We start from the raw sequence: 72,089 nt of genomic DNA on the forward strand, positions 1-72,089 counted from the left end.
ACTATTCATCAACCTGTAACTAGTGTAATTTTTTCAGGAACAAGGGGAGACAATGAATGTGGATACACTTACACCGCTTGGCCTCTCTCTTGAGGAAGCCGAAACGCAAAGAACAACCAAATGCCCTCGGATGTTGGGCTTCAAAACAAGTCGACACGGAGTAGAAAGGATTAAGAAGATAAGGGAACGTGAGCTACGTCGACTAGAAGCTATGGTTGGGGTACCTTTTACATTGGGGCCATGGGCCACATCCACATCGAAACTATTTGACCTCCTGCATCTCTTCGAGAGACTTGGATGGAAATGAAATTAGGCCTAGTATAACATCATTTTCATTGTAGAACATGTTTGCTATTTTATTTTACTAGAACTATTTAGCTTAAAACTCTATTTTTATTTTTATTTTTTACTTTCAATGAATGATAAATATCCCATTTTTTGTTGTAAGCCATTTGTCTCGTGGGCCAATTTTGGCCTTGGGTGTGACAATGGAATATGGTCACCCACTAACTACACTACATGGGTAGTCGAACACGTTGAATTGCCAATCGGCAAGACGAACACTCCATTGAGGAAAGAATTTCCACTTGCTCCAATAAAGGAAATTGCCACATTAGTACTCCCTTCAACTTTCGTAGATATGCTTTCACTCCATGTCTACCATCAAATACAAAAGCGTTGTGTATATTCCAATTATGATGCAATCCCCAATATCTCAAAAATAGAAAAACGATCTCCATCTCTGATTTTGGGTCAACCTGTGTAAATTGTGCAACACCCCATGTCTAGGTGTCAAATAACATCGTGATAAGACTTGCCAAATTTGAGAAATGTAACTTCAAATCTGACAAGCAATCAGACATTGTATAAATCGACGAGTACTATCTTCCATTCGAACAGTGCAAAAAAAGCAATTACCCGTTGCTAGTCCACGACACTTTAGAGCTAATCCCGAAGGCAATCCTCCAATCAAAACTTTCCAAATGAAGACCTTTGCTACAAGTGGAAATTTAGAATGTCAACTACGTTGTAAGATCTGCCACCACCCATGATTGGATTTGTGTATTCTCCATTCTTCTTCAGCCTTAGATGATAACCATCCAAGAGACTCAACAGAGCAATAATACAAAAGATTAGTAGTCACTTGTAACAACGACGTTTGACCCTTTAAACAATGACGTTTGTAGAGGTAAGGGACCTTGCATCAATGGAATATTTTGTAGTTGTTGCCAAATAAACCCATAATTAGGCAGGAATGCATAATAATTGTCATGCTTCAACAAACTCCAAAATTCTTTGAGATGGAGCCTCAACTATATCTCCCACCTCTTTGACCCCCAAACGAAACAAACGATTAAATTGAGATCGCATTCTCTCCTTTCCTGGCCAACATAATAACTGAGAAGACACAAGCAACTCTTTTTGCAAAGAATTAGAATGCTCTCTACTAGATGATGGTTTCCATACACATAACAAGAGTGCTTCTTGCCATGAGAAAACCAAATGTTGAACACATGTAGAGCCCGGAACCCTAAGTGAAATACATTCATTCAGTAATTTCCACCATGAAGCCTTAATTGTTGTCCTCCCATGTGTTATACACTTGTTCTCTATGAAATATTGAACAATAGATATCCATGGTTGTGAGTTTGAACACATGTCTAGTAATAATGAATATCTACATGCCATCATATGCTTAGATAAGTTCAATGTTCGAGTTCCCCCCAAGCGCTTAGGGGTTGTTAGATGATTCCACGCAACCCAAGTGATTCCCATCTTATCCCTCTTCTTCCACAACAAATATCGAAGAGGTTGCAAAATAGAATGCAAAGCCTTCTTTGTCCGTGGCAACAATGGCAAGTAATATAATATCATGGGTTCCATAATACATTGTACAACCTTCAAGCATACATGAAATGGCCAAGATTGTGACTTCCAATACATGAACATATCCCTCAACTTACTAGACATCCATTCAATCAATTGACCATTTGTAACATTCATCCTGAATGGATAGCCCAAGTGTCGAAAAATAGATCCTTTCTTCACCACGGATCCTTGCCATCATAAACATTCCAAATCCCTTTCAATACATGATATGAGACTAGAATTCCTCCAATTAATATATAATCTGGAAGTCAATGCAAATTGGTTCCATATAAGCATCCCCTTCTCAAGATTCTCTCGTGAGGCTTGTAGAAACATGAAAGAAGGTGTAAACCCAAAATGTCAGCATTTGTTGCAAGCCTTGATAACATTACTAACAAGGGATGAGTAACAATAGCAAAAAACAATGGGCTAAGAGGGCATCCTTGACAAACGAATATTCTGAAGGCAATATCTGATGTAACTCCCCCATTAAGCATTACTCGAGACACCACAAACACCTTTGCATTCACAAGTGGAAGGATTGCGCATTCCACTTATAGATTCCTTTTATAATCTTGCGATTTTAGACAATTTCCAAAAACTTGATACACTAGTATCACATGTTTAAAATAGCATGTAAATTTTGCTAATTTTTTGAGATTTAACAAATTTCTAAATGATAATTTCTAAAATTGAATAGTTTAGGGATAATGTTTAAATGTTGATAGTTTGCAGATATGAAATGTAGTTAACTTAAAGAAAATCACAATTATGGTCAACTCAAGGCACAAGTTAAGATTAATGGTTTCACCGTCTTGAGAAGATTAAGGTTACATCTATTGTTAGACTTGAAAATGTTTTAAGTATAAAAGGTAATATTGCAATCCTTAATGTCATCATCTATAAATTAGTGCTCATTAACATCCATAAATTCACAACTCAAGAAATGTAGACAATATTCATAAACAATTTTGATAAATCCACAACTCCTAAAATGTAGATGATATTCATAAATTGTCAAACTTTAGATGTGAACATTAATATATCAATTTGAACATAACACATAGTTATCAAGGTATCTACAATGTTATAATCTCCTTCCTTATAAGAATTCCCCTTCAAAATTTGTGAAGTAAATGGCATTTGCAAAGTTCAATTACCATCAACAGAATTATTAATGGTTTTCTTCTAATAAATGAAGCACATATTTACCATAAGGTATCTTGTTGTGCAACATACATCTTTAAAAACCTCTTTTATTTGAAAAACAACAAGAGTTTTAAACATGAACACGATAGGTTGTATTGAATTGACGTAAAAAATAGAGTTTTCATCATAACTCTATACAATATATTAAATTCATGTTCAAAGTTTTTTTACCGGATTTAAATAATAATAATAATAATATATTAAACTTGAGTTCATAGAAAAACCAGATTTTTCATCACAATTCAATACAATGTATCGAGTTCATGTTTAAAGTAATTTTTTCTAATTTAAAAAAAAACATTTTCAATTTGTTTCAAATTTTTTTATTTTTTTTCAAATTTTTTTTGTTTCTTTTAATTTCTTTTATTTTTTTATTTTTTATGGAAAAAATAATAATTTTAAACATGAACTTGATACATTGTATCGACTTGTGATAAAAACTCAGGTTTTTTCATCACTTATTAAAGCTCAAAAACAAAATTCTAAGACAGAGACGAAATTAGTACTAAGAGAGAAATATTAGTACTAAGAAGAATTTAAGGTGTAGAACACTTGAGAGAAGAAGAGAGAGAGAGAGGGACTGAGAGGGAATGATGATGACATGAGTTAATCTACGACGTATCGAGTTCATGTTGAAAGTGTTATTTCCGATTTATTTTTTAAAATAATTACATTTTTTCCTATTTTATTTTGGTATTTTGTTTTTTTCTCTAAAAAGCTTTGAGCTTTAATAAGTGACGATAATAATATTTTATGTATTACAATGTATCGTCTAATGGTCAAGAGCTTGACCCATGTAGCATAATGTCATGGGTTCAAGTCCTACATATCACGACATGAACTAAGTCAACTTTTTTACATGAACTCGATATGCCTTTTCAACATGAACTCGATACGGCGTATCGAGTTCATGTTTAAAGTCTAACTTTTTTACATGAACTCGATACGGCGTATCGAGTTCATGTTTAAAGTTTTATTTCCGATTTATTTTTTTAAATAATTACATTTTTCCTATTTTATTTTGGTATTTTGTTTTTTTTTCTAAAAAACTTTAAGATTTAATAAGTGATGAAAATAATATTTCATGTATTACAATGTATGGTCTAATGGTTAAGAGCTCCACCCATGCAGCACAAGGTCAAGGGTTCGAGTCCTAGCATATCATATCATCAACTAAGTTAACATTTTTACATGAACTCGATACCCCTTTTCAACATGAACTCGATACGCCGTATCGAGTTCATGTTGAAAAGCTAACTTTTTTACATGAACTCGATACGGCGTATCGAGTTCATGTTTAAAGTTTTATTTCGGATTTTTTTTTAAAAATAATTACATTTTTTCCTATTTTATTATGGTGTTTTGTTTGTTTTCTAAAAACAAATTGAGCTTTAATAAGTGATAAAAATAATACTTTATGTATTGCAATGTATGGTCTAATGGTCAAGAGCCCCACCCATGTAGCAGAAGGTCATGGGTTCGAGTCCTACTATATCATGTCATGAACTAAGCTAACTTCTTTACATGAACTCGATACCCCTTTTAAACATGAACTCGATACGCTGTATCGAGTTCATGTAAAAAAGTTAGCTTTTCAACATGAACTCGATACGCCATATCGAGTTCATGTTTAAAGTTTTATTTCAGATTTTTTTTTTTAAATAATTACATTTTTTCCTATTTTATTATGGTGTTTTATTTTTTTTCTAAAAAAAATTAAGCTTTAATAAGTGATAAAAATAATAATATATGTATTACACCGTGTAGCAGAAGGTCATGGGTTCGAGTCCTACCATATCATGACATATAAAAAAGTTAGCTTTTTTACAAGAACTCGATACTAGCTTTTTTACATGAACCTGATACGGCGTATCGAGTTCATGTTGAAAAGCTAACTTTTTTACATGAACCCGACACGGTGTATCGAGTTCATGTTTAAAGTTTTATTTCGGATTTTTTTTTTTAAATAATTACATTTTTCCCTATTTTATTATGGTGTTTTGTTTTTTTTCTAAAAAAGAATTGAGCTTTAAGAAGTGATAAAAATAATATTTTATGTATTACAATGTATGGTTTAATGGTCAAGAGCTTGACCCATGTAACAAAGGTCATGGGTTCGAGTCCTACCATATCATGACATGAAAAGTTTAATTTTGGATTTTTTTAAAAAAATATTTAAATTTTTTTCTATTTTATTTTGGTACTTTGTTTTTTTTTCTAAAACAAAATTGAGCTTTAATAAGTGGTGAAAAAACTAGAGCTTTTATCACAAGTCGATACAATGTATCAAATTGATGTTTAAAAAATAAAACAAAATCAATAAAAAACTATAAAAAATTGAAAAAAATTGAAACAAAATTGAAAACAATTAGAAAAAATTACTTTAAGCATGAACTCAATACATTATATTGAATTGTGATAAAATTATGGTTTTCTAGATGAACTCAAGCACAATTTATTATTATTATTATTTTTTAAATCTAGTAAAAAAAACTTTGAGCAAGAATTCAATACATTGTATGGAATTATGATGAAAACTCTATTTTTTACATCAACTCGATATAACATATCGACTTAATGTTTAAAATCTTGTTGTTTTTCAGATAAAAGAGGTTTTTTAAACATGAACTTGAATCGTACTAAAATCTTTGTTTTTACAAGAGAAAAAGATGCATATCGATAGTGCAAACAAGTATGTTGTACAATAAGATACTTTATGGTAAACATGTGCATCATTGATTAACAAAAAACTATTAATAATTGTGTTGATGGTAATTGAACCTTGCAAATGCCATTTACACGGTCCATAAAGTGTTCGTATGGTTCTCAATCACTACTTAATGTTGATCTTTATAGTTGGAACGAATGATGACAACACAAGCATAACTCAGGTGACAAGGAAACTTGCAAGAAGTCAAGGTGGGGATATTAATAGCTACACATGTAGATGGCCATGACCTAGGGTACCAATTCTGCATTGGTAAAGTTTTGGATGTGATGATGCATAAAACCTTTGTAATACATCTATCATTGACATTAATGAGGTGGATATCATTATGTATGACTTTAAACAAATAAAAGTTGGATGTATAAGGACAACAACGATATGCATAATAAAAGAGATATTAGCAAGTCTAGAAGATATCTCAGATTGAAGACGAAGAAGATTTATTGCACAAAATTTGGAGATACCATTTGGTGAAGACAATGATTTGATTGGTACATTAGAAGATGAGGAGGAAGAGTCACAATTGTATATTATCTATAGTAGTGATTCTCATGAAAAGAATGATGATAGTCATGCAAATAACTCCCAAATGTATTTGTTGTGCAACTATATGTAACAAATTTAGACAACATTTTATCGAATGGAATAAAAACGTTCATTGTTTTGAAATATTCTACTTTGATTTCTTTAAGATCTAAAAACTTATTAGTTGTCATTTTTCTTTAAAAATCCACAAAGTTACTTTTCATATTTTACCCAAATTTGGCATTTTTCAATTTTACCAAATGGTGAAAATTTCAACTTTTTCATCAAGTTTTGGAGAACATGTGATACTAGTATCAAGATGTTTTGTGAAATGGCAAAAAAAACCCCAAAATCAAACAGAATATTCCTTATCCTTCCACTTGTGCGCGATCCTTCCACTTGTGAACGCAAACGTGTTCACATCTTGTCCTAATAAAAATATGAGGTGAGACATATGAGGTCCAAAACCCATTGTATGCATTAACCCAGAAACAAAGGATCAATTAACATGATCATAAGCTTTCTTCAAATCTGTAAAAGAATACGTTGTGTGGAAGCAATAGAAAACCGAACACAGAAACGCAGGTTTAATGGAGAGCTTAGAATATACACAATACACGGGAATGACAAAGAGAGAGCACACAGAAAATCAATTCAAAAATCATACTTAATCTGTACATCGTATGTGTTCAGTGAACACTTTTATACAAGTCCATACAGACTGACAGAAGTACGGTGTACTTCAATGCTCACACAAGCGTCTGACACTAACTATGAGACATTAACTTCCTAGTAGTCTAGGCTGCTACTAGGCTTCCGGTTATTGATGGATCTGGCTAACCGGCTCCCCAGCTCACCGGCTCACCGATTCGGCTCATTCTTCTAGATGCCGATCCAGCTCAAGCTTATTTAGCCGTTCCGGATCCGGTTGAGCTTGCCGCTCAACACTCCCCCTCAAGCTCAACTTGAGGTCGGATCGTAGTGTTAGTCTCCATGGTAGTTAATCCTTCCACCCAGCTCCTTCTGGTGTCACTCCACCTTGCTCGCGCTCCTCGTCCAATCCTGTCTTGTTTGCCGCGACCCTTCTGTCTCTACGCACCTCGACCTCCTCGGTTGGCTTGTCTGTTCAACAGGCCCAATTCAGCTCCCTCGCTGCAATGACTTCGGTGCTCGCCGATTGTTGAGAGACAAGCTCAACATTCGTGCGTAATACGATGCGTAACCCAGTGCGTAGATTGGGTGCGTAAATCGGTACGCATAATATGGCCGTATAGGTGTGAAAACCACAAGGCTGTTGGGAAGATATTCCTCGTAAGGAATAATTTTGGGAGTTAGTGTAGTAGGCTCATTTATGAGCGGTCAAGTACTGTCAGTACTTGTGTCAGCCCTATTGTTAGGACTTGTATAAAAGGTGCTCACTGAGCACGGTGTATCTACAGATTGAGTAATATTTTAAATTGAGTTTCTGTGTGTGTCTCTCTCTCTGTCTCTCCGGTGTACTGTGTATATTCTAAACTCTCCATTAAACCTGTGTTCTGTGTTCGGTTTTCTATTGCTTCCGCATGCTATTCTTTTTACATGGTATCAGAGCACGAGGGTTGAGAACCTTTGCAGCCGACCTTAGCTCAAGAAGAAAACCTAACCTTCGTAAAGAAGAGGAAAAACAAAATGGATAAAGGCATCGCTAGCTCGCTTCCAACGGAGAATCTCGACAGAAACAACTACGCGTCTTGGTCTTACAAGATGCATCAGTACCTGCTCGGGCATGGTTACTGGAGCTATGTTGACGGAGCAAATGACACAGCACCCGGTTCAACAGACAAAGACTTCCCGGCTTGGGAACAGTTTGTGAGCAAAGTACTATACTGCTTCGTGTCTTGTGTGGGAGAACAACTCCTAAGCTACATTCGGGATGCAAAAACGCCGAAAGATGCTTGGGGAAATCTTAAGAAGATTTTTGCCGCAAGCACTACAGCTAGGAAATTTCAACTCCGATAGGAGCTCAGCAACCTACGACAACGTGACTTGTCGGTGGCTGATTACACCTCGAAGATCAAAGAGATATGCCACTCCTTAGCTGCTATCGATGTGAACGTCAAGGAAGGCAAGATGGTGCAGATCTGTCTTGGGGGACTAGCATCGAAGTTCGGAGCATTCCGAACTACTGTGTGTACACGGGAGAATACGCAGTCATTTTTCGACCTACAGTCAATGCTCCTTATAGAGGAGAACCACGTGGGTGCGTTGTCAAGCACGCATGCCAACATCAAGATGTTGTACACGGAGGGAGATAAGCCTCGTGGTCGTGGCAAACAAGGCGAGTCGGTGCGCAATGGAGGCGGCCGACAGGATCAAGGAAGAAGGCACCGAAGTGATGCCAACAACAATTCCAAACCCTCCGGAAACAGGGGGAGTCGAGGCGACGAGAACCAGCAATGGAAATCCGTTGTAGAATGCTGGTACTGTAGCAAGAAAGGCCACGAGGAGAGCGAGTGCTGGAAGAAGCGCGCTGATTCAGAGAGGACCGGATCTGGATCGGGCTCCGGACGAACCGACAAAGGAAATTGGCAACAATTGCACTACGCTGAAGGGTTCGGAAAAGCCGGAAAAGGGTCAGCCTTCGTGACGAGACACAAAGCGAACTTGATGAAGATGTCCACCCCGAAATCAGACAAGGTGTGGTATGTCAACTCTGGCGCGTCAAACCACATGATGTGCCACAAGGAGTGGTTCTCATACCTTGAGAAACCGATTCAACCGGGAGTAGTTGCAACCACAGACGACACTCCGCATCCAATCGCGAATGTCGGTGAATTTCCCCTGAGCCATGTCAGGCAGAAAGGGAAACTCATGAACGTGTTACACGTCTCGACAATCACAAAGAATCTGGTGTTGGTCGGGCAGATCATTGACTAGGGGATGCAAGTCCCGTTCACGCATCTCGGGTGCTTCATCGAAGAAGAAGGCCGAGTTATTGCGCAAGGGTGCAGAGACGGGAGGATGTTTATCCTCGACTCTAGTGATGGTGGCACCGCAATGTTCGCGAAAGGACAAAAAGTCGAGTCGAATATCGACTTATGGCATAAGCGGATAGGCCACGTCAACTATCAACGGCTTCGGGATGTGCAATGGAAACATGTGGTGTTCGGATTGCCCAAATTTTGTGGCCAGAAGGCGCAAATTTGTGAAGCTTGCTAGCTAGGGAAGCACCCGGGAACTCCACTATATATAAGAAGGTTGGTTCACGTGCGTTCATGACATCATTTATAAACCCCTTATACGTATGTTTTTTACTATTTTAGAGGCCCTTTTGTACAAAAAAGATTAATAAAAATACCCCCTATTACCAATATGTTTTTTGATAACCACCTATTTTAAATGCCCTTACATAGAAAATATACATGCACACATAGTTTCTAATCCAAGAAACCTAGAATGGATCTATGACCCTCTTTACAATTTATGACTCACAAATTTGTGAAAGAACATTAAACAACATATGCAATTTTGTAGAAATGCTTCATCAAGTACCACATAAATTGAAAACACAATGTGTAAAGTATATAGTAATGCACAAACAATTCAAAAACATTAGAGGTATATCATATATAAGCCGCATATAAGTTCATGTCAATAGTTTATTTAAACATATGAAGAATATGAAGTGATAAAAAAGAATGTAATTTACAAAAAAAATAATCTTGAACTTGACATGCATATCTCAAAGAGCACACATGGGACAATCCAAATGCATATCAATAATGAAATTACTAACAAATTAACATTATGCTTGGTTTAATGGATAAACTCATAAGAAGCCACTACATTATTTTTTCCCAAATACATTGATCAAACAAATGACAACATATGTTATATTTCCATTTGAAATGTAAGACATCACACTATAAAAATGAGATAAAATTAATCATTTTGTTGTTCAATGTCTACTTAAAATACTTATTACAATAAAGGTTATCTTCATAAAGACCAACTATATAAATAGAAAATCCAAAGAAGCTTATTTTAGATTATAAATTTCATGTAGTTTCTATCTTCAATGTTGGACCTGTATTATGGCCATGACATCACTCTACGCCCTCTCCACATCCTTGGTTTGTTTCATACTTTCTTTTTGAATCTCAATAATATGACCTTTCAGGGAGGATGACTCTTGTTTCTCTCTTGGTTACTCGTTTCCTTCTGAGTAGTTCATTTAAGGCATGAGGAAAAGCAAAAGTTGCATTTCTATCAAAGTCAACAACTCATAAACAGAATCATCATAAAAAATACCAAAATAGTTATTAAGGATCATTGGGTCCAAACAAAGCTCTTATACTTTCTTTATGACAAAACAATCCAATCTTAGCTTATGTATTTCAAATATCAATGACTTACGTTCAAAAAAAAATCTAAATTTTATCCAAAATATATTCTTCTCCAAATTTTTGGGGGTTTCAAATTTCTTGCTGTAAAATTCAGAAACCTATTTGAGAATGAGTCAAGTTATTAATGTTCATAATGTGGGACACAAGTATGTACCTACAGCAATGGGCCTCATATAACTCTTATATGGTTTCTATAGATGATATATCATATCTAAGGCATCCTTGGAAAAATAATGCTTCAATTTCTCAACTTTAGTGTTACTACTAGACCATATGAGAACCATCATATACTATCAATACATCAAACATATGTGTGCATATCCAAAACTATGAACATTTATGGTAAATAATTATGAATAAATAGATCCACAACTATGAGGATTCATGATCAGTAATAAAAAAACAAATTTACATATTTAAGAACCTGGACAAAGATGTATGTTTTCTCTCTAGCGGAATTGTTTCTACCACCATCAAACAAGCAAGCAAATAAACATGATTGGCCACCAATGACAACTAACCGTTTTAAATAATTCAATAAAAACCTGGGATACAAAAAGTTGGGCCTATCCCCTCCACTCAAACAATCCTTGAGCATACATAGATGATACTCGAGCATCTAATAATGGCAATAAAAAAAGAATCTTCATAAAAATTAGAGAAGGCTCAATCAATACCATTATAATTATGAAATTATACAGTAAACCAAAGTTTATATTACCTCTCAATATATGAGTTCCCTTACATCCTTTTTTGAAACTCTTCTCCTCTCGAATTCAAACTCCAACTTACTGATGGGTTACCTTAGCTAAACCCTTGAAGTAATGATTTACTAAGGCCTTCACAAAAACTAGTAAAACTTTTAGCAATCTCTTCTTGGACTCAAACTAGAATAAATACAAGCACAAACTCTACTTTCATATTCATCAAAGATGAAACAAGTTCAATGAGAGTGTACCTTCTTTGCAAAATAATAAGTTAATTATCTCTTGGCACCTAAAGATTGCAAATTGTGTGTTAAGAACATGAAATGTGTATATTTAAATAGACTATTATATTGATAGAATATAGTCGTTGGGTTATCATGAAATACAACTCTTGTCAATCCGAAATCACATATTTTAACCTTGCAATCAACATTTGCAAGCACACGTGTGTGTGTGTGTGTGCGTGCGCGCATATGTATGTATTGTATTGTATTCCATGTTATGTATGTATGTGTGTACATATTGTATTGTATTCATTGAATTGCATGTGTATGTATTTACATATTGTATTGTAATGCATGTGTTGTATGTATGTAATGTGTGTGTGTTTGTGTGTGTGAATGTTCTATACATGTGCATATGTTGGTATTGTATTGTATATATGGAATGTGTGTGTGAATGTTCTATACATGTGCATATGTATGTATGGAATTGTGTGTGAATGTTCTATACATGTGCATATGTATGTATTCTATTGTATGTATGGAATGTGTGTATGCATGTATGTATGTATTCTATTGTATGTATAGAATGTGTGTATGCATGTATGTATGTGTTAGATGTGTGTGTGTGTGTGTGTGTGTGTGTGTGTGTGTGTGTGTTATATGTGCATATGTATGTATTGTATTGTATGTATGGAATGTGTGTATGCATGTATGTATGTGTTAGATGTGTGTGTGAGTATATGCTCTATACATGTGCATATGCATGTGTGTGTATGTATGTGTTGGATGTGTGTGTGAGTATATGCTCTATACATGTGCATTTGCATGTATTGTATTGCATTTGTGTGTATGTATGTGTGGTTTGTGTGTGATATATATATGTGCATATGTATGTATTGTATTGTATGTATGGAATGTGTGTATGCATGCATGTATGTGTTAGATGTGTGTGTGAGTATATGCTCTATACATGTGCATATGCATGTATTGTATTGCATGTGTGTGTGTGTGTATGTGTTGTTTGTGTGTGTTATATATAGGTGCATATGTATGTATTGTATTGTATGTATGGAATGTGTGTATGCATGTATGTATGTGTAGTTTGTGTGTGTTATATATATGTGCATATGTATGTATTGTATTGTATGTATGGAATGTGTGTAGGTATGTGTTATATATATGTGCATAGGTATGTATTGTATTGAATGTGTGTATATGTATATGTGTGTGTGTTATGTGTGTGTGTGTGTGTGTGTGTGTGTGTGTGTGTGTGTGTGTGAGAGAGAGAGAGAGAGAGAGAGAGAGAGAGAGAGAGAGAGAGAGTATATGTTCTATACATGTGCATATGCATGTATTGTATTGCATGTGTGTGTATGTATGTGTTGTTTGTGTGTGTTATATATATGTGCATATGTATGTATTTTATTGTATGTATGGAATGTGTGTAGGTATGTGTTATATATATGTGCATAGGTATGTATTGTATTGAATGTGTGTATATGTATGTGTGTGTGTGTGTGTGTGTGTGTGTGTGTGTGTGTGTGTGAGAGAGAGAGAGAGAGAGTATATGTTCTATACATGTGCATATGTATGTATTGTATTGTATGTGTGTATGTATGTGTTGTTTGTGTGTGTTATATATATGTGCATATGTATGTATTGTATTGCATGTGCATATGTATGTATTGTATTGCATGTGTATATATGTATATGTGTATGTGTTATATATGTGTGTGAGTATATGTTCTATACATGTGCATATGTATGTATTGTATTGCATGTGTGTATGTATGTGTTGTTTGTGTGTGTTATATATATGTCCATATGTATGTATATGTGTATATGTGTATATGTTGTTTGTGTATATGTGTATGTGTTGTTTGTGTGTTATATATATATGTGCATATTTATGTATTGTATTGCATGTGTATATATGTATATGTGTATTTGTTATATATGGATGTGTGTGAGAGAGTATATGTTCTATACATGTGCATATGTATGTATTATATTGCATGTGTTTGTATGAATGTGTTGTGTGTGTGTGTGTGTGTGTGTGTGTGTGTGTTGTATATATGTGCATATGTATGTATTGCATTGCATGTGTATATATGTATGTGTGTGAGAGTATATATTCTATATATGTGCATATGTATGTATGTGTTGTGTCCGTGTGTGTATTTCTTTTACATACCTGTAAATGTTTTATGAATAGTAGTTGTGGCAGCAGCTACAGAGGATAGAGGCGACCAATGGCGGCACAACGAGGCGAGGTAAGGCAACACAACGAGGCGAGCAGAGGCGGCAATGACAATACGAAGAGAATAAAGGAAGTTGTAAGGACAATAGAGGCAACAAAAACGAGAAGAATAGAGGCAACAACAAAGAGGAGAACAAAGGCGGCAAAACCAAGAGAGTAGAGGAGACAACATTAGGCGGCAAAATGGGGCGGCAAAACTCAAAATTAAAAAATGTGAATGTATCAATGTTATGTTGACTATGAATGTATGTATCTGTGAATGAATATATGAAATTTGAATGCATGAATATATGTATACATGTATGAATATATGTATCCTTGCATGAATGTATGTATGTATATGTATATCCATAGATTGAAATATTCGCATTCGTGGGGCCTACCCCATGAATCCATACGAATAGGAATAGGAATACATATACATATATTCGTTTTCTTTTCTTTCTTTCTTTTTTAAATAAAAAATAAAAAACAGTTTTTCTTCATCTGAACGAGTGAACGAACAGCGAGCAGCGAGTGAGGAAGCCTCACCCTACTCCCTATCTGCCCTCGCAAGGAAGCCTCACCTGACTCCCTGTTTGCCCTCGCTTCCCTTTGCATCTTGTTCTCGGCCAAAAAATTAGGGTTTCGGTTGAAAACTATAATTTCTGTCATAAACCTAATTTAGATAGTAGTACTTTCTTTTGAGCCCGCATCCTCAACTCCCTCTCATGCTCTATTCTAAACCTACATCCTGTTCTCACTAAAACCCTACGTCCTCAACTCAGGCTCTCACTGAAACCGTAAGTTTACTAGAAGCCCTAATTAATTGATTATTAATTAATTAACTTAATAACTAATATTTTTGAATGAATTAAGATATGTATTAGTAAATTAATTAATGTATTAGTGAACTAATTAATTATTATATTAGTGAGTTAATTAATTATTGATGTATATGTGTATATACATATATAAGTGATATGTGTGTATACACATATATGTATATATCATATATGTATGTATGTATGTATGTATGTATACATCTAAACGAACGGTTTTATAATATTCTTGGGGCCGTTTTATATTCTTGAATATAGCGAATATTGCGGATGTAGAATACCACGAATATTACGCATGGATCAATCTATGTGTATATGTATATAATATACATATGTAATGTATGTATGTATGAATGACTATATATATGTATACATTGATATGTGTATATATCTAATATGTAATATGTAATGTATGTATGTATATGAATATGAATATGTATATAATGTATGTATGTATGAATGAACATATACATATGTATACATACATATGTGTATATATCTAATATGTAATATGTAATGCATCTATGTATGAATGAATATATATATGTATACATACATAATATGTGTATATATCTAATATGTAATATGTAATGTATCTATGTATGAATGTACATAGGTGTATATGCAATATGTAATGTATGTATGAATGAATATATATATTGTGGTGTGCATGTGCACAATATGTATACATACATATGTGTATATATCTAATGTGTAATAGGTAATGTATCTATGTATGAATGTACATATGTGTATATGCAATATGCAATGTATGTATGTATATGTATATAATGTACATATGTAATGTATGTATGAATGAATATATATATGTTGTGGTATGCATGTGCACAATATGTATATATCTAATGTGTAATAGGTAATGTATCTATGTAGGAATGTACATATATGTATATGCAATATGCAATATGCAATGTATGTATGTATGTATATGTATATAATGTACATATGTAATGTATGTATGAATGAATTATATATTGTGGTGTACATGTGCACAATATGTATACATACATATGTGTATATATATGTAATATGTAATATGTAATGTATGTAATAATGTATGTATGAATGAATATATGTACATGTGTAATGTATAAATGTAGAATGCGCATATATGTAATATGTAATGTATGTATGTGGATATTTGTTTGTAATATGTGTGTAATATGTATCTCTATATATACATATTCTAGTTTGCATGACCCCATGTGACCTACATATATGCTGATATGTGGAATATGTATGTACGTATGTGTATGAGTGTATGTTTGTAAAATTTATACACATATCATTGTAACCATAAATATGTATATACATGTAGCAATGTATAAATGAATATATGCATGTCCATGTATGAATGTACATATGTGTATGAATATGTAATGTATATATATTTTTATGTGAATGCATATGTGCATATATGTGTGTGTGTGTGTGTGTGTGTGGATGTTTGTTTGTAATATGTATGTATGTGTATGTGTAATATATATATATATATATATATATACATATATTAGATACACACACACATACGTATATATATGTGTGTGTGTGTGTGTGTGTGTGTGTGTATCTAATATATGTATGTATGTTTTCGGTGTTTCAGGTTTGGCCATTTGGCCAAACATTGTCCTAAGTTTCAAAATGCCTCTCGTATAGTGGAGGCCTCAACGGCCATTATTTCATATAAGGCCTCATCTGAAGGATGGACTATAGTAGAGAATAGGAAAACATCTTCACAAAGTAAAATTCAACAAGTACAACCCAATAACCTTCAGGAATTTCCTCCCCTTCATAATAAATATACAACGCTTCAAGTAGATGGTGACGAGACAGGCTCATTGATCCCATTGAAGACTGATACATGTCCCCCAATGACAACAATTCCTTCTAAGTCATCTTCTCAGTTGATAGAGAGTAAACCACCTACCAAAATAATCTCGCTAGATAAATTGAAACAGAAGGAAGATGACATGGAGATTGAAATAGCTCAGGCCTTTCCTAGATTTAAAGGACTTATACGAGCAGATTTAGATACACCAAATGTTGGTGCAATTGATATTCTTTTTTTGAAAGAGCATCACTTGTCTGTTGATAGGATACAGAGTTATGGTTCTATTCTACCAGGGAGATGGATACATTTCTGGGTCCCAACGATAGGTCAAAATAGTAGACAAGCTGGTTTATGCATGGCTATTAAAGAACAATGGGCATCCATCATAGTCTCGACAGGTACTATTTTGAATAAAAGGGCGCAATTTCTTATTCTTCAAATAGGACCTCAAAAGACTGGTATTATAAATCTATATGCTTCTAACTCGGCCTCAGAAAGAGCTTCCTTTTGGATTTCTCTTTCTGAATACGCCGGATTAGCGAACTCTTGGCTTGTGGGTGGTGACTTTAACATGATTGAAGAAGCATCTGATAGAAGGGGAGGATCAATCAATACAATAACAGGCCGAGAAGCTAGAGCTTGGGATTCGTTCTGTTTCTCTTTTGGTTTATTGGATCTATGGAATATTCATTCCATTTCTCGAATGCAAGGCTCCCTTCATTTCTCCCGGTCAAATGGTAGTATGGTTGTAGCTAATTTGGCACGATTGGACAGGTTTTATGCTAGTAGCTTTTTTTGGGAAGCTTCTGGATCTATGGGGATTATTCCAGGGACGGTAACTTCTGATCATTATCCATTGAAGTTAAACATTGTATTCACCAAAAGGTCCTATCTTAAGCAATTCTGTATCCCGAACTCATTGCTTGCTGATGAAACTCATAGAGTTTCTGTAGCTCAAATCTGGTCTAAGTATAACTTCTCTGATGCCTTTCTACTCAAAGATATCACTTATGCAATTCTTGATGTCAAGTGTTTCTTCATAAACATAGTTGCCTCTTCGGTTGATCGATGCAGTGCTCAGATTGGTAAGTTGCATTGAGCATTGGCTGCAACACAAAAGTTATTGGAAAGATACCCAACCTCACCGATGTTACTATCGGATTTACAACAAGTAAAAAGCAATTTAAAAGAAAAGCAACATGCGAGAGGATTGTATTTCTATCAATGTAATACAGCTTCTTGGTCACAGAAGCAGGATAGGGTTAACAGAGAATTCTTCAGTCAATTTAAACAGAAGTATAAAACACTATCTATCAAAACCCTAAAATGACTTGATGGCTCTTACACAACGGATGATTCGGAGATGCGAGACATAGCTACGACATATTACCATCAGTTGTTATCTGCTAAAACCTTCTCGAAGGAGGACCTTTATAAGAGACAACTTGTACTAGAAACAATACAGCAGAAGGTCACTCATGTAATGGCTTCCCAGTTGCTTCAACCATTTAGAGATACTGAAGTTTGGACAGCGACTAAGTCCCTGGGAAAAAATGTGTGCCCTGGAAAGGATGCCATAGGAGTGGTATTCTATTTGCACTACTAGGACTTGTTGGGGCCTACTCTTACTAGAGCAGTTAATTTTATTTTCTCAACAGGGAATATGCCCGAAGAATGGACGGAAGGAATCATATACATGATTCCGAAATCAGATGCTCAATGTAATGAAATATCAAAATGGCGTCCAATAACTTTGCTTAACGACATCTATAAAATAGTAGCAAAAACTATAGCCAATAGAATGCAATCGTTTCTTCCCTCAATTATACATGATACACAATCAGGATTCCTTCAAGATAGAAGCATCTTTGACAATATCTTCCTTTTTTGGGAGATGATTGCACTGGCTCAACATCACAAAAAGTCCCTCGCTATACTATTATTAGATTTTGAGAAAGCATATGATAAAGTAGATTGGGACTTTCTGGAGGTAGTTCTATCAAGATTAGGGTTTCCAAGTGCATGGATAAAAGGGGTGTCTGCATTATATAGACACGCGTCTAGCTCAGTTTTATTTTCTGGAGGCAATGGTACATTATTTCCAATTTCCAGATCTGTTCGACAAGGTTGTCCGTTAGCACCATTTCTTTTTATTTTATTTGGGGAAGCTTTATCATCTTTTCTTAGATCCTCGATGGCGACCATCCAAGGAATAGCCTTACCTATTGCAAACTCAATAGTTCTTGATGCAGAGTTTGCAGATGACATTGCTCTTTATATTCGCGGAGATGTTGTTAATCTTGATCAGGTACAGAATGCAATAAATCTATAGGCCTTTGGGTCAGTGATGAACCGCGTCCACAATGGTATCCAGGCCTTGCATTCCGTTGCCTAAATTATGGGGAGCCGATTCGTTACTTAGGTTGTCTTGTTGGTATAGATTTACCATCTGGAGTGATGCTATCACCATTACTATTATCAATTAAGCATAAGTTGGTATATTGGGACTCACAACAGTTATCCCTTGCAGGTCGGGTTTTCATTGCAAATTTGGTGTTGTTGGCTTCAATGTGGTTTATCACATCAGCTTGGTTGTTCTCTCGGTCGGCAATCATGAAAGTTCAAAGCCTCTTACGTAACTTTCTTTGGGGTGGAAAAAATGGATCACGGGCAATGGCCAAGGTGGCATGGGATGTTTTGATTAGGCCAAAAAGTCAGGGAGGGTTGGCTCTAATAGATCCCTTGATACAATCTCGAGCTCTCTTGATAAAGTTTGTAGTCAGAGGACTGTTGCCAAGGACAGAGGCATGGAAGGGTATGTTGCTTAATCAATTGATGCAATTATATCCCAAGACGGGAGGAAACTGGTTGCCTTCTTTAAAATGGATGTTCTTGACAGATATTCAAACACCAAGACGGAATCTAACATCCAATAGATTTCTACTGGGGATTATCAGAGCATGGGATGCAATCAAGATTTTTCTACGCAAGGAGATGCCTAACACATGGGATTGTTGGATGAATCAACCGCTTTTGGCTAATTCTCTCGTTCGGGATTCTATTGGAAATGTATTGGGCCTTAGACCTCGTCTTGCATGGGAAAAAATTGATAATGGGCCAACAACATTAGTAGGATCCTCGATTCATTTTCAGCAGATGCCAGAAGTGGATTGCCTTAAGCAGTTACATTCGATATATGGGGCAAAGATAATGACAATGGATATTTCAGCAACCTTCTCTCAGGCCTCATCGCGACTTCAGCCAATGCAGGAGCATATGTGGTTTGGTTGCCTAATGAATGGGATACTGCTCTTTGTTAAGGGAATTTCTACAGATGGGTGTATTTTTTATTTCCATATTCAACAAGATAATAAATTGCAGCTTTATACACCCTCTGATAATTTGCTACAAAACCTACTTGTTATTCCAATTAGGGTGATTGCCAAAACTGGTAAGAAATGGCTTCTGGATCCACAACCGTCAATAGCCCATTTGTTGGATATGCTTTGGTTATATGCACGCCAACCAATTAATAGGCTAATGTGGGACCCAAGGGGATGGTCTTGGACTAGTCCCATGATGGATCCACTGCAAAAAGTTCCGTTCTTTCAGTATACTGTGAAATTTGGTAGAACCTTACTCATGTCTAAGAATATTCCAACTCCTACGGCTCAAAAGCACTGGAATAAGTGGGGTGTATCAAGAAGTCATTTGAAGGCTTATTGGAAATGGATTTGGTCTTTTAGGGACCAACAAAATACACTCTCTTCAGATGGCTTTTGCTACATGCAACACTACCGATAGGTCAATCTTTGAAAGGAAACATGGCACCCGTTCTTAGACAGTGTAGTTATTGTAGTGGCTTGCAGGAACTACCAAGCATGCTCTCTAGTCCTGTTCACTAGCTTAACAGGTATGGAATAAAGTTCTTTCTTTATTCCTGACAATTAATGTAGGTTGCCTATTCTCCTGGGGATCAGCGGTATGGGGGGTTCTCCATTCCAGTCTATTATTGTATGAGGCAGATGATGCTCTAGAGGCTAAGACTGTCATCAACAGGCATCAAATATCTGTCTCGCCTTTTCAGTAGCCTCGAAAGCAAATGCATGTAGCCCCAAGTATGGAAAACAGTATCCACGGTTACATTATGGACCTTATGGAAGTATCGATGTAAAAGACGATATGATTCCATAGTACCCCTTCTCTCAGATATATTGCTAGAATTCTGGGACAACTTACTGGCAGTAGTGCGTGGGCAGTATGACAATATGTTGGGCCCTTCGGAGATTGTTCTTAAGAAAAGAAAAAATTTACTACAATTATGGAGGAAGTTGCCTCTATTCACGATCTCTTCTCAAGGACCAATTTGGAGGTATCATCATCCCTGGCCCTTCCCCTGATTATCCTTTTTGTATATAATACTCTCTAAATTGTACAGTTTGTAGCCTTATGGCGTTTTTTCTTAATACTAATGAAGGAAATCTTTTTGGAAAAAGAAAAAATATATGTATGTATGTGTATGTATATGTATGTATAAAAGACTATATGTATCTCCATGTACGAATGTACATATGTGTATGCATATATGCATATGTCATGTATGTATGTATGTGTATGCATATATGCATGCATGTATGTATGTATGTATGTATGTATGTATGTATGTATGTATGTATGTATGTATGTATGTATGTATGTATGTATGTATGTATGTATGTATGTATGTATGTATGTATGTATGTATGTATGTATGTATGTATGTATGTATGTATGTATATGGATGCATGTATGTATGTGTATGCATATATCCATATGACAGTGTACATGATTCAATGTGTATGTATGTGTGATTGTAATATGTGCATAATATTTATGTACATATATATCTAATGTATAAATGAATATAGGTATGTCCATGTATGAATGTATATATGTGTATGCATATGTAATGTATGTATGTATATGCATATGTCAATGTACATGATTCAATGTATATGAATGTGCGATTGTAATATATGCATATGCAATGTATGTATGTTCATGCATGAATATACATATATGTATATATGTAATGTATGTATGTGTGACAGTGGTTGCATATATGCGTACATGAGTGTGTGGATGTTTATTCGTAATATGTATATATGTTTTTATTGTAGTTGGTGATGATATATATGTACATATGTAATGTATGTAATGTATTTATGTGTATGAATGTCTGTTTGTAAAACTTATAACATTGCAGGCATATGTACGTATATATATGGTGATATGTGGAACATGTATGTACATATGTAATGTGTGTATGTGTATGCATATATGTATATGTCAATATACATCATTCAATGAGTATGAATGTGTTTGTAATATGTGCATAATATGTATGTATATATCCAATGTATGTGTGTGTATGTGGTCATATGTATGTAAATGTATGAATGTGTATATATGTATATTTTTGGGATATTTTCATGTTTAGTATGTATATGGCTCGTATATGGATGTATGTTTGTAATATGCATGTATATATCCAATGTATGTGTAAGTATACATATATCTAGTGTGTGTGTGTGTGTGTGTAAGTATTGTGGTTCGTATGGTCCAATATAATCTATATATATGGCGATATGTGGAATATGTATGTACATATGTAATATATCTATGTATGTATCTATACATATATGTAATAATAATAATGTATGTATATATGTAATTTATGTATGTGTAAATTTGTATATTGTGTAATAGGTATGGATTATATGCTATGTAATATCTAATTTATTTATGTGTGTGTGCACGTGTATATACATAATATACATATATGTAATATATGTAACTTGTTTGTAAATTGTAAATATGAAGATTTGTATACATATAATATGTAATCTTAGGTATTAATATGTATGTGATGTGTACATATATAATATATAATATGTAATTTAATTTTTTGTGTTTTGTATGTATATATGCAATATGTAATTTTATTGCATGTATTATGTATATATGTATGTCAATACATACATATATACATAATGCATATGTATGTTTTTACTTTCGATGAATGGGTAAATACCCCATTTTTGTTGTAAACCAATTGTCTCATGGGCCAAATTCGGTCTTAGAAGACGTTAATATATATTTCTTTCTTTCTTTCAATATATATGGCTGATTCTAATATGTATGCAGGATGTAGTGCATGTATGTATATGTATGTACATATTTACATATGGTAATATATATTTGTACATATATTTATGTTTAGTCAATATGCATGTATAAATGGGTGTAATGTACGTATATACATATATCATGGATGTAATGTTTGAATGTAGGTATATATGGATGCATGCATGTGTATGTATTTATGTATGTCTATATGCTACTCCAAATTTGAGTATTGTTTGCATAATACATTCTTTACTATCTCATTGAAATATCTAATATTTCACGGCCTTATGTAAAAAAATTTTCCAACATAATTGATAATACCCTTATGTAAATATATTTTCAAATCCTTATTAATACCCTTATATATATATATATTCTGTATCTCACTGATTAATTTAAACCCCTTTTGATGAACTCACGTGCTATCATACAAGTTTTGATAGTGAAGCCCCCAGGGGGAAGCAACACCAACTTCCTTTCCCTAACGAGTGTAACCAAAGCCGGAACAAGCTAGACTTGATACATTCCGATGTATGGGGGCCGGCACAAAACATTAGTGTTGGCGGGAGTCGATATTTCGTCTCCTTCATCGACGACTATACACAACACAAGTGGATCTACCTCATTGAGAAGAATAGTGAAGTCTTCGACTGTTTCCGAGACCTCAAGAGTTTCGTCGAAAGGGAAACAGGAAGAAAAGATCAAGTGCCTGCGGTCGGATGACAGAAAAGAGTACTTTTCCGGTCAATTCAACGGGTATCTACAACAGATGGGAATTTGATGCGAATTCAGTTGCAGATATACGCCGGAGCAAAACGGCATGGCCGAAAGGAAAAATCGGTCGGTTGTGGAAGCGGCGCGGGCAATGCTGGAAGAAAAGAGCTTGCCCAAGTTCTATTGTGCCAAGGTGGTACGAACTGTGGTATACATCCAGAATCGGATCGGAGACAAAGTGTCGGCGCACGAGCAGTATTTCGGAAGGAAGTCGAATCTACGACACCAAACAAGCGCGCGTGAGCCGTGATGTTGTGTTTGACGAGTCCACGACCTGGTACTTGCCTCCGACTCAGGACCTCACCTCCAATCCGAGTTTTGACGATGAGGTCAGCGAGGCCGAGATGCCTCCGGATGAACCTAAAATCCGGACCCGCGAAGAGAGTCTGATTTCGTTTCGGTTAAGCGGACCGAATGAACGACTGAGTCGGTTCAACCAGTCCGATGAAGAGACTCGGCCGTGCATTCCCCGCGCAGGAAGCCGAGGAGACGGCTTACGCACAAGGAAAAAGGGAAGAAGAAGGTGTTGGATTACGACACGGATAGGAACGAGTTGGCTCGACGCGAGTCCGACTCCGAGGGAAGTGATGACGGGTCTTCGAGAGTGAAGTCCGCGTCGGCCAAGAAAGCCTCAACTTCGGCTAATGAGCAATTACGCCGATCTACCCGCCAGAAGAACCCTGTTGTGCGGTTCGGTTACAACGAGTACATGGCGCATCACTATGCGTACATGACGCGTGTAGCGGAAGTGCGTGAGCTGGAGAGCTGTGCAGAAGCATCGAAAGACGTGAATTGGCGTGCCACAATGGAGAAAGAGATGCACGCATTGGCTAATGAAACCTGGGACCTGGTTGACGCACCGAAAGGTGTGAAACCGATCGGATGTAGGTGGGTGTACAAGGTCAAGTACAACACTAACGGCTCAGTCAACTGATACAAGGCCCGGTTAGTAGCGAAAGGTTATGTGCAGAAACACAACATCGACTATGATGAGACGTTCGCGACGGCCGCGAAGATGACGACCGTACGTGTTTTGCTCGTGGTAGCTGCAGCAAAGGGGTGGCACTTACATCAGATAGACGTAAAGAATGCATTCCTGCAAGGTGAGCTTGAGGAATAGGTGTACATGGCACAACCCCCCGGATTTCACTCCGGAACGAACACTTCGGCGGTGTGCCGATTGAAGAAGTCCCTTTACGGACTAAAGCAAGCCCCGCGTGCCTGGAACGCGAAGATCACGCAACGATTGCGTCGGATGGGCTTTGCAACGTCAAAATCAGACTCCTCACTATTCATCCGGAAAGGTTGATTCGGGCTGATTAGCATTTTGCTTTATGTTGATGACTTGGTCATCATCGGCGCCGACCTAGGTGAGATTGAACGCGTGAAGCTCCAGCTTACGGCATCATTCGACATGAAGGATCTGGGGGACCTTCATTACTTCCTCGGGATCGAAGTGATCCACACCCCCGAGGGCATACTGATCAGCCAACAACATTACGTGTTGAGTATGCTCTTCAAATTCGGGATGGCCGACTGTAAGTCCGTCTTGACTCCTCTAGATAGAACCGTCAAGCTTCGCCCCGATTCCGGAAAGGTATGCGACCCGACGAGGTTTCGATAGATAGTCGGAAGCCTTATATACTTCACCATCACCCGACTAGATCTCAGCTACCCGGTCGGGGTGATTAGTCAGTTCATAGTGCAACCGACCGAGGAGCACCTTCAGTGCGCACAACATGTACTCTGGTACGTCAGTGGCACTAAGGATTGGGGGCTACTATATCGGACCAATACTACCACGCAGTTGGTCGGTTACACCGATGCTAATTGGGCCGGAAACGCCGACGATCGCTAATCCACGTCCGGTTTCGCGTTCTCTCTTGGGAATGCCACGATCGCGTGGAGTAGCAAGAATCAGCCGACAGTTGCGCTATCGAGGACCGAAGCCAAGTATAGAGGAGCGGTTGTCACGACATACGAAGACATATGGTTGAAACGGGTACTTAGGGATCTACAGGTGGAGGTTTCCGATCCAACGACAATCTACTGTGACAACCTCAGCAGCATCCAGCTAGCAAAGAACCTTGTCTTCCTGGCCCGGACAAAGCACATTGAGGTGCACTACCATTTCGTCCGTGAGCGTGTCCTCCTCGGTGAAGTCGAACTTTAATATGTTCCGATGGATTGGTAGAATGCCGACATCTTCACCAAGCCTCTTGGTTTGGACAAGTTGCGGCAATTCTCGGGTGCGCTTGGGTTGCGTCACCTCGACGTGCCGAACTTGAGGGGGAGAGATGTCCCGAATGACCACGGAAGGGGGAGAGAAGTTCCGGAAGACCGTGACGCTAAGTCGGATCACAAATTCGACTCGGATACGTTGAATCAACCAAGGGCCTAGCGGAAGAGAAGGCAACAGAAGATGTGCCAACACCGCAACAACAAGGAAACTGAGAAGGGTCGTGTAAGCAGAGAAGCCGAAAGGAAGGTTCGAGGCGCGTGGAATCGAACAGGTCGAAGAGCGCGAGCAAAGCATGATTTCCGAAGGAACCGGAGCGTTGTCGTGACGTGGCATGTCTAGTGCGAGAAAAAGTCAAAAATTGAGGATCCACACACATTTCACGAATACTTGTAAAAATGAAAATAAATAAACCTAGGTCACAATGGCATTGAGTGCATGTAGAGGGTTGCAAGTAGGATTTGAACCTTGCACCTCTAAGATAAGAGGCAATTACCTTACCTCTAAAGCTACTACTAAGTGTTGTAAATGCTCTATATTTCTTTCTCATATTCAATATTCCGTAGGAAACAAACATACAAAACCGTGTACACAAAACCACGGTTTTAAGCTCATGGTTTTCTGCATGTCACAAAGAAAAACTGTGTGCACAGAAACCATGGCTCCAAGCCCATGGTTTTGTGCATGGAAAAACCTATAAAACCCCTAGTACGGCTTGTGTGTAAGGGGGGGGCCTCAATATGATATGACCATCATCATCACCATCAATAATATAAGCTTCTATTTCTTCTTCTTCACATCTATCTTGTAATTATTTATCTACTTCTGAAAGTGTACAATCTTCAATCTTCTCAAGTGTAATAGGTCTTCCTCCAATCTTACATTCACATCGTCCTCTTCTCAATACCTTAACGGACATCCTCCTTGGTCCAAGACCCCGGTGGTCCCGCTCAAGCGAAGCACGCTCGCACGCGCATCTTCGCGACATTTTTGGTGAACCCGACGTGAAGAGCGGTAGGGGAGGATGAAGATGGACGAGGAAAATCTAATGAAGGCAATGTCAAAGATGATGATGGAGTTTTCAAGAGAAGGGAAAACACGACATGCGGCCCAACTCGCCGTCGAAAGCATGATCAAGCGAGTCGGGTTTTTCGATGGAGGCAAAGTCCAAAAATTTCTAAAGGCCTTCAATGCCGAAATGGATTCAAGAGGAGTGGAGGAAGCAATGCGGCTGGAGTACTTTTGTCGAGTGGTGGCCGAACCGATCTTCGAAGAGATTAAAGAGATTCAAAAAACTCACGATTCGTGGGTGTCCTTCAAAGAAGCTTTACGAGAATCATATGGTTACGAAGAGCAAAAGGGACGAGGTCTATGTGAGTTTCACGAATGGGTGTCATCGAGAAAGACCCACCAGAGTGCTATGCATGCATTCGTTGAGTTTTAGTATCGCTTCGCTCAACTCTCGGACCGGGATCGAAGATTGGTGGGGTTGAATAAAGTTCTGATGTTTGTAAAGTCAATCGATCGGAATGAAAGGAAGGCCATTGGAATCCAACTCGAGGATGACAATGGTGAAAATGGCCTCACTGAGGATTGGGCCAAAGTGGAAACGGTATGCCGACAACACGATAAGAGGGAGATGAGACTCTCATCGACAACAACACAACCCATAAGGGATGTTCAAAGCAGAATGGGACGTGGCAATAAAAACCCACTGAAGGAAGAAAGCTCGAAGAGGGAAGCTTCGAAAGAACTCAACATAGAAGCCTTGATGAGAGAGGCATTAATGAACTTAAAGGCACAAGTCGAGGTTGAAGAGAAGCTGAAAACAAAACCGAGGAAAATGGTGATCGACGAAGAGGAGACCTCCCGACAAATGCAGACTAATGGTGCGTCCAATACGAAGGCCCAGGTTCGGTATGACAGTACCATGGGAGAAGGTGTGAAACAAACCACCTTCTCGTCTTATGGAGGAACGACGGTCGAGAGAAGGGCTGAAGACTCGAGAGCGGGAAATGTTGCTTTAAGAGTGGACGAGCATTTCAGAACACATGCTGTGTCCGAAATATCGAGTAATGAAGGTGCAAGCATGAGGGAAGCTTGCGTGATCAAGGGATGTAAAGAGTGCGAGGTCGACGTGATTGAGGCGGTAGCCACGAGAAACGACATCAAGTCGCAGATGGCTAAGGAAGAGTTCACGGCGGATGACCGTGTCGAGACTTTCCCAACACTTGATCTAGAGACTTGGGCAATTGCGTCCGAGAGCCAACATGAGACCCAAGAGACGGAAAGTGGTGGGGAAGAAAATATTGAAGACAATGCGAATAACAACATTGAGCGAAAGATGGCTACGGATGAGAAGACGGTGACCGATGGTGTCGAGGTTCTCCCCACATTTCTTCCTGAGACTTCGGCAGTTATGCCCGAGTGTCAACGTGAGACCGGAGAGACGGAAGGTGACGGCAAGAAATCGAAGAACCAAAGCGGTGATGAGGACGATGACCACAGACGAAGGGATCCCTCCATACTGGTTCCGAAGACTTCGGCAGTTGTGCCCAAGAGGCAACATAAGACCGGAGAGATGGAAGATGGTGGCGAGGAGATGAGGGTCGAAGCCAACGCATACAGAGGAACGGTGGCCAACAAGGAGGCCAAAAACAAAGCTACAATAGAGTTCGATGAAGAACCAAAGCGCGGCAAGAAAGGAAGAACCGGAATACAATCCGGATGGAAGATGAAGCCATTGGTATTCCCACCCGAACGGAAGCCAACCCGAACGAGAGTTGATCAACCGGGCCCGGCCCAACTGAAAACCGGACGGAAACTAACCCGGACGAAAGTCGATCATCTGAGTCTGATTCGGCCGAATGTGAATCCGAACGAAGGCCGACCAAGCCAGAAGTTGATTGGTCGAGACCGATCCCGACAAAAGTTGAGCCGGCCTAGACGGAGGTCGAAGCAAACGAGCCGCGACATCCAGTCGAGGCTGTTGAGCATAAGGAAAGGCAAGCATGAGACAAGAAAGGATGATAAAGAAAAGTTAAGTGACCAAGGAGAGGGCCGAGATGAAGGTGGCACATGCACGAGGCATGAAGTGTTATGCTCGGGAGGAGCAAAGGGAGACATGACAACTAGACATGGCAATAAAAAAGGTGAGCGAATGATATGGTGGATCGGATGGCAATGATAGTTCGAAGTAGATGACAAAAGGACGGTGCGGGCGAGGCGCAAGAAAGTAGGAAATCAAACACTAACCACCTTTGACCCTTCCACATCACTCTTTTCTTCTTGGCACATACCGGAGGATGTGCGGTTTGGTGGGGGTGGATGTCGTGATGTGGCATGTCTAGTGCGAGAAAAAGTCAAAAATTGAGGATCCACACACATTTCACGAATACTTGTAAAAATGAAAATAAATAAACCTAGGTCACAATGGCATTGAGTGCATGTAGAGGGTTGCAAGTAGGATTTGAACCTTGCACCTCTAAGATAAGAGGCAATTACCTTACCTCTAAAGCTACTACTAAGTGTTGTAAATGCTCTATATTTCTTTCTCATATTCAATATTCCGTAGGAAACAAACATACAAAACCATGTACAGAAAACCACGGTTTTAAGCTCATGGTTTTCTGCATGTCACAAAGAAAAACTGTGTGCACAGAAACCATGGCTCCAAGCCCATGGTTTTGTGCATGGACAAACCTATAAAACCCCTAGTACGGCTTGTGTAAAGGGGGGGGGGCTCAATATGATATGACCATCATCATCACCATCAATAATATACGCTTCTATTTCTTCTTCTTCGCATCTATCTTGTAATTATTTATCTACTTCTGAAAGTGTACAATCTTCAATCTTCTCAAGTGTAATAGGTCTTCCTCCAATCTTACATTCACATCGTCCTCTTCTCAATACCTTAACGGACATCCTCCTTGGTCCAAGACCCCGGTGGTCCCGCTCAAGCGAAGCACGCTCGCACGCGCATCTTCGCGACATTTTTGGTGAACCCGACGTGAAGAGCGGTAGGGGAGGATGAAGATGGACGAGGAAAATCTAATGAAGGCAATGTCAAAGATGATGATGGAGTTTTCAAGAGAAGGGAAAACACGACATGCGGCCCAACTCGCCGTCGAAAGCATGATCAAGCGAGTCGGGTTTTTCGATGGAGGCAAAGTCCAAAAATTTCTAAAGGCCTTCAATGCCGAAATGGATTCAAGAGGAGTGGAGGAAGCAATGCGGCTGGAGTACTTTTGTCGAGTGGTGGCCGAACCGATCTTCGAAGAGATTAAAGAGATTCAAAAAACTCACGATTCGTGGGTGTCCTTCAAAGAAGCTTTACGAGAATCATATGGTTACGAAGAGCAAAAGGGACGAGGTCTATGTGAGTTTCACGAATGGGTGTCATCGAGAAAGACCCACCAGAGTGCTATGCATGCATTCGTTGAGTTTTAGTATCGCTTCGCTCAACTCTCGGACCGGGATCGAAGATTGGTGGGGTTGAATAAAGTTCTGATGTTTGTAAAGTCAATCGATCGGAATGAAAGGAAGGCCATTGGAATCCAACTCGAGGATGACAATGGTGAAAATGGCCTCACTGAGGATTGGGCCAAAGTGGAAACGGTATGCCGACAACACGATAAGAGGGAGATGAGACTCTCATCGACAACAACACAACCCATAAGGGATGTTCAAAGCAGAATGGGACGTGGCAATAAAAACCCACTGAAGGAAGAAAGCTCGAAGAGGGAAGCTTCGAAAGAACTCAACATAGAAGCCTTGATGAGAGAGGCATTAATGAACTTAAAGGCACAAGTCGAGGTTGAAGAGAAGCTGAAAACAAAACCGAGGAAAATGGTGATCGACGAAGAGGAGACCTCCCGACAAATGCAGACTAATGGTGCGTCCAATACGAAGGCCCAGGTTCGGTATGACAGTACCATGGGAGAAGGTGTGAAACAAACCACCTTCTCGTCTTATGGAGGAACGACGGTCGAGAGAAGGGCTGAAGACTCGAGAGCGGGAAATGTTGCTTTAAGAGTGGACGAGCATTTCAGAACACATGCTGTGTCCGAAATATCGAGTAATGAAGGTGCAAGCATGAGGGAAGCTTGCGTGATCAAGGGATGTAAAGAGTGCGAGGTCGACGTGATTGAGGCGGTAGCCACGAGAAACGACATCAAGTCGCAGATGGCTAAGGAAGAGTTCACGGCGGATGACCGTGTCGAGACTTTCCCAACACTTGATCTAGAGACTTGGGCAATTGCGTCCGAGAGCCAACATGAGACCCAAGAGACGGAAAGTGGTGGGGAAGAAAATATTGAAGACAATGCGAATAACAACATTGAGCGAAAGATGGCTACGGATGAGAAGACGGTGACCGATGGTGTCGAGGTTCTCCCCACATTTCTTCCTGAGACTTCGGCAGTTATGCCCGAGTGTCAACGTGAGACCGGAGAGACGGAAGGTGACGGCAAGAAATCGAAGAACCAAAGCGGTGATGAGGACGATGACCACAGACGAAGGGATCCCTCCATACTGGTTCCGAAGACTTCGGCAGTTGTGCCCAAGAGGCAACATAAGACCGGAGAGATGGAAGATGGTGGCGAGGAGATGAGGGTCGAAGCCAACGCATACAGAGGAACGGTGGCCAACAAGGAGGCCAAAAACAAAGCTACAATAGAGTTCGATGAAGAACCAAAGCGCGGCAAGAAAGGAAGAACCGGAATACAATCCGGATGGAAGATGAAGCCATTGGTATTCCCACCCGAACGGAAGCCAACCCGAACGAGAGTTGATCAACCGGGCCCGACCCAACTGAAAACCGGACGGAAACTAACCCGGACGAAAGTCGATCATCTGAGTCTGATTCGGCCGAATGTGAATCCGAACGAAGGCCGACCAAGCCAGAAGTTGATTGGTCGAGACCGATCCCGACAAAAGTTGAGCCGGCCTAGACGGAGGTCGAAGCAAACGAGCCGCGACATCCAGTCGAGGCTGTTGAGCATAAGGAAAGGCAAGCATGAGACAAGAAAGGATGATAAAGAAAAGTTAAGTGACCAAGGAGAGGGCCGAGATGAAGGTGGCACATGCACGAGGCATGAAGTGTTATGCTCGGGAGGAGCAAAGGGAGACATGACAACTAGACATGGCAATAAAAAAGGTGAGCGAATGATATGGTGGATCGGATGGCAATGATAGTTCGAAGTAGATGACAAAAGGACGGTGCGGGCGAGGCGCAAGAAAGTAGGAAATCAAACACTAACCACCTTTGACCCTTCCACATCACTCTTTTCTTCTTGGCACATACCGGAGGATGTGCGGTTTGGTGGGGGTGGATGTCGTGATGTGGCATGTCTAGTGCGAGAAAAAGTCAAAAATTGAGGATCCACACACATTTCACGAATACTTGTAAAAATGAAAATAAATAAACCTAGGTCACAATGGCATTGAGTGCATGTAGAGGGTTGCAAGTAGGATTTGAACCTTGCACCTCTAAGATAAGAGGCAATTACCTTACCTCTAAAGCTACTACTAAGTGTTGTAAATGCTCTATATTTCTTTCTCATATTCAATATTCCGTAGGAAACAAACATACAAAACCATGTACAGAAAACCACGGTTTTAAGCTCATGGTTTTCTGCATGTCACAAAGAAAAACTGTGTGCACAGAAACCATGGCTCCAAGCCCATGGTTTTGTGCATGGACAAACCTATAAAACCCCTAGTACGGCTTGTGTAAAGGGGGGGGGGGCTCAATATGATATGACCATCATCATCACCATCAATAATATACGCTTCTATTTCTTCTTCTTCGCATCTATCTTGTAATTATTTATCTACTTCTGAAAGTGTACAATCTTCAATCTTCTCAAGTGTAATAGTTCTTCCTCCAATCTTACATTCACATCATCCTCTTCTCAATACCTTAACGGACATCCTCCTTGGTCCAAGACCCCGGTGGTCCCGCTCAAGCGAAGCACGCTCGCACGCGCATCTTCGCGACATTTTTTGTCCACCCCCACCAAACTGCACGTCCTCTGGTACGTGCCAAGAAGAGAAGAAGTGAGATTTCGGCTACGATGATCAATTAGATTCCTCCATGTCTTCATTTTCATCCGGCCTATTATGTTCATCGTCGAGGTAATCGAGGTCAGGATCCTTGTCTTGTCTTTTCTTGAAAAGCTTTACTCTTTTTCCCGCAATGGGTACGGCCAACCTTGATCCGTCTAGTTCCGCAAGGTGGTATGTGGCATTATCATTGGCACTTGTCACCACATACGGCCCGAACCATCTTCTTGCGAACTTCCTTGTTGTACTATGTTGATTGTCAAGGGTGTTGTCGTAAACCAAAACCCAATCCCCTTCTTCAATCTTCTTGGGACGAAGTCGATGCATGTTGTCGAACCGAACTTTGTTCTTTACTCGGGCTGCCTTCATCATCTTTCACGCTTTTTCTAAATCTTCAGGTCTTCTTTCAAGTTGCCTTATCCGCGCTGCTAATAACTCTTCTCGGCTCATCTCGTTCTCCCACGGTATCGCTACCCATGAGGCGATCGTCCTTTCGATGGGCATAATCGGCTTTTGTCCATACATAAGCTCCGTCGGCATATACCCTGTCACCGAGCTATGTGTCGTTCTATCGGCCCACAAGGCATAGGGTAATAGTCGTGGCCAATTCCCGACTCAACCGTTGCATGCCCGTACGATGGCTTTAACGATAGGTCCATGCCCTCGCTCGATCTTCCCATTTGCTTCCGGATTGTAGGCAGTCGTGAGGGAGAGCTTCACGCCTAGTCTTTCGAAGAGCTCCGTCGCTTCGTGCGCGTCCAACTCCCCTCGGTCGGCCACTATCTTCCCTACACATCCATATCGGCAAACAACATCTTCAAGTAAAAATTTACAAACGGCTGAAGTCGTCTTATTTGTCAAGGCTCGTCCTTCCACTTGATTTGTCAAGTCTTCCCTTGCCAGCGCTAAGTACTTCATTTGTCCCACTCCCATTGGCATCGAGACCAGATCCACCATCCATTTGAAGTGAATGGTGAGTGGGTATGTCGGCTTTAACTCATCACGATGACGTATATTTGAATATATTTGGCAAGTTTCATATGTGGACACGAAATGGAGTACATCTTTATACATGCTTGGCCACCAATACTTCTCCTTCAATTTTTCGAACGTCGCCCATGTTCCTCTATGACCTGCCCAAGCACTCTCGTGGAATTTGGTCATCAGCGTCTCTTGCTCTTCTTTCTTTACCACCACTCGACGTGGTATTCCTGTCCTTGTTTTTGGATGTCGCCAAAGGAATCCTCCCTTCAAGAAGTATCAGTAAGCTTTCTTTCGGATTCGTAGGGCCTCCTCCTTTGTTAACGAAGCATCTATCGTCAATGTTCTTAGGAATCTACCGATGAGTAACCATTCTCCTTCATACTCGTTCTCGTTGCAGGCGTGGAGGGTTTGCGTGTCCTGGTCTTCCGCCGACAATCGAGCCGTCTTGAAGAAGTTGAGGGCGACATCTTCATCTTCCGAAACCATGTTACTTCCATTTGAAAATCTTGCCCTCGACAGCATGTCAGCCATGGCGTTCTTCTTCCCTGCGATGTGACGGATCTCTAGGTTTAAAGACTTGATGTAGGCGATCCACCTTAGCATAGCAAGATCTGGGGTCGCACATCCTGAGACCATTCCGAGAATTGGGAGACAATCTGTCTCTATTATCACTTCTGACCCGATCAGGTAATCTTTGTCCGTCTTCACTACTGACACAATACCCCAAAGTTCCCGCTTGACTTGGGCATATCTTTGTTGTCGTTCGCTGAGAACCTTTGCTCCGAACCGGACGGCATATCGTGCATTATGTTCACCTTCTTGATTGATGACCCACCCGATTCCGGTTGGGCTCGAATCTACGGTCTCGTAAATTGGTTTCCCTTCGGCATAGTCGGCCTTCCTTAGTGCCGGAGCTTCAAGAAGCAGTTTCTTTAATCTTCGCATCGCCTTTGTGTGCTCGTCTCGCCATTCGAACTTTATTCTTTTCTTTAGTAGTCCATATAACGGTTCGGCGACATGAGCGTAGTGAGGAATCCATATATGATAAAACGCGCACGCTCCAAGGAACCTTCGAACCTCCGTTTGGTTTTCGCATTCTTCTTTCATGTCTTGGATTGCGTTCACTTTGGATGGCGAGGGCTTCCGGCCGTATGCTCCACACAAGTGACCTACCACCAAGATCTCCGGTTGCCCGAATGCGGATTTTTCTCCCGAAAATGTCAAATTCGCATCTTCGAGCCTTTGAAGCACCTTCTCGCAATCTTTCATATGATCCGCAACGAACTTTCTACAACCTTCCTTATCTTTCGATTCATCTTTCTCCTCATACGAACATCCTTTTATCGGAATATCATCCAAGAATGGCATCGTGATGTCCGGAATGCAATCCTTCAAGACTTTATTCATGGCATTCACCATATGAGCCACCGAGTTCGTTGCGCCTTGGGGTAAGGTACACATCTGCACAAGCCCGATCGGAGTCCTCATGGTTGTAATGTCCCGACTGTCAATCACCAATTGGAATTGGTCATATCCGGAGTAGAGATCACCAATGGAGTAGATGGACCGGCCCGCAAACGCTTCGGCAAATTCGTCCACGCTCGGACCGATTCCGGCATTTCGAATTGTCACCTTGTTGACGGGTTGAAGATCTTGGATGAATCGCAATGATCCATTCTTCTTCGGCACCGTGAACCACCTATTGGAATAAGGAGCATTCGACAGTTCTAGAATTCCCATACTCACCTTCTCCTTTAAGAGCTCCATCAGCTTCGGAAGGTGTGCTCTCGGAACCGGTATCGGTTTCAAGTTCCAAGGCACATGAGGCACCGTGAAGATCACCATCGGCTCTATAACCTTTGGGTCGGCGCATCCGATTTCTCGTGGGAAGAATGCGAAAGCCTTCCCATGTCTCTCAAGCATATCGCGAAACATTCGGTCCTCTTCAGGGAGAAGGAAATTCTCCTTTCCAACTCGTAGCTTCTCCTTCGTCTCTTTGGTGAAGACATGACCTATCTTCTTCGGATCTCTTAAGCTTGGATCGTTAGCGACTTCCTTCATCTTTTGCCAGCTATCTTCCGGTAGCGGAACCGCAATTGGCTTGATCTTCTTATCCACCGTTTTATATTTCGTGTTGATGTCAACCTCCTTCATCGAGATGCCACGACGGTATTCATCGATGATAGCGTACATGTTGACGGAGTTAACCGAAATCACGCATTGGTTGTGAAGATAGCTCAAGTCCACGATGTCCTCGATTTCGCCGATGGTGTCGTTAAATGAGACTTCTTCCATAATATGAGTCACGAACTCCCCTTCTTCTATTATGTTCTCTTCTTTCAGCATCTTCTCGAATTCTTGTATCCGGTGCTTGTGCTTCTTGTCGGGTAGTACTAGTTTACATGCACCACTAGGTGTGACACATGTTGCTTCTCCTTGCAATCCACGCACTCTTCTTTCTTGTGGGGTCTTGTGATTGCTCGGACTATTTGTGCCCCATGCTTCAATAGTCCGCTCTAAAAATCCGAGGATTCGCCTCCGAGACTATCTCGATTCCTTTCATGATTGGCTCGCACCGTTAGGAATTGGACCGATCTTTGGTTGTCAAGACTCTTTATTCGTGCGAAGGCTGCTCCATTATCGAACACTCTGGTCTCCATCCGAGATGATGTGATATAAGGTTGCCCTAGGATGACAGGATGCGACGCCGATTCTTGTACGAAGAAGTGTTGATCCATCTCCACATCCCCAATCATGACTTTGACATTGGGACAAGCTCCGTACAAGTCCTCCGTAGACTTTGTTGCCGCGCGAATCTTCCATCCGTGGTTTGTATTGATTGGCCATCTTCCCTTTTTGTAGAAGTCGGTTGACATGAGGTTGATCTCCGAGCCGTGGTCGATCAAGGCTACGACGGTCTCTTTCTTCTCCCCGATCTTCACCGGCGTCTCCGTTGTCACTCGTGCCCAATGAGGTCGAGTGTAGTGGCTGTCCACCATATCTTCATCGATTTCGTCTCTTGCCATCGTTATGGCATTCGTTTTTGCTTTTTGCGGCTTCTCTTCTTCCTCGTCTGATTGTTGTCTCTTTCTCTTTACAAGGTCCACGATCGTGTCATGGAACTCCTTCTTCGTAATGGCAAGCAATTCCCTCAAGGACAAAGTTACGTGGCTATCAAGAACTCGTTCTTCGAGAATCTTCTTTAGGTCTGTCGTTTGCTCTATGTCCGACCTTAGCTTATAGGTAGGTATAGTCCTTGTCCTCCGAGTGGGGTCTTCGACACCAACCTTCACGGGCCGCACCGTTTCTTCAACTCGTATGCTCGGCTCCCCTTTTCGGCTTGATTCTCATTCCTCCGTTTGTAAAGGTCGACTCGTCTCCGCATCGTCCTTCTTTTTCGCGTTCCTTGTTTCATGTCTTTTAGATGGGCCTTGCTCTTCTATTCTCTTTCTCTTTTCTTCGACGAACACCTCGTGGTTGTCGCACATCACCTCTGCGAGTATGGTGTTGTCGTCCACCGGATCCGACCACCCGGTTATGCTTTGCATGTTTCGGTCCGCAAGCTCTACCTCATTCGATGTGACTTTTCCCTTCTTCTCATATTCGAGAACGAAAGTCCAAAACTTTGCTCCCGCTCTAGTAGCTTCAGTCTTGTCTTTCCCGACTCTTATTCCGGCCGACGCAGCATAGTGCATCGCATCCACATGAGTCGCATCGGCATCCTCCATAGATTTCTTCATTCCTCCTCTTCCGAAATTCACCCGTAGGGTTCTTCTAGTCTCGCTTGAGCAGATCATGTTGTCCTCTATGTATACGATATTTTGTCGAATCGCCTCTCGAAGGCTCGCACAATCCCTTCTCATGTGGTCCATGCTATCGCACCACACGCATCTAAAGGGTTCTTTTCCTTTAGGGCCCCGACGATTCATGTTGGCTAGCATGACCTTCTCGAACTTCTTCGCTAGCTCTTCGATGATGTCGTCATCAATCTTCTTTTCTTCCACGTTACTTTGTCTCAGCAACTCAACTACTTTCGGTGGTCTTGCTTTCTCCGTGGTAGTCGGTCCCGTCATGTCAGTGTCATCAACCCATTGGCGACGCTTGTCGAGCCTATTGCATGCCCGCTTCACCGCGATCCAGTTCGCTACGAGCCCATTTGCTTGGGTATCATCTTCGAGAAGAGTCCCCAACTCCCGTCTATCCTTTATGTCCACGGCCTTCAAGAAGTACAAAGTCTTGTCCTCTTCAAGCAACAGTTGGTCCGTATTGGGGAGACGACTAAACATCTGGTCGAATTCGTCGTACACCCTCGAGACGCTCATCTTCTTATTCTTCTTCTCTATCCACTTCATTAGGGCATTGTCACGGATCATAAACTCAAGAGACAACGAAGAAGATAACCAAATGGACAAGAAAGAAGATAGTACTAAAGGAAAGACTCCATAACTGGTGTTGTTCACCTTGAATTCCTTCAAGGTGAACTCCTCTATTTATACTACATGGCATGCATACTTTGTTGGGAATCAACGCTTCGATTCACCTTCTTCACTCGGCCACAACCGAGTAATCGCGGATCAATGGAGCAGAAAATAGGAACCACACGAGAAACAAAAGAAACGCGAGTACACAGGGATTAACGTGGAAAACCCGGACGGGAAAAACCACGGGAGTACAAGACTCCAAACAACACTATACAGAGAAGTATACAATGACGAGCTCCAAGGCGACGACCTTGAGCTCGCTGTCCTCGCCACAGGCGGCGGAAATACACAGAGGCGTCTACCTCTTCGTCTCTCTCGCGCTCTATCTCTCTCTCTCTCTCACGGCTGCTCTCTCTTCACTCCTCTAAAGTGGAAAAACAGAAAAATGAGAAGCAACGGTAAAACTGTTTGCCCTAAGTCATATTTATACTTATATGACTTTGGGCTATTTACAATTATAGCCTGAGGGGCCCATAGCGAACATATTCACGGATATGTCCCTGCATCCGGATCGTTCTCCGGGTACATTCGTCATCCGGTTCCGAAACCGGGGTCTTCGTCATCCGGTACCGAAACCGATACCGGGCTTGTCGGCATTCATCTTCGGACATCCGACCATCCCATCCGAAACGGACCATAATCCCAACAAACTCCCCCTTCACTTCGGTATGGGATGTCTCTCCAATCCGACCCTCTTCCGGCATGCTTCCAGCTTGTCGGGTGTGAGCACCTTGGTCAGCATATCCGACCCGTTATCGTCCGTGTGGATCTTCGTCAGCACGAACTCCTTGTCTTCTATCCTTTCCCGGATCCAGTGATATCTTCGCTGGATGTGCTTCGTCCGGGAGTGATAGGCCGCGTTCTTCGCAAGGTGGATTGCACTCTGACTGTCGCAGTAGAGTCGGTACTCCTCCTGCTTGTCGGGTGTGAGCACCTTGGTCAGCATATCCGACCCGTTATCGTCCGTGTGGATCTTCGTCAGCACGAACTCCTTGTCTTCTATCCTTTCCCGGATCCAGTGATATCTTCGCTGGATGTGCTTCGTCCGGGAGTGATAGGCCGCGTTCTTCGCAAGGTGGATTGCACTCTGACTGTCGCAGTAGAGTCGGTACTCCTCCTGCCGGATACCGAGCTCTCTAATGAAGTCCTTCATCCATATTATTTCCTTGCCGGCTTCAACAGCCGCCATGTACTCCGCCTCCGTGGTTGACAGCGCAACCGTCTTCTGCAGCCTCGACTGCCATGAAACAGCTCCCCCTGCATACGTCATCACATACCCTGATGTGGACCGGCTGGTATCTGCATCAGCCGACATATCCGAATCGGTAAAGCCGTCGAGTTCGGGCTTTCCGGAGCCGAATCGGAGGCACACGTTTGCTGTGCCCTTCAGGTATCGGAGTATCCACTTGGCCGCGTTCCAATGCTCTTTGCCGGGATTGCTCATGTACCGGCTCACCACTCCGACTGCATATCCGATGTCCGGTCTCGTACACACCATGGCGTACATCAAGCTCCCGACGGCTGAGGCATACGGCACTTTCATCATATCCTCCTTTTCAGCCTTTGTCTTGGGACTTTGCTTGCTGGACAGCTTGCAGTTTGTCGGGAGGGTCGATCCGACCGGTCTTGCTTCCGACATGTTGAACCGGTGAAGCACCTTCGTCACGTACTTCTCCTGTGACAGCCACAACTGCTTCTTCTTCCGGTCCCGGATGATGTGCATCCCTAGTATTTGCCTCGCCGGACCCAGGTCCTTCATTGAGAAGGTTCGGTGAAGGGCCTTCTTCAGCATCCGTATCTTGACCTGGTCCCGTCCGACGATCAACATGTCGTCCACGTACAGGAGGAGTATTAGAGAGTCTCCTCCTTCAAACTTCTTCACAAACACGCAGTGGTCGGACTGCGTTTTGAGGTACCCTTCGTCGGTCATGAAGGAGTCGAACTTCCGGTACCATTGCCGGGGAGCCTGCTTCAGTCCGTAAAGGCTCTTCTTCAACCGGCATACCAGGTGCTCCTTCCCTTTCTTCTCGAATCCTTCCGGTTGCTGCATGTAGATCTCTTCATCGAGGTCACCGTGAAGGAATGCCGTCTTCACGTCCATCTGTTCTACCTCGAGGTCCATGCTTGCCGCTATGCTCAGGACCGTCCGGATGGAGGTCATCTTCACTACCGGGGCAAATATCTCGTCGAAGTCGATGCCCTTCTTCTGCTGAAACCCCTTCACCACGATCCTGGCTTTGTATCTCGGGGGGTTTCCGGCATCTCCCGGTTTCAGCTTGAACACCCACTTGTTACGGAGTGCCCGTTTTCCTTTCGGCAACTCCACAAGTTCATATGTGTGGTTCTCATGCAGGGAATCCATCTCGTCCTGCATGGCACTCAACCACCTGCGGCTCTGGGTGTCATGCTTTGCTTCTTCAAAGCTCTCCGGCTCCCCCTCGTCGGTTAGCAGCACGTGCTCTGGTTCCGGAAATCTCCGGGGGGCCCTCCTCTCTCTTAGAGGATATCTCCGTTCCGGAGCTTCGGTAACCGGTTCTTCCGATTCTTCTTCATCCGAATCCATTTCGGGATCGGGGCCGGTTCCGGTATCATTTTCATCTTCTTCGGCCGGTTCGGTTTCTTCACCGTCTTCGGCCGGATCCTCGAGTGCTAACCGGTCCCTTGCCGGTCGGGACTGCCCCTCGTAGAGTTGATCCTCACCGGTCGACTTGGAGCTCTTCATCTTCTTCTCCGACTCCCAGTCGGCGAGTGTCTTGTCCTCCATGAAGACGATATCTCGACTCCTGAATATCTTCTTGTCGACCGGGTCCCATACTCGGTAGCCGAACTCGTCGTCGCCGTATCCGAGGAATATGCATGGCCGGGTCTTTGGATCTAGCTTTCCTCTCCGGTCCTTCGCCACGTGCACGTATGCGAGACACCCGAACACCTTCAGATGCCGGTAGGATACTTCCCTACCGGTCCACACTCTCTGCGGCGTGTCTCCGTCCAACGGTACTGAGGGTGATCGGTTTATCACATATGTCGCCGTCGACATTGCCTCAGCCCAAAACCCCTTGGGTAATTGCGCATGCGCCAGCATACTCCGAACCCTCTCCATTATGGTCCGGTTCATCCTCTCGGCCAGCCCGTTCAGTTCCGGCGTCTTCGGCACAGTAAACTCGAGTCGGATTCCCTTCGAGCGACAGTACTCCTGGAACTGCCCCCGGTATTCCCCTCCGTTATCCGCTCGTATCGCTTTCAGCTTCTTGCCGGATTCCCTTTCCACTCTCGCGTGGAGTTCTTTGAAGACGCACAACACTTGGTCCTTTGTCTTCAACGGTGCCGTCCACAGTCTTCGGCTGTGATCATCTATGAAAGTTACGAAGTACTGGGCTCCGCCATGTGACTTCGTTTCTACCTGACACACGTCGGTGTGCACCAACTCCAATGGTGCGCTACGTCTCGTCGGTGGCCTTGAGTGGAAGGAGGTTCGGTTCTGCTTACCGGCCAGGCAGTCGGTGCACTTCTCCAGGTGCACATGCTTCACTGGAATAAGGTTGTCTTCTGCAAGCCTCTTCATCCCCTTCTCACTCATGTGGCACAGTCTTTTGTGCCACAGCTCACCGGCAGTGTTGGCTGCCACATTCAGCTCTTCCGGACATAACCAGGCATTCATCAGGTACAGTGTGTTGACCTTCCGGGCCCGAGCCACTATCAAGCTCCCCTTGCTGAACTTCATGACACCGTTCCGGATGCTACCCGTGTAGCCTTCATCATCTAGCCTCCCGGCCGAAATCAGGTTCAATCGAACCTCCGGAACGTGTCGGACATCCTTCAGCAGTATTTTGCATCCGGTCGGGGTTGTCAACCACACGTCTCCTATGCCGGCAATCCGGCACGTACCTTCATTTCCCATCCGAACACAGCCATGCTCACCGGCTGTGTAGGATGAGAAGTATCTTCTCTCCGGGGTCAGGTGGAACGATGCTCCGGAATCGACCACCCAGGTCGTCTCATCGCCGGCAATGTTTAGTTCACCTTCTTCGGTGATGAGCATGATCTCCTCTTCACTTGCCGCGAGTGCCGTCGTTCCTTTCCGGTCCTGTCCTCGCCGATCCGAACCATTCCGGTCCGTGGCTCCCCGGTATGCACCGTTTCTCTCCGGTGACTTCTTCAAATCGGTGTTGTCGGTTCCATTGTCTTTTCGGTAATGCCGACAATTCTTTCGGAAGTGCCCCGGTTTCCCACAGTGGAAGCATGTGGGCCTTCCTCTTGACTGCAACCGGGTCCCCGACTTCTCCCGTCTTTGCGGACTCCGGTTCCATTGTCTTCCCCGATCCGATTCGGTAAGCAGCGCCTTCGGGTCGGAGGCCGGTTCTTTATCTCTCCGACGCGCTTCTTCGTTCAAAATACTTGTCTTTACCGTTTGCAAGGACAAGTTATCTTCTGTGCAGGAGGTGCTGAGAGTCACCACCAAGTTCTCCCAGCTTTCCGGCAATGTACACATCAGGATGATGGCTTGCATTGCATCCTCCAACGGGAACTTGATCGCCGCAAGCTGATTCACGAATCCCATGAACGTGCTTACGTGTTCCACCATACTCTCGCCGTCCCGGTACTTGAGATTCACTATCTTCCTCATCAGGGAGGTCCGGTTCAACGCATTCTTCCTCTCGTAGAGGCCCGACAGCTTCTTCCACATCTCATATGCGTTGGTGTCGTTCGCCACATGTTGTAGGACGCTTACATCGACATATTGTCGGATCGTCGCTACGGCTTTCCGGTTCAGGAGCTTCCACTCCGACTCAAGTACCCCCTTCGGTATTTCCGACCTGTCGATCGGTTCGTACAGGTCCTGAACAATCAGAAGATCCTCCATCTTGATCTTCCAGTCGGCGTAATTCTGTGCATTCAGCACCATCATCCCCGGCTGCCCGCTGCCGCCGCCTTCCATTTTCTGCAACAGTCGCTCTGATACCAGATTGTTGGGAATCAACGCTTCGATTCACCTTCTTCACTCGGCCACAACCGAGTAATCGCGGATCAATGGAGCAGAAAATAGGAACCACACGAGAAACAAAAGAAACGCGAGTACACAGGGATTAACGTGGAAAACCCGGACGGGAAAAACCACGGGAGTACAAGACTCCAAACAACACTATACAGAGAAGTATACAATGACGAGCTCCAAGGCGACGACCTTGAGCTCGCTGTCCTCGCCACAGGCGGCGGAAATACACAGAGGCGTCTACCTCTTCGTCTCTCTCGCGCTCTATCTCTCTCTCTCTCTCACGGCTGCTCTCTCTTCACTCCTCTAAAGTGGAAAAACAGAAAAATGAGAAGCAACGGTAAAACTGTTTGCCCTAAGTCATATTTATACTTATATGACTTTGGGCTATTTACAATTATAGCCTGAGGGGCCCATAGCGAACATATTCACGGATATGTCCCTGCATCCGGATCGTTCTCCGGGTACATTCGTCATCCGGTTCCGAAACCGGGGTCTTCGTCATCCGGTACCGAAACCGATACCGGGCTTGTCGGCATTCATCTTCGGACATCCGACCATCCCATCCGAAAGGGACCATAATCCCAACATACTTGTTGCACGCATGTGAATCTACAATAGAGCATGTAGGTATGCATGCATGTGCCAAGTGTAAATACTACAAGGGAGCAACTATGCACATGATGCTAGCAAAATAATAAGGAACAATTACATACATAACTAGTACTAGATATCTTGGTTAACTCATAATAGTAGATTATAACATGGTCGTGTCAAGAGTTCGAATCTTGACATTATCCCCCCTCTTACGCCGCCGGCTTCCCAAATCGGCCGCTGGTTTGTGGGGATATCGGTGATGAAAATCTTGGACGACCTCTGGGGCATTTTGTAAATTTGCCGATGGTTCCCATGTGGCCTCAGACATGGGGTAACCCCTCCATAGGACGAGGTATTGCAAGTGTCGACGGTGCCAACGCGAGTCAAGGATTTGGTCGACCTCGTATTCCTCCCCTGTCGTCAATTGCACAGGTGGTGGTGGTGGGGCTTGACGTCCTGGGAGTTGTGAAGCATAATGGGGTTCGAGGAGGGAGACATGAAAAACATCGTGAATCCGGAAGTGGGATGGAAGGGCGAGCCGGAAGGCGACGAGATTGATGCACTCGATGATACGGAATGGTCCCAACTTCTTGTAATCAAGTTTCGCACATGGACGAGTAGTAGAGATGTGTCGACATAACAACCAGACCATGTCTCCAACGACAAAGTGTGGAGTGGAAGATCGATGGCGATCAGCCTGCTTCTTGTATCGTTCATTAGCAAGACTAAGCTCCAAGGATAAATCATGATGTACTTCTTCCAAAATGCGGGCACGATCCTCCGCCGAAGGGTTCACGGAAGTGGTAGGAAGGGAAATGTTGAAGCGAGGATGTAAACCGTAGTTGGCAAAGAAGGGAGTGACGCCAGTCGATGCATGGAGAGAATTATTGTAGGCGAATTCCGCGAGCGAAAGTAAGTTGACCCAATCATCTTGTTGGTAACTAACCGAGCACCGAAGATACTGCTCAAGGATTTGGTTGACACGCTCCGTTTGCCCGTCAGTTTGGGGGTGATAAGCGGAGGACAACTTGACAGAGATGCCTAAAGTTTGTAGCAGGCGCTGCCAGAAGTGAGAGACAAACTGGGGTCCGCGATCCAAGATGACATCATCGGGGAGTCCATGCAAGCGTACTACATTGTTGAGTAGGAGATGTACCATTCCTTCTCCGGAAATGGTTTTGGAGCATGGAGTGAAGTGAGCCATCTTCGTAAACCGATCGACAATGACCAACACCGAGTCATAGCTATTGACCAAGGGTAGATCAGTTATCAGGTCCATAGAGATAGAGGCCCAAGGACGACGAGGACATGGAAGCGGCTGTAGTAAGCCGTATGGCCGATGATGAATGGCTTTGGAGCGAGCACAAACCTCACAACTCTTTATGTATTCTTTGACCAGCTTCCATGGTTGTGGCCACCAAGACCCCCGAGAGATTAGCTCGAGGGTTTTCGCGACCCCGAAATGACCTGCAAGGGGGTCATCGTGGCATTCCCGCAACACTCGAGTGCGACATGGGCCCTCTGGGACGTATAAGAGATGATCTCGGAACAACAAACCCTCTTGTATGGTGAAGGTGTCAAGATCCTTCCTTTTGGTCGCCTTGGAGGGGTTTTGCAAACTATCTTGAATCTCGTTGGCGAACGCATCGGTCTTGGATGCATCAATGATTTGTTGGAGTAAAGAATCATCCTGCAACATACAAGTGGCAAACAGATGCAATTGGTCGGGTTTCAACAAACATCTAGATTGTTGAGCATAAGCAGCATCCCCAGGGCGGAGTGCAAGGTCAGCTCGGGGAGAAAGGGCATCAGCCTTCCCATGTTGGCCACCAGGTCGAAATACGATCTCAAAATCGTAGTCGGCGAGAAATGTAGACCAACGGGCCTGCCTTCGATTCAAAGTACGAGTGGTGGAAAAATAAACTAAATTTTTATGATCAGTCACTACCTGGACACGATGTTGTGCGCCGGCCAAGTAGGGTCGCCATTCTTCAAAGGCAGCAATGATAGCAGCAAGCTCCTTGTCGTAAATAGGATAATTGATTTCGAATGCCGTAAATTTTCGGGAATAGTACGCCACTGGGTGCATTAGGTTGTTGTCGTCTGCTTGGGATAAGATGGCGCCAATGGCAAAGTCAGAGGCATCGGTTTCGACTTGGAAGGGTTTTGTGGGGTCGGCATGTAGCAGCACCGGGGCAGTGATGAATGCGTGTTTGAGTGAGTCAAACGCATTTTGTGCCTCCGAGGTCCATAAAAATGGAGTGCCTTTATGGGTGAGAGCGATAAGAGGTTTTGCTAGGGTGGAAAACCCCTTGATGAAGCGACGGTAAAAATTCGCGAAGCCGAGGAAGGATTGCACATCTTTAAGTCGCCTTGGAGTCGCCCACGCCTGAATGACAGAGACCTTCTTCATATCCATGGTGATGCCAGTGGGCGAGATGATGTAGCCCAGAAATTCGATCGAGGTACGGTCGAACTCGCATTTCTCGCCTTTGGCATAAAGGCCATGCTCGCGAAGTTTGGCCAGAACTAATTGGACTTGGCGAGTGTGCTCCTCCATGTTTGGCGAGAAAATGAGAATATCATCGAGGTAAATGACAACAAAAAGATCAAGATATTCCCGGAAAATATCGTTCATCATATGTTGAAAAACTGCGGGAGCGTTAGTAAGACCAGAAGGCATTACCTTGTATTCGAAATGCCCATACCGTGTTCGAAATGCGGTTTTCCATTCATCCCCCAGCTTGATGCGTACTAGATTGTACGCGCCACGTAGATCAACTTTGGAGAAGACACGCGCAACTCGGAGCCGATCAAGGAGTTCGGGGATCAGAGGTAGCAGATAGCGGTTGCACACAGTGAGTTTGTTGAGACCTCGGTAGTCGACGCATAAGCGTAGAGAGCTGTCCTTCTTCTTCACAAATAAAATGGGGGCCCCGGCTGGTGACTTAGAAGGTTGAATAAAGCCTTTCTCGAGGTTCTCATCAAGATATACACGAAGGGCCTTCAACTCTGGTGCAGACAACGCATATAGAGGACCAAAGGGTGGACACGCACCTTCTTGAAGATCAATCGGACAGTCATAGAGCCGGTGTTCAGGCCACCGATCAGCATTACATTTTTCAAATACGTCGGAGAAGTGTTGGTATTTTTCGGGAATAACATGGAGTGTGTTAGAAATGGTGCCACAAACAAACCCATCCTGGACGGATGATGGGGTAGTCAATTCGGAGTCGACCGTCTCCGAAGGATAGGAAACTGAATTTACCTTCATACTTTTGCACGAGCATCTTGGCTTGCTAAATGTGATCGAGCGGTTGCACCAATCCACTATTGGATTGTGCGCCTCCAACCACGCTAGTCCTAAGACGATCGGATGTCGAGGAGATGCGATGAGGTAAAAGGTGAGCTCCTCTTGGTGTGAGCCCACCCGAAGCCCTAATGGGATTGTAGCTTGAGTAATTGCACCTGACGAGAGGACGCACCCGTCGATGGCTTCAACTGGAATGGGTTTTGAGAGGCCAATGACAGGTATGCCATGTGCTTGGGCAAACGCGACGTCGATGAAGCAAGAAGATGCCCCAGAATCAAGTAAAGCAACAGACTGAATGGAACTAGAGGTAAACGAAAGCCATACCTCCAATGTGAAATTTCCTGATGGTCCGGCAATGGAACCAAGAGAATGTGGGCGACGGGAGATGTCCAGTTGCATGGCTCCTACTGCAACCGAACGATGTCGTTTTCCGGATGTTGGGGTCCGTTAGCTCTATGGAATTGTGGGCGAGTACTCCTAGGACAATGGCGAACGACATGACCGGAGGCGCCACAATACATGCACAAGCCATTAGCCCGCTGAAATTGTCGTTCAGCATCAGTCAATGGTCGAAATCGGGCTTGATCAATTTCCATGGGGACAGGAGCATCTGCCGAAGAAGGCGAGTGTGAGGATGCTTGGGGTTGTATGACCGGGGCGTGGCGTGGAAGTGAATGAGGTGGAACCCAAGTCCGGCGCTCTTCTTGGCGAAATTCGAAAAGACGATTGTCACAATGGACTGCTTGTGAAATCGCTTCGGATAACGAGGTGGGCTCCGGAAAGTTTAAGAGAAGATTCTTGACATTGCTTCGAAGACCGCGCCGAAAGTGATCAGCTAAAGCTTGATCATCCCAATTGACGTCGCATGCTAGTTGTCGAAATTCGGAAGCATAGACCGAAGCTGCACGTGAACCTTGTTTGAGTGCATAAATCTTGTTAAGAGCTGTACGTCGTCGGTCCGTCTCTCCAAATGTGGCCTCTAACTCGGCGAGGAAGGCGGGAAAGTCCTCCAATAAAGGTGATGAGGTTTCTACCAATGGTGCAAACCAAGCTTGGGCCGGACCGGAGAGAAGGGTGCCCACAAGGCCGACTTGTCGAAGACCATCTCCATAACGTTGAGGTTGTAGCCGAATGATAAGTCGAACTTGGTTGATGAACCCTAGGAAACACGACCTCGTTCCATCAAATTTGTGACGAAGCTAGGCTAGATGTTGGTAGAAGATCGGGCTCTAGGCTAGGTTGTTCTGGGAGACTAGGGTTCGGGGGTTGTGAGGATAGGGAGGTACCGACTTGAAGTTCTTGTAAAGAATTTCGAAGAGCTTCATTTTCAAGCTGTAGTTGTCGTAAGGCTACCATTATTTGGCCTAACTCACTAGTTGAGTCGGACATATCTATGGCTTATGAGAGGGAGAGCTATGAGGATGGGAAGGTGAACAAACTGTCACGGATCATAAACTCAAGAGACAACGAAGAAGATAAGCAAATGGACAAGAAAGAAGATAGTACTAAAGGAAAGACTCCATAACTGGTGTTGTTCACCTTGAATTCCTTCAAGGTGAACTCCTCTATTTATACTACATGGCATGCATACTTGTTGCACGCATGTGAATCTACAATAGAGCATGTAGGTATGCATGCATGTGCCAAGTGTAAATACTACAAGGGAGCAACTATGCACATGATGCTAGCAAAATAATAAGGAACAATTACATACATAACTAGTACTAGATATCTTGGTTAACTCATAATAGTAGATTATAACATGGTCGTGTCAAGAGTTCGAATCTTGACAGGCATGTCGAGTCATCCTCGTTGAGTCTTCAGTCACGAACTCCGCTAGTATCGTTTTCTCAAACTCGGACCATGTTGTCTTTCCTTCTTGAAGCTCGATGACGCGTCTTTGGATGTTGTTGGCGACAACTCTCTTGAAGCTTGCGATTTGACGTGCCTCGGACATGTCCCTTTGATTCATCTCCCTCTTATATGCATCAAGGAACTTCGTAACGTTCCTTCCATTGAATTGGCCCTCGAGCTCTACGACACGATCGACAGCCTTCTCCACGCTCGCGTCATTGTCTCGAGATCTCATCATTTGCTCGACGATTAGCATCATCCTTTCGAGCTCTCCTGCTTGGTTGCTTGAGGACGCCATCTCCAAGTATTAATCTCGACTTGATCCTTCCTACCGCCTCTTTCACGTCGGGTTCACCACTTAATTATGTCGTGAAGATCCGTCACTACGCACGGATCGTGAGGCGGAACCGCCGGGGTTCTGGACTAGAAGGATTTAGAGTCGATACAAGCTTTGGCGAGAAAGTACTTAAGATAGATTGGGAAAGAGAGAAGATGAGATTACACGATTGATTTGATAACGAATTTCTTCTTCTTAATTTTCATAAAAAAAACCATCCTTTTTCTCCTCCCCCTTCCCTCTTTTATAGATGCTCTCATGCATATGATGCATGTGAGGGTAGAAGACATGCATAAATTGCATGTTTGCCATTTGGCGCTTAAGTATTACATGTGGTGCATGCTAACCATGTCACTCATTTTAGCTCTCATGTATGAGAATTTACATGTAAAAGTACAATGATAGAAATATAATTTCAACTAAATACCATGGCTTAATGGTAAGCCATTTGACTCCTAACTTGGAGGTGCAAGGTTCGAATCCATACTTGCCGTCCTTGAATATGTATATATATTTATATATTTATTTTATCTAGTCGCCGGTTCGCCGGATGCCACCGCCGGATACCGGTGCCGCCGCCGGATGCCGATGGCGGATACCGGTGCCGGATTGCGGTCGGATGCCGTCGGATCACTGGCTCCATCGCCGGTCCGGTTTTGGTTGGCCAAACCCTTTTCGAGTAGCTAGCCACCTCCACTCTAAGTTCAAGTTACCTTGAACTCTCTATGCTCCACACATAGACACAAAGATAATATCTTTTGCTCCACCTTATATATGATGAGAGCCGTATTTGTCGTGCCTATGTGGGATATCTCACAATTTTTTCTTTTCTTTTCACAAACTTTATACCCTCATATCTTGACATTTAGTTGTCCATTTCTCGTGTAATAAAGTGCATTCGAAACCTCCATCATTTTGTACTTAGATATTAAAAATGTTATCTTCACAATTATTGTATTACGTGATTCCTACTCGATTTCGTACGTTTTATGGGATTTTCACACTATTGCCGAAAATCTTCACGACAACGTAGATCCAGCGGAGCAGGTGGAACCTCAAGTTGAGCTTGAGGGGGAGTGTTGAGAGACAAGCTCAACATTCTTGCGTAATACGATGCGTAACCCAGTGCGTAGATTGGGTGTGTAAATCGGTACGCATAATATGGCCATATAGGTGTGAAAACCGCAAGGCCATTGGGAAGATATTCCTCGTAAGGAATAATTTGGGGAGTTAGTGTAGTAGGCTCATTTATGAGCAGTCAAGTACTGTCAGTACTTGTGTCAGCCCTATTGTCAAGGCTTGTATAAAAGGTGCTCATTGAGCACGGTGTATGTATAGATTGAGTAATATTTTGAATTGAGTCTCTGTGTGTCTCTCTCTCTATCTCTCTCGCGTACTGTGTATATTCTAAGCTCTCAATTAAACCTGTGTTCTGTGTTCGGTTTTCTATTGCTTCTGCACATTATTCTTTTTACACTGATTCGCCGATTCCTTCGTGTTGGCGTCGACTTTCGCTGTCTTCTCATCATCTTGGCCGGTTCATCCGAATCCGTTTGTTGAACCGAATTGGCTGTCTCTAATTCGTTCTAGCTCTTGTCTGAATCGGTCGCTCCCGATTCGTTTTCCGGTTCTAGGCCTTTCACCACATTGGACCATGTCCGGGTCTTAGCGGCTCAGTCCTTCTTGACTCTGCCACTGCTGCGCTGGTTCCGACTTGTTTGGATGTGTCAACTTCCTTTGTCGACTCAGCTCCTTTCTTCTTCTTGTTCCTCCCCTTGTCGGTCCTTCCCTCACCGGGGCAATCAACAGTTTCTTTGCCTTTGCCCATTCTAGTGTCTTTGCCCGTTCTCCCCCTCAAGTGTGGCACGTCGAGATGCTAAACACCAAGCATTTCGGTGAAGTGTTGCAACTTGTCCGATCTGAGCAGTTTGGTGAAGATATCGGCATCCGTATGAACATACCGAAGTTCGACTTCACCGCTCAGGACACACTCACGCACGAAGTGGTAGTGCACTTCTATGTGCTTTGTGTGAGCATGGAATACGGGGTTCTTGGCGAGCTACATGCTACTTATGTTGTCGTAGTAGATCAGGATCGGGGTCGGCACCGCGATCCGTAGGTCTTGCAGCAATCGCCGAAGCCAAATGGCTTCATAGGTGGCAACGGTAGCACCCCCGTATTCAGCCTCAGTGCTTAAAAGGGCCACTATTGGCTACTTTTTGCTGCTCCACACAAAAGCTGCAATACCAAGGGAAAACATATAGCCGGAGGTGGATCGGCGATCCATTGCGTCATCGGCCCGGCCCAGTTAGCATCGGTGTAGCTGACTAGCTCTTCAGTTATACCATGTCAGTATAACAGTCCCCGGTCCATTGTGCCGCTTACATATCGCAAAATTTGATGCGCGCACAGAAGGTGCTCCACGGTTGGCTTCTGCATATATTGGCTAATCACGCCGACTCCATAATTGATGTCGGGTCGGGTGATTGTCAAATATATAAGGCTTTCGACGATATGTCGGAACCGTTTCTCATCGCAAGCCGGTTCGAAGTTGGGTTTAGGGTTCTGGTTTTGATCCAGGGCTATAGAGATAGGTCGGCATTCTGTCATGCCGAACTTGTACAACATAGTCAACACATAGTGCCGTTGTGAGAGCAATATGCCGTCGGGGGTTCGGATCACCTCAATCCCAAGGAAATAGTGAAGGACCCCCAAGTCCTTCATCTCAAATGCGTCTAATAGCTGGGACTTGACTCGGTTGATTTCATCGAGTCCGGGTCCGGTGATGACTAGATCATCAACGTACAACAAGATGCAAACCGAACCGTCCGGACCTTGCCGGATGAACAACAAAGAGTTGGACTTGGAGGCCGCAAACCCCATCTTATGCAACTAGTGCCTGATCTTCACATTCCAAGCTCAGGGGGCTTGCTTCAGGCCACAAAGTGACTTGTTCATCTCTGACTAGAAACCGAGGGCTTGGGTCAGAAAGACCTCTTCTTCAAGATCGCCTTGAAGAAATGCATTCTTCACGTCCATAGTCAATTCCGTGGGTCTGCGCGTATCCCTTCATCACTAACCGGGCCTTGTACTGGTTAACTAAACCGTCGACATTGTACTTTACCTTGTACACCCACTTACATCCGATCGGTTTACAGTGTCGGGGAGGGTCAACTAGGTCCCATGTGTCGTCGATATCAAGTGCCCGCATTTCTTCCTCCACAGTGGCATGCCAATTTGCGTCCTCTGCCGCTTCTGCGTAGCTCTCCGGCTCACGCACTTCCGCCACCTTGGTCATGTACGCATAGTGATGTGCTATGTACTCATGGTAACCGTACCGCTTTACAGGGTTCTTCTTACAGGAAGACCGGTGTAACTTATCATTACCTGGTTTGAGGCCCTTCTTGCCCGGTTCGGACATCTTTCCTGAAGATCCACCTTCTTCCTTACCAGGTATTCCGACATTTTCTTCTTCCCCTTCTCTTTGCGCGTGAACAGTCTCCTCGGTTCCTTGCGCGGGGAAAGCATGGCAGAGTCTCCATTACTCGTCGGTTCCTCATCCGATTGGTCATCCCGACTCAGCCACTTATTTGGTCCAATCAACCAAAATAAGATCGGACTCTCTTCTAGAGTGCCGAAGTCTTCATCTTCTACCTGGAACTGTTCAGGCTCACTAGCCTCATCCTCCGGTATCGGGTTGGGGTCGGAAGTCCGAGCCGGTAAGGCATACCATGATGCCGTCTCATAAAACTCAACATCCCGGCTAACTCGGACCTGCTTCGTCCGGGGGTTATAGCACTTATACCCCTTTTGCTCATGCGAGTAACCGATCATGATGCATTTCTCCGCTTCTCATCCGGCACATGCACATATGCAATGCTACAGAATATCTAAAGGTGTCTCAAATTCGGCTTGCATCCGAAATATAGCTCATGTGCAGACACCTTGTCACCGATCCGGTTTTGGATATAGATGGCCGTCCGGACAACCTCGGCCTAGTAGAAATGGGGCATGCTCTTCTCCTCCAACATTGCCCTTGCCGTGCCCACAATCGACCCGTTCTTCCTTTCGGCCACACCATTTTGCTCCAGTGTGTATCTGTAGTTGAACTCTCTCCGAATTCCTTTCTGTTGTAGACAACTGTTGAATTGGCAGGAAAAATATTCTTTTCTGCCATCCAACCGCATGCACTTGATTTTCCTCTCCGTCTCCCATTCAACTAGGTTTTGCAAGTTCCAAAAACACTTGAAGACTTCGCTCTTCCACTCAATGAGGTAGATCCATGTGTGCCGACTGTAGTCGTCGATGAAGGAGACGAAATACCGACTCCCGCCAAGATTAACGTTTTGTGCCGGTCCCCATACATCCGAATGAATATGATCGAGCTTGTTACAGCTACGGTTTTGTTCGGTGGGGAATGGAAGCCGGTGTTGCTTCCCGAGTTGGCAGGCTTCACAGATTTGGGCCTTCCGGCCACTGAACTTCGGCAAACCGAAAACAACTTGTTTCATTTGCAGGTCTTGAAGCCTCTGATAATTGACGTGGCCAATCCGCTTGTGCCAGAGATCGACATCCGATTCAGTCTTCTGTCCTTTGGCGAACAAAGAGGTGTCAACGTCATTGGTTGTTGGGGACAAAGCCGTCAATGCGGAAGTGTAAGCAACATTCGTGATGAGGAAGAACGTATGTATGCATGAGCAAGATAGACATAGAGGGATAGATAGATAGAGAGAGGCACAACGTAAACGTTATATTCCAATAGTAACAGTTACAAATGACAACCAACCTTCACTAAAGGTTACAAAGTCACTTTATATAGTGACTGTCCTAGGGCAACTACCCTTTATGCTATTTACAAAAATAGCCCGAACTTGGGCTATCCAAAGGGACAGTGTGAATACGGCCATTATATACTCGTATTCGACACTCCCCTGTAATGGGCGTATACATGGGTTATGTAAAAAATTACAAGTTTATACAAGGTTTATCTGATAGATCAGTTTTGTTGTAGTCAGCAAGATCCGAAGACAAAAGACCGAACCGGTCGGGTCGGAAGAGCTGAAGTTGATTCTCAAAGAACCGATGTTTGTTGTCCGAAACCGTCCTGTGCTGTGTGTTCGACTTTAACCAGACCTATTTTTCGTTACGCCCATCTGGTGCCGAAGGGACCGGAAATGATCCGCCGAAAGACACTTGGTCATTCCATCTGCGACATTATCGGTTGTAGATATTTTCTCGAGATTGATTTTTCTTGAAATGACGCAGTCCTGAACGAAGTGATATCGAACGTCGATATGCTTGGAAGCGTTGTGGTGAACCAGATTTTTTGACAAAGCAACAACACCCTGATCTGTCGTTGTAGACAACTGGAGCCGAGTCAGAGTCGACCTGTCGAAACGTGTGTGCCAGCCGACCGAGCCATAAAGCTTCTTTTGCCATGTCAGACACAGCTACATATTCCGTTTCGGTCGTTGAGGTGGTTGTGCACTCCTGAAGTTTTGACTTCCACGAGATTGCTCCATTGCCGAATTTGAAACAGTATCCGGTTGTTGATTTCCAACTGTCCACATAGCCGGCGAAGTCTGAGTCGGTGTAACCGACTACGCCTGAGGTTGAGTTCGGGCCGAAAAGAATGCCATGGTCTTTTGTGCCAGCCAACGTTGTTTATGTACGCGTATTTAACGTATCAATACGTATAATACCTCATACTTTGTATATTACGTACTATACGTCAATGTTGTTCAATCAAATATCATGTAAATTTTTCTAATACGGTATTTAACGTACTTCTAAAACAATAGGTATAATACGTATTTATAAAAAAAATGTATGCAAAACCCTTAAAAAAAGAAAAGAAGAAAACGATTTTAGTGAAGAAGGAAGAAAGAAGAAGAAGAAAACGAAGGAAGACGAACAAGAAGAGGAAGAAGAAGAACAAGCAGAAGAGGAAGAAGAAGAGGAAGAAGAAGAAAGAGGACGAGGAATCAATCAAAACCTTGGTTTGAAGACAATTAATTGTCTTCATATAGAGGCAACAAACAAAGATCTACGCTATATAGAAGACAATTTTTTATTGGGCCCAATTCTTGTGAGTCTGAGGTATGTTTAACCTTAATATGCATATGCTTGGATAGTAGTTTTCTAACTTTAATATGCAATGAAGTCACATTTTCTTTTTGGTTTTCATTCACTAGCATAGAGAAAGATGGAGCTACTAGCCTAAAAACAATAGTGTAGTCTTGCTTATTGATTTCATGTTTGATTAGAATGCTTGGTTAGTTTATTAGTAATTGATTACCCAAACAACAACCATTGAAAGGGGAGGCTAATTCAATTAACCTTCAATTAGTTTCAGTTAGAGTATTTCACATGACATTAATAGTTTGTGCAACTCAATCATGTATTTTGCTAAATTGGTTTTAAATTAGGTTTTTCACTTGCCATGAACATGAAGGTTAATATGAAAGCACAACCCAAGGATATGAGTAGCTATGGTAGGCAAGAATACACACAGAAAAATGTATCTACAAACATCTATTCTTTTGAAAATGTTGTAGTCTTCTCTTTTCAATATTCTCTTTTCAATTGTAGTATTAGTATGAATTTAAGTTCTAGTCTTGGTTAGTTGATTAGTAATTGAGTACCCAAAGAGCAGCCATTGAAAGGGGAGGCTAATTCAATTAAGCTTCAATTAGTTTCAGTTAGAGTATTTCACATGGCATTAATAGCTTGTGCAACTCAATCATGTATTTCGCTTAATTGGTTTTAAATTATGTTTTGACTAGCCATGAACATGAAGGTTAATATGAAAGTGCAACCCAAGGATATGAGTAGCTATGGTAGGCAAGAATACACACAAAAAAATGTATCTACAAACATCTATTCTTTTGAAAATGTTGTAGTCTTCTCTTTTCAATATTCTCTTTTCAGCTCTAGTCTTAGTATGAATTTAAGTTCTAGTCTTGGTTAGTTTATTAGGAATTGAATACCCAAAGAGCAACCATTGGAAGGGGAGGCTAATTCAATTAAGCTTCAATTAGTTTCAGTTAGAGTATTTCACATGGCATTCATAGCTTGTGCAACTCAATCATGTATTCCGCTTAATTGGTTTTAAATTATGTTTTGACTAGCCATGAACATGAAGGTTAATATGAAAGTGCAACCCAAGCATATGAGTAGCAATGGTAGGCAAGAATACACACAGAAAAATGTATCTACAAACATCTATTCTTTTGAAAATCTATTGAAAACTGTATAAGATGTAGTATGTATCACATATTAATAGACCCACTAATTTAGTAATTTCTAAATATCTAAATTCTATTGATTTGTAGAACATAAAGACTTAGGAAAATTCCCCCCATTAAGAACAAATATTGGGATATCTGTTGTCTCAATATCACAAGAAGTCAGATAGGAAATAGAAGTTGGAATTGTAAATTTTGCAACAAACATATGCACGGGTCAGCAACACGAATGATTGCTCATTTAATCGTAAAACCCAGCCATGGAGTAACGAAATGTATCAATGTCCCCAAGGAATTGTTGATTGACCTCACATCTTTATATGGTAATTGTGGAACTCAAACAATTGGTGAAGAAGAATATATAGTTGGTGAGATCGACTCATTCAACGTGCCTGAACAAGGTATAGACAAGAGCCTACATTAGGTGTCTTCATTACTAATGGCCAAATAATTGTAAATGATTTATCTTGAAATGTTTTCTCTTGTAGGTGTTTCTACCTTAGGCTCATGTACCTTTGTTGGTGAAAGTCAAAGCATGTCATGTATGGGTGGTGGTCGTCACCAACCATATCCACTAGCAATGATAACGAAACAACAATCATTGCATAAAGGACACGTGTTACAAATGCAAAGGAAACAACATGCAAACGTTATGGAGGTGAGATGTATCATTGAAGCAAATTTGTCATTTAATCTACTAAAAACACCATGTTGGCGGAACATGTTAGAAGCTTTCTCTACAATTAGAGAGAAACATAGTGGAGTCACATATAATTACATGAGGATGAAAGGCTTGAAAAATGAGGTTATATCCTTGCAAGCAAAGTTAGAAAGGGTAAGAGGATTATGGCCCAAGTATGGTTGTTCTATACTAACAAATGGATGGGTTGATGTTTCTCATTGGCAACTTGTAAATGTCCTCATATCATCTTGTTATGGGACAATGTTCCTCAAGTCCATTGATTGCAGCCATGCTAATACAACACCAATAGTTGATAGCTCTTGGTTAGCTGAAAGAATTTCATGGTAAGGAAAATGTGGTCCAAGTCATTTCAGACAATGCATCTAGTTGTGTCTGCATGGGGTCTTTGCTAGAATCAGAGTTCCTTAATATTGTTTGGACTCCATGTGCAACACATTCTTTGGATCTACTTTTGGAGGACATTGGTTAGTTGCCTTGGATGAAAAGTATTATGATGAAAGCAAATACTATTGTACGTTTTTTTTGCAAGAAGAGGAATGCTAGGAATGTTTTTTCTGCTCACAGTAACCTCACCATCTTGAGACCTTCCAAGACAAGGTTTGGTGTGATGTATCTTGTCATACAACGTTTGCTCAAAGTTTGGCATCCTCTTGAGCAAACAGTGGTGAGTGACATGTGGAGGTCTTGGTCAGATTGCAATAAGCCAGATGCAATGAATGTAAAGAACTACATCCTTGATCCTACTACTGAGTTCTCGTTTCAAGTTGTTTTGACCCTAATGGCACCATTGTATAGTGTTTTACGACTTACTGATAGGGAGGGATCCACTATTGGATTGTTATATAAGTTTATGCGAAGAAGCAAAGATGTTCTAGCAAAAGGAGTGGAAGAAAACATCCCCCACAAATCCAAGTAAGTTTCATATTTATTTTAATTTGTTATGGTTTCCTAAAATTAAACCTTCAATTGTTTGTTCATGTTTTAAGATGGATTCATTTGTAGAACCCTTTTAGGTATGTGGATGTTTTGAAGTTATTTGATATACGATGGAAATGGTTCAAGAGGCCAATCCACCTTGTAGCTCATTTGTTACATCCGATGTGGAGAGAGGAGGCTACATTTATTAACCCTGAGTTAATGGATGCATGGATGAGTTATGTGGAAAAATTGTACTCGACACTTGAATGTGATATCTTATTTCGTGAATTGCATGAATATCGGAATGGTACAGGGACATTTAGCTATGCATTACCACATGAGGAGAGATCTATGATGACGCCAGTCACTTGGTGGGAAAATTTTGGAGCAAGAACTCCAAAGCTCCAAGCATTAGTTGTTCGCATATTATCCCAAGTAAGTGTCAAGTGTTGAAAAAATGATCAATTTTATAGTTAAGTTCTGAAATAGCTCACTTTTGTGTACTATACATTTTATTTCATATTTTACTTTTTATTAGGATTGCTCTTCTGGGGCAAACACGTTCGCGTTCACAAGTGGAAGGATCGCGCATAAATGGAAGGATAAGGGAAATTTTGGTTGATGTTAGGGATTTTTCAATGATTTTATAAAACACATTGATACCAGTATCATACATGTTCAAACATACTATGAAAAAGTTTAAAAATCCATTATTTTCATGATTTAGAAGTAACTAAAAAAAGACGAATTTCAAAAAGTTACATTCTCAATTTATATCACAAACTTTACAACCAATGTTATTTTATAAGAAACAATTTTTTAGAAATCATAAGAATTCAAAACACTTGCTTTTATATTACTCGATTTGTTACAAGTGGAATGTAGTTACACTTAATAGCCAAATATACATTCATGATCACTCCATCTGGAATTGGTTGTTGTTGTTGTTGTGGTTGCTGTTGCTGCTCCGTTGATGGCTGCTACGACTGGTCCTTTGGTGGCTGCTGCGGCTGTTGTTCAGCCACTATCCGACCACTCCAATCGCTCCGATTGTTGCCCGGCTGCTCTTCAGCCGCTCTACGGCCGCTTCGACTGCTGACGGTTATCACCAACCAACAACAGTCGAAGCGGCCGTAGAGCGGCTGAAGAGCAGCCGGGCAACAATCGGAGCGATTGGAGTGGTCGGATAGTGGCTGAACAACAGCCGCAACAGCCACCAAAGGACAAGTCGCAGCAGCCATCAACAGAGCAGCAACAACAGCAGCAACAACCACAACAACAACAACAACCAATTCCAGATGAACCATTGGAGACTGTCGAACAAAGCATTCCGGATATTTTGGACGAAGAATAGCAAGGGTCAGATGGTGGATTCGACGTACAAGGTACTGTCCCACGGGCGTGCCATGTGTTACCGGCCGGCGTAGGAGTTCAGAGTGTGAAACAAAGGAGTTATTTAATTATTAAGGAATGGTTGTAAGCTATTAGGGTGGACGGACGGACCGGAATCAGTATGCCGTTTCGGATCTGGACCGATCCCGAACAGGTGCGGATGGCACCGTTTTGTAATACAAACCGGATACCTATTTAAAGGCCCGGATACAATGTAATGAGCAGCGGATAATTAATGAAGCTTAGTGTTTTTATCTCTTTGTGTTAATTGCCGTTTTGCATTCATTGTTATATCTTACGCGTGTGATTATTAAGGACGATCTTGTTAAGTAACCTAATTAAGTCGGATTAATCATTGAGCCTAATCTTCTTGCCGTAACACCCCTTTGGGGAAGTGTCTTCCATAGACACCCTGTGTTAGGCCATTGTCCGGCCCTAAGAGTTAACACAGTTTTTGGCGACCACGATTCCTGTTTTTGCAGTGAACGACGACACGAATGGATGACTAGATCAACGCACGACCTGGTTACAGATCGAACTCGACGCCTTGCCGAAAGGCAAAGGAGACGTGAGGCTTTCCAGCAAGCGGCACAGGAAATTAGAGCGGATCGCTCATTTTCCAACGTAATTCGGAGAGTAGTGGAGGAGTCCCTCTGGTTACAGCAAACATCGCACCCGGACGACGGCAGCAGCCTAAGCAGCCTCCAGGAAACCGAATCCCTTCTCCAGGCGTCGGCAAGTGGAGAAGGCGAAGTAGAAGCCTTTTCAGCGTATGAATCGGAATCCGAAGGGGAATACAACGTGCACACGAACTACCGTAGCAACAACGAAACCCCGGGCGGACCGGAGGATGAAGGATCGGACACCTTACCGACACCGGAACCGGAAGTGCTAAGGCTAGAACCTCCAGAACCAGAAGCAGAGGAAGAGCGACCTCCGACACCGGAAGTCGAGGAGGAGAGGCCTCTGTCACCAAAAGAAGAGGAAAGACCACCAACGCCGGAGACAAATTAGGAAAGACCACCGACGCCGGAGAAAAACCAGGAACGACCACCAACACCACCAGCCCGCACACCGATACCGGACGACGACATGTCGTTCCAGTACTCCAAGTATAAAGATGATCCGGTACTGGAAGCTCATGTTCACGCCTTTGAACAGACATGGGAAGCAAACCATGTGTCCCAGTGATTGACCCCGGAGGAAGAGGAATGCTCTAAGATAGCAGAATTTGGCGTCACATTGGAGGGACCGGCAGCGAGATGGCGCCGGACGCAGGACCCGTCTACCATCACCACCTTCGCAGATTTAAAAGCTAAATTCTTGCATTTTTTCCAAAAGGAGGTGGACCAGACAGTAATGGTGGGCTTGTTTTATACCATCCGACAGGAGGAAGGGGAGAGCATTCCCCAGTTTGTCATCCGGTTTCAACGGATGCATAGTCAGCTTGCCCGCGCACCCCCGGAGGAGGAATTTAGGACTATATTCCTAAGTGCACTCCGGTAACCCCTACACACGGTTTGCACGGTAATTGACTTTCGTGCAAGTACCATTGACCAGGTCATTGACTGGGTGAGAGAGATGGAAAAGACAAGCTCCTGGCTCACACTGGGAGCACTCCAACGGGCGTTACCGTCCGATGAAGACCTCCGGTTTCGGCAAACAATACAGTGCACAACCTGCTTGAATTCCGGACACTCGGCACTAGAATGCACTATGAGGACGCAATGTGTAATTTGTCAATCCAAGGGCCATACGACGGATAGGTGCGAATATAATCTATTGAACCGGCAAACACCGCCCGTCGGACAAATAGAGCCATGCAGCAGCCGGGATGAAGAAGAGGAACGTTGGCGGCGAATGGACCGATACCGACCGGCACAGGATGTCCGGTATGGCGATCGACGGGAGAATGATGTCCGGTATGGTGATCGGCGGGATAACTACGACCGGAACGATAGAGATGATCGGTATCGGGATTACAATAGACAATACGAACATTATTACGGGGAGCACTCCCCCGGGTATCGGCAGCAACGGGAGGAATATGGCAGATATAACGACCAACCTCGTCAAGAGTACCGGAATAAGAACTATAAGAAAAAACGACATTTCAAAAAAGGCGACCACCCACGGGATCCGGAACAAGGAGCTTCAAGCAGCCAATCGGCCCAAAACCCCGCGCTTACCACATGAAAGGAAATGAAAATATGTTCGAAATCGGCAAGCTGGTGTTAGTATTTCAGACCCGGATGGGCAAGATGCCGGGTAAACTACGGTTTAGATGAACCAGCCCATATTGGCTGACACAGGAGTATAATGGGTCCTACCAGTTAGGGACATTTGCCGGCGAAGTGCTAGGCAAATGGGTCAACGGATTCAGATTAAAGCCATATAGAGGACCGATGCCCAAGAACCCATTTGAGCAAAGGACCGACACCGGATCGGGAACTGGTGCGAAAACGGCAACCTGTGAGGGAAACGGCAACAACCAAGACGGAGTAGACGGTATGCCGGTAACTGGGGAAAATGAGGCAACGGCAAACAGTAATGAGGCCGGTAAGGGTCCGATAGGACCAACGGACAAGTAACCTCACACTACATTTAAAAAAAACAAAAAAACAACGAAGTAATCATGCAAAAGCGAGGTATGAACGGACGAGAGAGCGAGGAGCGAAAAGGTATGTAGTGGGCATTTAAGTGCCGCCATAGGACATAATGCTATTTTAGGACACGACGTGCACACGCTCGAAAAAGGCGCCAGAATGCACAGAGAAAAACCACTACGCATGGAGACCCTCTACTTTCGCGAACCTAGGAGCACAGAAGCACCAAGGCGTTGGAAGATCATCAGACGAGAACCTACGCACAGAGAACCCCCGCTTTCTGAACTCTCTCTCTCTCACTCTGACTCTCATCACCATCCAACCTTGCCACCACAATCCGACCTCGACACAGACATGGACCCGCAAATGCTGTCGGAAGCAGCCAAGAAATTGCTAAAGCAACACGGGCTCAAGGGCTTCTTGACGATTATGGAGGTACTGCCACACAAAGAAGCCGACAAGGTGATCAAAGAAATCGACACAGAGGTCATAACGTCGGAGGCGATCCGTGCGTTAACAAGCCTTCCAGAGGGAGGCATATTCACGATCGACAATCCGACCTCGGAGTAACTCATCAAGTATTTTGGTGAGTACTCCCTAGCCAGCAAGGGCTACCGGACACAAGGCGGCGGAGATATGTTGTTCCACGAGATTGCCCGTGTGCTCCACGAATACGGCCATGTGTACCCTAGACCCCCTGTCATGCCACATAACCGGGTAGGGATGATCATCGCCACCTATGAAGGGATCAAGGTGGATTGGCCGGTATTGATCGCAGACGGTTTGTGTGCGGCGATCGAGATCGTCAGAGGAAAAGAGGGCAAAGAAGGCCGAGAAGGACGGAGGATATGGCACGCAATAACGCAGTGGCTCACCTTGCTTGTGCCACCCGTCCAGCCCGTCCAGCCCAAGAAGCGGGGAAGAGTGGCGGACGGCACCCCAAAGACTGCTTCCAAAAGACAACAGTTGTTGGCCTCTAAGGCCACTAAGGGGAAGGCGGCAGACGCAGAACAGGCGGGAAAGGAGAGCGCCAACTGGAAGCGGCCAACGGATGCGCAGGAGGAACCACCGGTACGGCCCATAAAGATTACACTCCGCCGACCGGTGAATAGAGAAGCGGACCCCTTGGCGGCGAAACTCAATGCCGGGACTCAGGAGGAGGAGCCTACAGAGCACCTCCAGCGACGGTCGTCGGCAAGGACCGTTGAGGCAGTCGGGAAACGTTCGGACCCTCAGACGGAGGGACCACCGCCTCCCCATACTGAGAGTCCCACGCCAAGGGAGGAACCGGAACCGGTGCGTATGGCACCGGAATCAGAAGCCCCTGCACCACCGGCAGCACTGGCAAGTCCCATTCCGCCAGAGCCGGAAAGTTCAATGCAACCTCCCTCGGCCAACCAAGAAGAAGTGCAAGGGGAATCAGGACAGCAGGGTGGTCCACGGGCAGAAACGGAATTGCAACTCGGCGCAATCAGGCGGGACCACCCACCCACAAGCGAGCCCATCTGTCAAACCTCCGTGCAAGCGCAACAACAATGCACCGGTAGCCTGTGGCTCCGGTGAATAGGCGAACAGATTGCCGGAGCAGTGGGGCATATTGAGGCGGAAGAACGAGCGCAAAGTGAATGGTTGGTCGTCACAACCGAACAACTAGAGACGGCCCGGTCCAGAATCCGGTGCCTTGAAAAAGACTTGGATCAGGTGACGGTAGAAATGGCCAAAATGGCCTTAACGGCAACACAGATCCAATCACCGGTGACTCTGTTAAGTGTACAGGATAAAGAAACAGACCAACCTGTACATACTAATAAGACCCTGGCAATGGAAACCGTTCCAGAGAGAGATGCGGCGCAAGCCCAGGAGCTTGCGGAATTGAGAGATGAACTTGCCGCACAAGAAGCACTAAGGAGCCGTGAATGGGAATTGAAGACAACGGCCGAAGCAGAATTAAAGAAGACTGCTGAGAACCTCCGCCGGGCAGAGGAGAGCCTCCGGAAAGGCCATCAAGCATACGACCGGTTAAGGGAGGAAAAAGACAAAGTGTTGCAGGAAAAGGACAAGCTGCGGAAGACGGCGGAAACGGAAATTGAACGACTAAAGGAGGAGCTCCGCTAGCAGAAGGACCACGAGGACCGGGCCCGTCGACAGATCAACGTACGACTCAAGCAAAAGACAGATGATTTTGAGCACCTGCATCGGGACTACAAACGGCTGGAAACGGAGCATAAGGAACGGATGGCCGAGCTCCGGGAGGAAGTCGATCAGGCCACGATGGCGCTCGCCAACGAACAAGCGGAAAATACAAGACGGTTGGACGAGGCGGAGAAGGTCCGGATGGAGCTCCAGAGTCAGTAGTAGGAAGAAAGGGAGAGAGCGACAACGGTATTGCAAAAATTACAAAGCACATATCAAAGGCAATTGACGCATTACAAGGAGCAGGCGAAAGACAACGTCAAAATCATCAAGCAATTGAAGGAGGAACAGTAAGCTATGGAGATCAAATTGCAGATGGGAACGGGCCGGATTCAGTGCATCCTCCGGGCATGGCTGAATCAGACAAAACGCTTGATTGACGAAAGCTCCGTAAAATGGTGGACAAAGTGGGCACAAAATACGGCGGAACTCCAATTGCTACGGGCAGATGTGGTAAACCGTCGGAAGGAAGGAGATGATTGTTACACGTTGACTTCCGAGGACTTCACCGCCATACAGGACGAGCTGGCTGAAGACTTCCAAGTCCTGGCGGATGAACAACTGGTGCAGGTCCGGCAACTCGTAGCTCAGCTAGACGATGATAGGCTGGACGCTCAAATCCAGTTTGAGAGCTACGAGCGGTCCCGGGTTCGGGAAGAAAAAGCACGGGAAGCAGCAACGATTAACCTTACTGATGAGGAACCGTCGTCGGTCGAGGGCCAGGCCGGACCCAGTCAACCGGAGACCACTACCACGGAGGGAGCAACAACGGAAATGCCGGTGTTAGAGAATCACTACTATAACTAATATACAATGACGATTCCTCCTCGTCATCCTCGGATGTACCAATCAGTGCATTATCTTTGTCATAAAACAAATGGTTTGACTCTAGATTATATGTAGCAGATCTCGTTTGCCTTTGACTCGAGCCACCTTGTAGACCTGGTAATTTTACTTTTATTATATCTATAGTTGACTTCCTTAATCGTCCGACTTTTGTAAGGGTGAAGTCGTACACGATGATATCCACATCAGAGATATCAAGGGTCGAGGTGTTACGAATGTTTCGCTTCCTCTTCCTACCTCCCCTTCTTGTTGGGCATTCAATCATCTCCAATGTATACTTAGATGTAAAAGCATTTGCACTTCTAGTGTTGTACCAATGAACATTTATAGACTTGATCGTGTTTTCTATTTCATGCATTAGCACTTCTAGAATTTTACCAACCCAAAATTGGTGGCCATGTGAGTTCTCATCAGCCAGCATTGCAATCAACATCCCCGCGGTGAGCTCTTGCAAATTGCCTTGCCATCTAGCTTCCGCTGCTTTGGTCATCCTTGGTCCCACATAAATGTCTCTTTGTTGTGGATGGACCAAGCTATCATTAATCGCATTTGTTGGTTGCTCCAGAGTTCTATTTACACGATCATGTTGCAACGACCATGTGAATGGTGTTTCCAAATTCCAATTATCACCAAATACACAGTTGTCTATAATTCCTTTCTGATCACTATAAAATACATCCCACCATGACGTGTCTTGTTATGCGGCATATTTCTTGGCAGCCTCAATATGCTTTTTTTCTTCTTCTAAGGCTTGGAGCCATGACCGTTTCTGTTTTGATACCAAGTCACTCTGCAACTATCCTTTCTTCTCAATTGGCATTTGCTTAGCTCCATGGACAATTGTACTCGGCATACAAAGTAATAACTGGCAACCACCTTCAGGTTCCCATGTTGTAGAAGATGAATATTGTTTAGCATACAAAAGTGTAGAACCACTTATTCCATTTTTCTTTATCATAAAAATGTGATTGAAACTTATATTGTTTAACTGAGCAAGCACTTTAAGATTCCCACCACCCCCATCTGATATATATCTCTTAAAGTCATATACCTCCTTCAAGTGTAACACTTTTGGGTGTGGTGTATATGCATCACAAATGACATCAAATAGTTTAGGTAAAGTGAAAGCATCATGCCGAGACAACTTCTGGAAAATGTGCTAAACATCTGATCTATATATGGTCATGTGTGTGGCCAACCAAAAGAAAATTGACTTTCACTTTCCTAAACAATTCTTGGTTGACCAACATGCTTAGATAGCCAAACACAATTGAATTTTTGTTCTCTGTAGCAGTATTGTCCAATTGAATGTATAGAACAAGGGGGAAAGGTTGGCCCCAAGACATCAAAACTCGGTGAATGACTGTAATTGTTAGGTTAGGGTCATTGTGAACATTGGGGTATGTAATGAAGACGTGAGGTCCAATAGACCTATTATAAGCCAAGCATCCCACCAAGTGCATTTGAACAAGGCACTCATCATTGACATCTTTGGGGAGCCTCCGCATATGCGGCAAGCACGTCTTCTTCTGGTCCATGCCATCTATCATTAAGCACATGTATTGTTCGGGCCTCTTCAAACACTTCTCTCTATGATGCATCGCCTTCTTTCGTTCTAATGATTGTGCCTCACGATGCTCTTGTAGTAACTTCTTACTCATATCCTTTTCCATTGATGTCTTTGCACCTTTAGCCAAACTTTTAAGATTTGCACAAATGGAGCAATAGCCCATGCATACTTTACGTGGAATGATAACATTTGAAAACCGAGCTCTCCATAATCTTGTGAATTGGCTATAGGTGATAGACTTATTACGTGAGCCCACCATATCAGATCGATAGACATCATAAACTTCCCGACGTGTATAATTATCAGAAAGGTGCATCCTACCTGTAGTGGGCATTACTTCACAATTTAACTGAAAGTAACTTTTCATCCAACCAATAGCATGTCTTCTAATTGCACCTTTCATACTTGGAACCTCTTTACAATTGAGCATATGATCCCCACTAAGTAGACGTTGTTGTACTCTATGTAGCCGCATGTTACTAACACATAACGCAATTTTGAATGCAACTCTACATATCTGTTGCGCATGGAAGATATAATACTCGAATGATACTTTGATCCCCATACATTTGTTAGATACTAGTTGCATATGTGACCCGAGGTAAGTGTCTTGCTCATCACCAGTCATCAAAAAATAGTATCGCCTTAATTCTCGCAACTTTGATTTTCCAATCATAGACATACAACCACAGGCACAACATATTTTTTTGACATCAAATCCAATCTGTTTTTCTGATGTCACCAAGCTAAATCTAGCTAGACGAATTCTTCGTGGGATTCTTCTAATATGCATAGGGCTTCCAGATTTCTCTTCCTACATAGAGGTTGGTGTAACCTTGTTACAATCTAATTCTTTGTTGTGACCATCGCCAATGTTATTTGATGTCTCATTGGCACTACCTTCATTCTCCGTATCTTTATTAATATCGTATTCTTCAATAGAGAACTCTTCACTTCTATCATTATTTACATTCCCTGTAGGTGAAGATGAGCTCAGACAATATTCTTCGATAGAATATGATGAGTCTGTCGACAAACAATATTCTTCAATCGAGAACGGTGAATCTTCACTCATGGCTTAAGGTCTAGATAAGGCTCTGTAAGTTATGTGCTTAGGCTAAGCCAAAAAACTAATAAACTCCTCTCTAAACATAAACTTCTCTCTAAACAAAAGCTCCCTCAATAGAATGTCTATAGGGTTAAAGCACACTACGGTGTACCAAAAAAGTATTCTTTTTGGCCAAAAAAAACATGTCTACTTTTTATATTGTTAGTACTAAAATTTAATAAATAATAATAATTTCGGTAAAATTAAAATTCAAGAGTGACGTGGGAGTAGTACAAAGTGCAATAATGTCAGAAAATGGGGGGAAAGTAATATGAGAGGATTTTACCATTTTGGGGGGTATTGCCCCCTTCACATTAAATATTTTTCACTTTTTCAAGTTTTTACCTTTTTCAAAATTTCACCTTTTTCATTTTTCATGCTTTTTCTTCTCATCATTCTTCTTCCAACCAAGCCTTCTCCTTACTTAGATGTAAACCTTATTTCTGAATCGTTCTCCTATCTCTGATTTGAACCTTATGCATGAATCGTTGTCTTAACTCAGATTTCATGCTTCATCTTTCAATACTTCACCTAACAACATGGTTGAAGCTTCTTCCATGAATAATAAGATTATTCTAACTTAGATTTGAAGCTTTTTCTAACACCAATCTTTTGCACTCAGATTTGAAGCTTCTTCCAACACGAATCTTCTACACTCAGATTTGAAGCTTCTTCCAACACGAATCTTCGGCACTCAGATTTAAAGCTTTGTCTAACAGGAGTCCTCCTATCTCTGATTTGAAGATTCTTTGATGAACCATATATGGTTCATTGATTAGGAAACTTCTTCCTCGTGTTCATATTTCTTCTCATATTCTCATGTAGATTTCTTTCATTTTCTTTTTTCTTCTCATATTCTCATGTCTAACATGAGTCTTCCTATCTTCGATTTGAAGTTTCTTCCATGAGCTTTGGCTAATATGAGTCCTCCTATCTCTGATTTGAAGATTCTTTGATGAACCATATGCGGTTCATTGATTGGGAAACTTCTTCCTCATGTTCATATTCTCATGTAGATTTCTTTCATTTTCTTCTTTCTTCTCATATTCTCATGTCTAACATGAGTCTTCCTATGTTCGATTTGAAGTTTCTTCCATGAATAGTAAGTGGTTCATAGATAGAGGAGATTTTTCCTTATGTTTATCTTTCTTCTCAACTTCTCATGTTCATCTTTTTTTCATGTTTATTTTTTTTATGTTCATCTTTCTCATGTAAATCTTTTTCATGTTCATCTTTCTCTTGTAGGTTTTTTTCATGTTCATCTTTCTTCTCTTATTCTCATTTCCAATATAAGTATTCCAATCTTCGATTTTCAAGTTCTTCTATGAATCATAAGCGGTTCATACATAGAGGAGCTTCTTTCACATTTTCATCTTATTTTTCATATTCTCGTGTTCATCTTTCTCTTGTGGATTCTTTTCTTGCTCATCTTTCTTCTCGTATTTTTGTGTTTATCTTTCTCATGTATATTATTTTCATACACATCATTTTTCGCGTATTCTCATGTTCATCTTTGTCATGTAGATTTTTTGCATGTTCGTCATTCTTCGTATATTTCATCATTTTAATATATAAAACCATGGTTTTCTTGTATATGATTTTTTTATGTGATTCCTTGTCATATTCAAAAAATTTATGTTGCATGTTTATCTTTCTTCCTCTATTTCTTGCTTTTCATATTTGAAATCATGTTATCATTAGTTATGAAATTACTAATACAACTCTTGTTGATTTATTATGCTTGCATGTCACATTTGGTAATATTAGTATAAAACTAATTGTAACCTTGATTGCTTTAATTACTTTCCTTGATACTCTTTTTTAAGTAATACATATAATTGAAAATGGTAGTCATCAATTAGATTGACATGTCTTGTTTACCAATAGACAATATATAGTATGTGTAATGCTAAAAAATAGATCTATTAATCAGTCTTTCATTTCTTTTAAGACAATGTAAGTTTTGGCCACAACCCATATTTGGCACAATGAGCTTGATGTGGTAACTATCATATTGTGAAATGGAAACAAATTTAGGGTATGTAGTAGAAAATATAGGGAATAGACTAGTTAGGAAAAATATTAAGTAGGCATATAAGGAGACATATGTTACTATGCTTGTCTTAGAGTTTCAAAAGTAACTCTAGGGGTTCATTCCATGTAAATTTAGGGGTTATGGGCAAAATTCATAGTTCAAGGAATGTTACATAACAAATTAATAATCTACATTTGAGATGATAAAAAGCATTATCTGATTTTTATTTAACATTAATTTGAGCTTGACCATGCAGATTTACTATTTCTTGGACTTACCTTTAATCAACATTAAGTTTGGTTTGATGGTGTAGCCCGACAATTTAAGGCGGCATGGTACTTCTTTTTTATTGCAAGGTAAATTGATTATTGTATTTTAAGTACATATAGTTCTAAGTCTATTCAACTAATACTTCATAGGCCTTGAACTATTACTTTAGTTTCCTATGCTTTCTAATCTTTAATGAAAACTTAGAACTAATTGTATTCAAACTTGTCTACATTACTAATATTAGTTTAGTCTCCTACATTTAGTGTTGTTCAATAAAAACATTTTACTTTTCTTCCAATGTGCATGAGGACTAATAATGTTTTTACCCATGTTTAGTATTTTTAAATAATAACTTAGTATTGTCCTCCAATGTGCATCAATGCTAATTATGTATTTACCGATATTTAGTACTTTTAAATAACAATGTAGTATTGTCCTCCCAAGTGCATCAATACTAATTGTATATTTACCTATATTTAGTATCTTTATATAACAACTTATTATTGTCCTCCCACGTGCATCGGTACTAATTGTGTATTACCTAAGTTTAATTTTTTAAATAAAAACTTAACATTGTCCCCCCATGTGTGTCAGTACTAATTTTTTATTCACGTATGTATAATATCTATAAATAATAACTTAGTACTATCCTCCCATGTGCATTAGTACTAATTGTGTATTTACTTAAGTTTAGTATTTTTAAATAAACACTTAGTACTATCCTCCCATGTGCATCAGTACTAATTGTGTATTTACTTAAGTTTAATATTTTTAAATAAAAACTTAGTACTATCCTCCCATGTGCATCTGTACTAATTACATATTTACCCAAATGTAGTATTTTTAAATAAAAACTTAGTACTATCCTCCCATGTGTGTCAGTACTAATTTTCTACTCACTTATGTTTAGTATTTTAAATAACAACTTAGTACTATCCTCCCATGTGAATCAATACTAATTGTCTATCCACGTGTTTAGTATAGATATAAATAAAAACGTACTACTATCCTCCGAATCAATACTAATTGTCTATTCACATATGTTTAGTATCTACATGTAATAACTGAGTACTGTCCTCCCATGTGCATCAGTACTAACTTACAACATAGTACTATCCTTAATTTACAAGTTAGTACTATCCTCCCATGTGCACAAGTACTGATTATGTTTTAAGCCATGTAAAATATTCTTAATTTACAACATAGTACTATCCTCCCACGTCTATCAATATTAATTCTATTTTAAGCCATGTTAAGTATTCTTAATTTACAACTTAGTAGTATCCTCTCACATGAATCAATACTAATTATGTTTTAAACCATGTAAAGTATTCTTAATTTACAACTTAGTATTGTCCTCCCATGTGCATAAGTACTAATTATGTTTTAAGCCATGTAAAATATTCTTAATTTACAACATAGTACTATCCTCCCATGTCTATCAGTACTAATTCTGTTTTAAGCCATGTTAAGTATTCTTAATTTACAACTTACTAATGTCCTCCCACGTGCACAAGTATTGATTATGGTTTAAGCCATGTAAAGTATTCTTAATTTACAACTTAGTACTATCCTCCCACATCGATTAGTACTAATTTTGTTTTAAGATATGTTAAGTATTCTTAATTTACAACTTAGTAATGTCCTCCCACATGAATCAATATTAATTAAGTTTTAAGCCATGTTAAATATTGTTTGGCTACTTGTGATGTACTAACTTAGTATTGTTACTAATGTTTGTTGGCTACCTGTGATGCAAAACGCCTAGGTACTTCTCATTGACCAACATTAGGATGCAATGGAAATACTTCAGGTC

Source organism: Azolla caroliniana, unplaced genomic scaffold, assembly GCF_043228905.1.
Source record: "Azolla caroliniana isolate FFs.n. ecotype wild unplaced genomic scaffold, voAzoCaro1.0.p SCAF_22, whole genome shotgun sequence".
NCBI lineage: Eukaryota > Viridiplantae > Streptophyta > Polypodiopsida > Salviniales > Salviniaceae > Azolla > Azolla caroliniana.